This window comes from Pinus tabuliformis, chromosome 3_1, assembly GCF_031772625.1.
Source record: "Pinus tabuliformis cultivar Carrire ecotype Pingquan chromosome 3_1, CPIR1, whole genome shotgun sequence".
In the NCBI taxonomy this organism is placed as follows: Eukaryota; Viridiplantae; Streptophyta; class Pinopsida; order Pinales; family Pinaceae; genus Pinus; species Pinus tabuliformis.
This window is the reverse complement of record NC_142301.1, coordinates 330,968,647-331,040,735: the sequence shown is the minus strand read 5'-3', so window position 1 is coordinate 331,040,735 and position 72,089 is coordinate 330,968,647. Positions and strand designations below refer to the sequence as shown.

The 72,089-nt window shown below is 39.6% G+C and overlaps 1 pseudogene across 1 annotated transcript; it reads right to left on the bottom strand.

Annotated features, from left to right (window-relative positions):
- Positions 1 to 18,496: 18,496 nt before the first annotated feature.
- Positions 18,497 to 68,270, bottom strand: LOC149187092 (TMV resistance protein N-like; annotated as a pseudogene). Its single transcript, XR_016255572.1, has 7 exons — positions 68,183 to 68,270; positions 67,845 to 68,086; positions 65,521 to 65,896; positions 24,302 to 25,067; positions 23,067 to 24,162; positions 21,019 to 21,421; positions 18,497 to 20,843 (listed from the first exon to the last, which is right to left on the bottom strand). The product of XR_016255572.1 is annotated as a TMV resistance protein N-like (transcript).
- Positions 68,271 to 72,089: the final 3,819 nt, after the last annotated feature.

The following is a 72,089-nucleotide window of genomic DNA, read 5'->3' as shown; positions in this document are numbered from 1 at the left end:
ACAGTTGGAAATTCCATCAAATGGATGTAAAAACTGCTTTCTTGAATGGAGATCTAAAAGAGAATGTTTTTATGTCCCAGCCTGAAGGATTTGCTATGAAAGGACATGAACATAAAGTATGCAAACTTGTGAAATCCTTGTATGGCCTCAAACAAGCACTGCGAGCCTGGTATGAAAAAATAACTAAGCATCTTCTGAAACTCAATTTCAAACATTATGATCTTGATGATGCAACTTTATTTGTCAAGAAAGTTGGCAAAACAGTTGTATATCTTGTGGTATATGTAGATGATCTTTTGATGACATGGAACAATGAAAGCTACATTGCATCCATAAAGAAGGAATTGAGGAAAGGTTTTGAAATGTCTAATTTGGGCTATGTTCATTACTATCTTGGTATTGAAGTAACTCAACATCCGAAGTCCATATTTATTTCTCAAAAGAAGTACATTGGAGATCTGTTGAATAGGTTTGGCATGACAGAATGCAATCCTCTTACTACTCCAATGGAACAAAACTTAAAGCTCACATCCATTGAAAGAAAAGAATTTGAGGATGCAACAAAGTATAGACAGCTTGTAGGAAGTCTCAACTACCTAACTACTACCAGACCAGACATTTCGTTTGTTGTTGGAATCCTCTCCAGGTTTATGCAAAAGCCTTGTGAGGGACATTGGTCTACTGTAAAAAGAGTTCTAAGGTACTTGAAGGGAACTCAAGACTTTGGAATCAAGTATACACAGGTGGACGACTTCAGCTTGATTGGATACTCTGATTCAGACTTCGATGGAGACAAAGAAATCGGGGTATCTACTTCAGGTTATGCTATGAGTCTTGGATTAGGAGTTGTCTCCTGGAGATCACGCAAACAATCAATTCCAGCAGATTCCACAACAGAAGCAGAATATGTGGCCGCAGTTGAGGCAACAAAAGAAATTGTATGGCTCAGGAAAATTCTTGAAGATTTGCAGGTAAAACAAGTACAATCGACTCCACTCATGATTGATAATACCTCAGCAATAAAGTTGGCCAAGAACCCAAAGTTCCATGATCGAACAAAGCACATCAATACTAAATATCATCTGATTCGACATCATGTTGAGGCCAAAACAATCCATCTCCGCCATTGTTCCACTAATGAGCAAATTGCAGACATCTTCACCAAAGCGCTTGGAAGAGAAAAGCTTGAAAGATTCAGAACAATGCTTGGACTCACCAACATCCCTTTAGATTAAGGGGGGGAATGTTGACACCTAATCATCAGGATTGGGTGAATAAGTGTAACTGATGTAAATAAATAATGGAAAATATGAAGAGTCACCGAGAGATGAAATGAACAGTCTCTCCCTCATGTATATAATAAAGACCAACCTAAATGAATATAACGAATTGATTTTGAGGAGTTACTGCGTGGTCTGACAGAGACCAAGAGGATGGTGTACGCTACCATGAATTGACAAAAATATGCATGAATTATAATGTAAACCTATCTTAAACCCAAGGAATTTTACTTAAGAGGGAGAAATACACTACAATAGCAGCTGCCAAGCATTGACTTTTAGAATTTTTTGAGGCATTAGGAAATCGTAGCAAGCACTTGAATTTAGCTAGGAAAGCATCAGTGGCTTGAACATTATGAAAAAGGTAGGAAGGAACGTTGAAGAATGAAGATAGACAGGAAACAGACACCCTCAACAAGTTAGACACTTAATTGTTAATTTGTGGAAGAAGCACTAACTTGTATGGGCTAGGCACAAGAATTCTTTATCAGACCGGAAATCAAATAACAACTTATACTATTATGTCCTTGCCACATCCTAACTATGCCCAGTGGAGGACACAAGCTCTACTCTCTGTAAAATATGTTATGTTCATCTTGGCGATCTAAACCCTTTCCACACAGAAAATTGAAAAAACCATAAAATACGAATTGAACCAGGCAGAGAAGCCTCGCAAATCCAGAATAGGGAATTTGGTATATATGCATGTTGGTGCTCATGGCATGAGAGATATGTGGCTATAATGTGGTCCACCCCATTGAATTGTTTATTTTTTCATTCTTCACATATTCATTGTAGCAAATGATCCCTCAGTTCCATGACCCACTAGACAATTTCTATGAAATTTCTAGTTACGATTGTAGCTACACCCGTGAATGATTCACATAGATGTCGTGCACTTAAACTCCATTATTTAAGGATGAGGATTAAGTTATTCCATTCGCACTTCCCCTTATTCATTTTTGTTTTTCTTTCCTCCTCTGTTTTCTCTATTTAGATCCAGTTTTGTTCGGGACACACCCTCGCTCAATCAAACTCGTCTTTAAGTTTTGTGTGAATTAACTTGTGAATAAATTTTATTCAACTAATAAGGCGACCAAATGTTCATGTCATGCACAAAAACCATTATTTAACTGGTAACGACATCATTTAATTGCAAAGAATAGAAAGACGGACTAAATTTGTGTTTTTGTCGGGTTTATTATTCTAGTGGTGTTGTTTTCTTCTTTGGTTTTGCTCCATATTGATCCAGTTTTGTTTCCTTAACACCATTTGTTGAATATTACATCGAGAAGCATGTGTTCAGAAGTGACTCCAATACACATTTTTATTTTTTGTATGAATAAATTATGTTCAAATGATAAGGGGTGTCTTGTGTCAAGAATGGCCAAAGTTTATGAAGTACTAGATTTTTTGAAAACTATAATACACTCTACAACTAATGGCACAGTGAAAATAAACAAATCATCTCTTGCTGACATTAGAATATGTCTACAAAATGCACAAGAGAAGATTGATTTTTTGCAAATAGAATCTCAATTTCAGCAAGCTGAGCTTCAACAGATTTGTCATTTTGAATTTATTTTTCTGTTCAAAACAATCCTCTGTTCAAGATTGAGACAGACTCCCATCAGCAGCAAGAATATGAAGTTGAGGTGGATTCAATTCCCAATTCAAGAGAAAAATTAGATGTAGATGCAGAAATTCAGCCTACACTTCCCAAGCCAGTAATTAGACCTTGGGAAAAGCTTGTCCATAACAAACACAGAATAGGTCTTGCATATGATAAGGAGGTTTCCTTTCACATTCCATATTACTCAAAGCCCATCCAATTTTAGAGTGCTAGATTTCTTCATGACAGTTCACCTTCAGCTATTTTAGATTCTGTTCATTTTCCACAGCAGCAACAACAGAGTGTTAAATGCCAACATTGTGACCGAGTTGGCCATATGAAATATCATTGTTTTGATCATCATCCATGCAACAATTGTGGTCAACATACTCATTCTTCAAACAGATGCTTCAAAAACAAACCTCCTGCAAGAACAAAGATTCCTCTTGGATGGATCGCTTCTTGGTAATGGGCTTCAACAGCGAAGAAGCTATTCCGCTCATACAACAGGATTTCTTCTTGAATATGAAAAGGTCTTGTAGTTGAGTTTTCTCCATCATCTCACCTTGTATCTGATGGGGGGGAAGTGATGGTCATCTACAAGCTTCAAAGCCACATCAAGCAAGCCTGAGCCACAAACTGCCATACCAGATTTAGAGTTGTAGCCAGAGAAAAAGATGCCCCTGAGCATGTCTTCGGTTGATGATCAGCATTAAACCATCTATGCGGGGTTGAGACATCTCTTCAAAGAATTGGGGACACTTCCTCTAACAGAAGACTTCAGCTTCTTTCCAATTTTGGAAGAGTTTCAGGAATTGCATTAAGCATTCCAAAGTTGGTGGTAATCCTTAAACCATCACAGGTTGAGACCTCCCTTTTCAGGTTGAGGTTCTCCCATTTTATGTGGGGTGATACCTCCCTTTCAAGGTTGAAGGTTTCCCTCTTCAAAACATGAGGAGCACTTCCTCTAGCAGAAGACCTCAACTTCATGCCAAATTTGGAAGAGTTCCAGGAACTGCACTAAGCGTTCCAGTGTTGGTGGTTATCCTTAAACCACCCCCCTTATACCAACAGTTCAGAGAGCACATTCAGCCTAGTACTGCCATGCATTTTTGCACATTTTGTATTACAACTCTCTTCTTGGACTCATACATACCCCTTTGGATTAAAGGGGAATGTTGGACACCTAATCCTCTATGGGTTGGTGTGGAATGTGAATAGCCACTAGAGTCCAAGAGACCACTTGGAATATGAATCCAAGGGTCACACAAAAGTACTATAAATGTATATCATTTCAATAACAATGTATTCAATGCTTATCACTTATATTAGTTGTTTACATTCCATGTGAGTTTAACGCTAAGGAGGATAGTACAGATGAATATACATTCGCAAGAAGCTCCCAAAATTTGTTTAATTTTGGTTTTCACTGAAAAGGTAAGAGTGGGAATGGTTAGAAGTAGTGGCTATGATATATCTTTCTGCTGACAGGAAAGACCTTCAATTTTTTGTGAAAGTTATTCAAGCACTTATCTTTTCTAGTGCACATTTTTTATATTGTTTTAATCTCTTATATCTTTGTGTATGCAGGTCAGGAGCAGTTATCATGGTTACATTAGAAATTTCATTACACTTGACCCTGACCTTCTAGCTAGTTAGGTTAGGATTAGGTCTAGTTGCATATTAGTCTTCCCTTCCATACTCATCTTGCACTTGCTCTTTGTACTCATTCTTGTGTTTTCTTACTCTTGCCTTGCATCCAGTTTTATGTTAGCCTCCATTTGCTTTGTCTTCTTTATTTTATTTTCTTGTTGTGTCTTGTCTCTTCTTTCATTTTGTTTAATAAGACTTTGCATGAAGGATGTTCCCTTTGGCTCGAAAGACAATGTGGAAAAATAGAAGAGGGTCTTGTGACACTACAACATTTGGCTAACCTTTAGTCCTTATTCTTCGTCTTGGTTCATACCTTTTGGTCGATGATGTTTTGATGGAAAATATGATCCTTGCATAAGGAGATCTTTGTGTGAAACCATGATACCTGCACCCATTTTAGGAGTCTTGCTTCTATGCTTGGTTCTTTAGGTTTCGGTGTTTTCCACGTTGATCCAATCAAGTAGAGAAGGACAAGGAAAAATCTAAACGAGCAAACAAATATTAGAGGTTTTATATATGTTTTTTTCTGAAGGAACAACCTCTTCTGCTCTCAATAAATCAGGATTCCTCTTCCGCCCCATGAAATGAATAAGTGTCGATGCACAGTTCTATATAATGAATAAAGGGTGAAAGAAGAGAAAGACTTTATGCGCAAGGAGACAAAGCAAGCAACTCCACCTGGGTATTGTTTAGGTTCATTATCAGCAGAGCAATGTTTGTATTCCTAAAGTGACTCTGTCGAGGTACTGTCTAGGCTTGCTGACAACGGAGCAACACCAAAAATGAAAAACTATACTATGAAAATCTAAAGCTCACGAATAACATTACCCTTCTCCTTATTTGAAACACTGTGATATGGTTGGTCTTATGATTGTGTTCAACTAAGAAAGAGATGAAGGGGAATATATCTATAACCAGTTTAAGTGGGGAAGCCAGAGTAATCTGTAGGATGAATCAACACTCCCTAAGGAACTAGACCCTGCACAAAAGAAATAACTGAGATAGAGAAGTTGGAATTCAACCAGTGTGTCACCAAGTATTATCGCTTCTACAACACCCTCCAAAATTTTGGCCTACATCAAAATTTCGAAGCCTACTTTGACTTTGCATGTCGTCGTCGCAAGTATTAAGAGTCATCACATGTGTTTTCTTTAAGTGTTCTTCTCCCGTTTCGAAGAAAATCAAAGTGTCATCTTTTAGTGTAGGCAAGCGTCGCACATTGCGCATATGTGATTTTGGTTTGTTCAAGGGATGATCTTTATGTTAATGGGTCATTCTTATCATGTAGACATATATCGCACTCATATCCAAAGTTTCAAACATTGTCACACAAGTGTTATCACTGTTGTCACAAAGTGTATCTTTAATGTCGCACTTGGGGTAAGTCGTCACGATGAGGAAAATATGTTGTTCATGTATTCTCGGTGATCTATGTTGTGTTGTCAAGTATTCTAAGTGTGTGATCATACTCAAGCCTTATCATTATTCAACTTTGGCCTTATTGATCCAACACTTAGCCAAATCTAGAAAACCTCCTGACCAAGCAACCTGGCATCACTCAGCGTTCTTGAACTGTGCATTGCGTAGTCCCAGTCCTCAAACCACAACCTTGCCTCTTGGTACTACGCAATCTGTAGTCCCTGTCTTTTGGAATTGTGCACTACGTAATCTCAGTGCTCAATCCCGACCCTTGAGCTCTAGAACTGCACAATCTGTGCCTTCAGTCAGTGTCATTTGCACACTGAACAGTCTCAAGCATCAAGCCTTGGCCTTGAGCCCTTGAATGACGCAACTGCGCAATCCTTTGGTCTTTGTCCCTCCATAACTACACAGTGGGCAACCTCAAGGCTCAAGCCTCAACCCTGACCCCTTGAGCCCCTCAGCTGCGCAGTTATCTAGCCCTAACCTACCTGAACCTCGCATTGTGCAGTCTCAAGGCTCAGTCCTGGCCCCTAACCTCCTAAGTTGCTCAACTGCGCAATTCTTAATCCTATCTCCTAGCCTATCACCCGGTTACAACTCAATAAGTGGTTGTCATGAAGCATGTTAGACTAGGGGTTTTATCAAACTAATATCGTCTTGTCATGAGTGGATTCCTATTGCAGGTATGCTATGATGTTATGACAAGATGATGATGAAGGAGACGAAGAAGGAGACCCTATTAGAAGACACCTTTGTAGCTGCAAAGACAAGTGGATCAATCAAGAAAGACAAAGGGACACCAGATTACGACAACAGCTAGAAATCAAGATCACATTGAAGACTCCCTACCTTCAAGCCTTATGGAGGAGGAAGAAGAAGAACATGTTCCATATTTCAAAAGACACAAAGAAAGTAGCAACGAAGAATTACTTGATATTGCCACATCATCATTGTAGTCCATGTCGTTAGTGTCATTTCATGTCGTGTCAAGAGTCATCATTTGCCACATCATTTGTGAATTATGTAAATTCAGTATTGGAGAAATGTAATATAAAATAGAAGTCCAAGAGACATGTATAGAATGTGAAAAGTCATGTAGGAGTCAAAAGGTCATAGAGAAGTCAAATAGTCATGAGAGTAGTCCAAGACTCACAAGGGAGGTGAATAATCCCCTCATTTGTTATATATACACCCCCATCGCTCATGTAAAATACTTTTCACCTTGAGTCCTCCTACTAAGCATAAGAAAGAAAGATAGTTCTTTTAGAGAAGCAAGTGGTTGTTCTAATGCTCCACTATTGGAGTTAGTGGTGCTCTCTGTACTAATGTATCTTGGAATTTTTGCTTAAGTACGAAGCTTGTTGAGCCATCACACTTTCATGTGTATGTCGTAAATAGTTATTCTTTGAATGCTTGTGATGTATGTTGTTTTCATCTGTACTAAGGAAATTGAACTATTTCTTGGTACTTATCTTATTGAAAGTGTAGTGTATGTGTTTTAACAATCGTTGCTTCTATGTGAACTATTTTGCTAGTTGTCCTCAATTCATTCATATGTACATGCTCATGTCTCTTTACTAGATTAATACTATTACTTGTCTTTTAAAAGCTCACTTTTCTCTCCCCTTTCAGTAGAGGAACCTTGATACATTTTGCAATTGGACATTCCACAAGGCATATTCACTTGCTAATCTGAAAGCACATGTACATTGCTCTCTTGTGCTAAAGTTTGTAGCTAAGGAAAATCTATAAGAATATATGGCAGACGAGCCTTAGTTCTAGAAGGGTTCCCACACCAAATGGTACGAAGTTTAACTGGGACTTTTCATCGGGGAGACCCCCTTGGTTGATACCGTCAACAACTACATAAAGAAATTGGTTGTTGAACAATATGAAATCACCATATGATGCAAAAAACTTGAATCTTTGTGACACTAAGAGAGTTGAAAATGAAAGATACTCTCACCTAGAGTGCCTTGTGTATACCTAAATTAAATCTCAATTTTAAAACATATGTTACAACATTGATATTCCTAACCTCTTAAGCCATCAAAATTATGGTGATTTCTAAATTCTTCTTTTAATGTTTTTTGCATATAGAAATAAAATTATAAAAAAATCCAAGTAATCTTTTACCATTTAGAAAGTGACATAGACCAATTATCTTAATGGACATTAACCATTATCATATCATTATAAAGAATAATGAAAAGAAACTATTTTATTTTATTATTATTTTTTCATTCAATTTATATTAATATTTACAACTTAAATTTTAATTTAAATAAATTAATTTGCAATTCATTTTTAAAAATAAAAGTAATATTTTTATTTATTTTATTTTTATCAAAATCATTAAAATTTATACCTCAAAAAATATAAAAAATAATTATTAATTTTATATTTATAATTAAAAATAATAAGATACATATAAAAATAACAAAATATTCAGACTTAAACATATAAAGATTAATTATTAGTTTTATATTTGTAATTAAAAATAATAGAGTACATATAAAAATAAATAACTAACAGAATATAAATTCGGACCTTAAGAAAACAGATGTAATGTGAATTTCCACATGCTTGTGTCCAAATCTATACTAGCATTCCCCCCAAAGTGCAAAGAAAGGCTAATAGGTTTTTTAAATTGGAAAAGAGGTACTTGTCTACCTGGATCTTCTTGTGTGAGTGTGACTTGTAATCTAATATTGTTTCATTCCAGTGTGAGGTAGGGCAATTTTCCTTAATATTACATATTTAAAAATTTAATGAAGGTAATTCTTAGTTCAACGTTATCACAGCAGCTCATTAACTCTTAATTGAGAGGTAAACCATAAAGAATACAAAACCATAATAGTAAATATACAGAGACATTCAGATAAACAGGCCTCTGTTTACCAATTTGCATCTCCCAAAATCTGTTGCGACAGCTCACATACCCAATGGTAATTTGCAAATTCACCCCCATAGATTTAAATATGAACGACTGTTCACGAGCGCCCATGCTCATGCCTTGGCCTTTGATGCCAAAAGTACACAATGGTGTGCTGGTTATTAACTTTGGAAACAAAGCACAAGCTTTTCCCACAACAACAAATCCCACAAGAATATATATGAACTGTCGGTATAATATTCCAGTGAAATTATAGGTATATGAGATAGTTGAAATGATGTCTGTACTAGTCAGCGAACCAACTAAAAGCTTTTAGTGCTGTAGTCTGATTTACAACTATTACTCAGAGGAATATACCATAACCATCATACCACTAATGTAGGAATTTATAGGGTAAGTTCCTCAGACAGAACACCAAAGGACACCGCTCACAAACAGATCACAGATCAATACACCAGTATTTTTGACGTGGTTAAAACCCTCAAAGAGGGAAACAGTCCACGGTCTGAGCCAACGCGGCCACTTCAGGTAATTTATTAATAAAAGAATGAAAATTTACATAAGCTTCTCTCATGGACAGTTACTCTACAAATGACCCTCCATGCTCTTTAAATAGAAATCATGGACCAATTGGGTGTTAAGCCACGGATCAAGTGTCGGTAATACCGAGGATAGAATGAACCGTCGGATCACTACATATCGTGACCGTCGGATTGTAAGTTACAAAATGTACATAGTAAAGAAACACACTTTACCTAACTCTATACTAGACCAAGTTATACTTAACTATTTCCTATGTGTCGGAATATCCTAACATTCCCCCTTAAGAACAACTTGGGATAGGATTGAAGGATTTACAAATATGACACAATAGGAGAAGGAATGAGGCACTAGAGCCTATCCCCCATTAGTGACAACTTCCTGAACTCCAACCATAAATCGAAGTTTAGTAAACTTCGCCTCTGTGAGAGCCTTTGTAAAGATCTCTGCAACTTGATCATCTGTTGAACAATATTGCACTTCGAGAACATGGTCGTGAATGAGCTTTCTGATGAAGTGCATGTGCAGTTCAATGTGTTTGCTGCGCTGATGTTGGACTGGATCTTTGCATAGTTGAATGGCACTTTGATTATCACACCAAAGTGTAGTCAGATGTTGCTGCTGAAAGCCAAACTCTGACGGGATCTGACGAAGCCACAAGGCTTCCTTACTAGCTTCTACGGCACCACGATACTCTGCTTCTGCTGAAAAAAGAGAAATGGCACCTTGTTTCTTGCAAGCCCATGTAATAGGTCCTGAACAAAGAGTGAACACATAACCTACAGTAGACTTCCGATCATCAGGGTCACCAGCCCAATCGGAATCAATGAAACCAACCAATAGAGGAGCTGCTTCGGCGTTGTAATGAATCCCAAACTGCACTGTACCTCGAACATAACGAAGTATTCTTTTAGCTGCTTTCCAATGACTTTCATGTAGGTTTTGCATAAACCGAGCAACAAGGCCAACAGCAAAGGAAAGGTCAGGATGAGTATGGGTTAGATACAAAAGTTTTCCTACAAGTTGACGGTATAAAGTAGCATCAACTTCAGGAGAAGTACAAGTGACTGAAAGTTTGACTCCAGACTGAAAGGGAGAAGGGGCTGGCTTACAGTCTTCCATGTGAAAATGGCGTAGAATATCACAGGCATACTTGGACTGGGAAAGGGAAATACCTTCCTTGGATTGCAAGACTTGAAGACCAAGAAAATAATGTAAGTGTCTTAAGTCTATCATGTCAAACTTCCTTTTAAGGCTAGACTTCACATGGTTTATGAGTTTGGGATCACTACCAGTCAGGATAAGATCATCAACATAAAGAACAAGAATGATAAGAGACTTGCCCACTTTCTTGGTGTAGACAGTATTGTCAGAATGACCCCTAGAAAAGCCAGTTTCTAAAAGAAAGTTATCCATTTTGGCATACCAAGCTCGAGGAGCTTGCTTGAGACCATAAAGGGATTTCTTAAGCCGACATACAAGGTTGGAGTTTGTTTGTATAAAGCCAATAGGTTGTTCCATATAGATTTCTTCATGCAAGTCCCCATGCAAGAAGGCAGATTTAACATCCATCTAATGGACTTCCCATTAGAAAGAGGTAGCAAGGGAAAGAACAAGGCGGATAGAGTTCATTTTGGCAACAGGGGAGAAGGTTTCAGTGTAGTCAATGCCTTCAACTTGTGAAAAACCCTTAGCAACAAGACGAGCTTTATGTTTATCAACTTTCCCATCTGGTCCATACTTGGTTCTGTAAACCCATTTGCATCTAACAAGTTTTCGTTCCTTTGGTAGAGGAACAAGATCCCATGTATCATTTGCCAATAATGAATGATATTCTTCATTCATAGCTGCTTCCCAATCTGGATGGCCTGAAGCTTCTGCAAAGGTGTCAGGATCATAATTCACTGAAGCTTGAGCCAGTAAAGAAGAGGCTCTATCAAACTAAGAACGTGTACGTCGCTGATCTGTAGGATCACCCGCAAGATCACCTGCTGCATCCCGAGTGGCACGGACCCATTTTGGAAGCTGAGGCGCTGAAGGAGGATCTTGAGAAGGTGGGGGAGGATTGTCATCCTCGCTTTCATCATCTGAAGAGGGAATATTTTCAAAAGTAGAAGAGATAGGGAGAGGTGGCACATCCGCCGAACTAGGCTCGTAGCCCGATATATTTTCGGCAAACTTTACATCTCTTCTAATGATAACATTTTTGGACTTAAGTGGAATAAGTCTATATCCTTTGACATCTTCAGAATATCCAACAAAAATACATTTTTCACTCTTAGGTTCTAAAGCTTTATGTTTCTCATCTGGAATATGGGCCCATGCTTCACTTCCAAAAACACGAAAGTGACTTACATCTGGTTTAATTGAGCCCCATGCTTCTTCTGGAGTGATATTCTTTAAAACCTTAGTAGGAGTGCGATTTATTATGTAATTTGCACAATTAATTGCTTCTGCCCAAAAATTAAGACCAAGTCCTTTAGATTGAAGCATACAATTAGCCATTTCCTTTAAGGTGTGATTCTTCCTTTCAGCTACACCATTTTGTTGTGGAGTATATGGAACAGTGTGTTGCATTTGAATTCCATTCTCAGTGCAAAGTTGATGAATTTGTTGTTAACATATTCTCCGCCATTATCAGATCTTAGCTTAAGAATTTGATGTCCAGATTGTTTTTCAACAAAGGCCTTAAAGGCTAAGAACATGTTAAATACTTCACTCTTGAGTTTTAAGAAGTATACCCAAGTGCGTCTAGAGAAATCATCAATGAAAGTTAAGAAATACTTGTAGCTAGAGAATGAAACCACTGGAAGTGGACCACATAAATCACTATGCACGAGCTGTAAAGGGGCTGAGACGTGCCAAGAGGCACATTTTTCAAAACTATCCCGATGATGTTTTCCAAGTACACATCCGTAACAAACACCATCTCTGAAAGATACCATTGGAAGACCTATCACCATATTTTCTTTACATAGATTCTGAAGGGAGCGATAGTTTAAGTGACCAAATCGCTCATGCCAAAGTTTGTTCACTTCATTGTTATGAGCAACAAATACTGAGGGAAGATTTGATGACCCAAAGTTGTAAAACTTATACAACCTTGTAGAATCATCAGCAATGCCAGTAGCTAAAATCTGTCTAGGATCTCTTAGGTCCTTAATTACAACATTGTGAGGTGAAAATTCAACGATTTTCCCTTCACCTGAATGAGTTATCTGATATACAGATAGAAGGTTGCAAGATAAGGTTGGAACACATATAACATCATTAAATTGACCATTATCTATATGATAGGTTCCAGTCCCTACAACACTAAGAGATCTATCATCACCAACATATATATTTTTGGTGTTACATTCATTTAAAGAAGAAAACATGGCTTTGTTTTTAGCCATGTGATAAGAAGCTCCAGAATCAATGAGCCACTCATGAGAATGAGAAGAAGAAGATACATTTAGTGTATAGCCAGACCGAGATGCTTGACAACCACATGCAGAAAGTGTTATTCCTGAAGATGAAGTTGAAGTTGAAGAGTGTTCCAAATGGATGTTATGCTTCTTCATTGCTGCTTCCAACGCTTCCATCTTCTTAAAGCATTTGGATTCTAAGTGGCCATCTCGATTACAAAAGTTGCAATGTCTATCAGTCTTCTTCCCTTTGTTTTTATTTGTCTTATCATTTTGTTGAAATGATTTTTCATTTTAAGGCTGAAATTGCTTAGGACCCTTGTTTGGTTTAAGACCATTCCTTTTAGGATAAAACTTCTTAGGATTCTTTGAATTTGGTTGCTGCTGGGCCGCTAACGCTTTCTTAGAAGAATTTCCAAGATTAAGAAGACCAAGGTGTAAGAGTTTTTCTTGTTCTCTTATTAAAGAATCACAAAAAGAATCAAAAGAAGGGAACTTGTAGGCTTGTCCTTGAGAAATGAAGGCTTCTCTTGTAGAATGGAAGGTGGAAACAAACACAGAGTAGGCTAGTCTCAACTTAGTAAGAATGGAATAGATAAGGTTACTATCTTCTTTTTTAACCTTAACACCTTCCAAGAGAAGTCTAAGGGTCTTGAACTTGGACAAAAAATCTTCAATACAAGAAAAATTATTGGGGTCCAATGTAAGCAACTCATTTTCGAGTTGATGGACTTTAAGTTCATTTTTAATTCCAAAAACTTTAGTAATCTGTTTCATTGCTTCATCAGGAGTATCAAGTTCTGCAATATGGAATCTAAGATCTGAAGAAATAGACATCCCTATCAACCCTCGTGCTTGATCTTGCCTATTTTCCCATTCAGCTGTCTTATCTTCATCTTTCGGTTTGGTTTCTTGGCCTGAAGCTATTCTGTAGAGACCTTTACTTCTAAGTAAATCCACAATGTAGGACCACCATTGGAAGTAGTTGGTGCTGTCAAGAATAACTTGGCATGGACTTTCCATTTTAACAGAAACTGAAGCTATAGATGCTGACACTAAGTGTTCCAATGGAAAGATCTCAAAAAATTAGGCTGGTTCAAAAAAAACGGCACTAAAAACGACTTCCGGATGAAGAAGTTTTGGCTTTTTGAATAAAATTTGATGAAGATGCCGACGAAGTGCAGGAATGTGCGGAAATGAATGATAATGTTAAAAAAAAATCCACCCCCTTTCCAAACTTAATCTAATGAACTCAACAAAAAGAAGACTTGAACTCAAGACCTCTACTCTCATAAAGTAGCTTTGGACCAAGTGAGCTAAACTAAAAGTTTAGTAATTTTTGGAAAAGAGGAAGGGGTTTTTTTTTTTTTTTAGTCGCTGAAGCTTTGGGCTGCGTGCTTACTTAAAAAAGCTCTTTTTCCCTACAAAACAAAAAACACAAAAACTCAACATGGACATACAAAAAAACGAACCTTACGGCTCGAAGTTAGCTTTAGCCGGAAACTAAATATTTTCCTCAATGTTTCTGATTTTCCGATATCACACTAAAGCGCAGCGGAAAAGAGCATACGCATGAGAAAAATCCTTCCTTTCTGTTTCTAATTTGCCCAGATCGCACAGAGTCAAGGGGCAAAGAACATACGCAGAAATGAAAGGTATGGATCTGGTAATAAAAAAAACAAAAAGCTAAATAAACCGAAACCGAAATAAACAAAGAGAAAATAATTGTAAACTGCAAATAAACACTGTATACCTCCAAATCTTAAAAATGACGTAGCTAAGGCTACCGGAAACCTTTTCGCATGAAACGAAAGGGGTTCCTCACTGGAACAGATGCTCCCAACACAATAGAGCAGTCCTCTCGGCCCGAAAGTAGTCAGAAACAGTAGATCTAGGAAACGACAGTCGGATGCAATTCTACTGGCTTCAGATTTGGATCACCAATGGACGCGACCCTCAAATAGCTCTAATACCATGTAGGAATTTATAGGGTAAGTTCCCCAGACAGAACACCAAAGGACACCGCTCACAAACAGATCACAGATCAATACACCAGTATTTTTGACATGGTTAAAACCCTCAAAGAGGGAAACAGTGCACGGCCTGAGCCAACGCGGCCACTTCAGGCAGTTTATTAATAGAAGAATGAAAATTTACATAAGCTTCTCTCATGGACAGTTACCCTACAAATGACCCTACATGCTCTTTAAATAGAGATCATGGACCAATTGGGTGTTAAGCCACGGATCAAGTGTAGGTAATACCGAGGAGAGAATGAACCGTCGGATCACTACATATCGTGACCGTCGGATTGTAAGTTACAAAATGTACATAGTAAAGAAACACACTTTACCTAACTCTATACTAGACCAAGTTATACTTAACTATTTCCTATGTGTCGGAATATCCTAACAACTAATGGATGAAACACTGGGAGTGTGATGGCATTAAACCAAGCAATAAAACAATGAGTTAAAGCCCAACGTGGATGACTGTTGCTAATGGAAATGGTCTGAAATTTCCACATAAATACACCAACAATTTGAGGGCTAGTTGACTCTCAGCGCTTAACGAATTAATAAGTAGAATGCCCATTCAAATAACGAGGCTGGTTGTGCATTCACTTAAACCTTAGCGATATTACGAATTGAAGATAACATTGTGATTCAGCATTGCATCGAATTAACTAACAAGAGAATGTTGGACAGGGAATCCAATGCTATGGGTGTTAGGATAATATATGGCTGTAGGTAATTGAATGCAAAAGTACTGTCCGATGTAGTTTTATATAGAAAAATTCACATCAAATTGAAGCTATTACACAACCAAACTCATTCAGATAGCTATTAACATAGAGACAATAGATTTTTACTGCAAGAACCCAAATTGAAAAACAAAAATTTGTTGGAAACTTTATTTTTCTTTGGAAATGCTTACAAAGAATAAGATGTACATTGAGATTTCATGTATTGTTACTCACTGACAACAATTGCAACTCTTCATGCATGGACAGGCTCAATTGTCACTTCCTCCAATCTTCAAGCAGGATTTTCTTCCTGAGTTTTTTCTTGCTATTGCCCTTTTTCTTCATTTCCTCTCCATCTCTGTCTTCATTGTTTTTGCATAAAGCAACATTCTCTATTAAAGAGCTACCTTGGAAATCCAACCGTCAAGAGGATTCATTTTCTTGAGGCCTTTTGGCCTTTGAACTTCAAGTTGGTTGACAGTGAATCCCCAAATCAACCGCAACAACATGCCACACTGCGGCAGATGGAAACACAAAAATAATTTGACAGCAAGTTTCGACCCTTAATCTGGAAATCAACCTCAACAATATGGAAGCTGGAAATGGAAAACAATTTCAAAACAATTCTATTTTGACCTTTACATGAAACATACGAGACTATGATTATAGCAATTTCTAGCATTTTGTCTGGAATCAGTTTCCCTGGGCATACTACGAAAATCGAAATAAAAACAGGAACTGCTTTTAGATCTCAAGAAACAATGGACAGCTCCCACCGTTCTCTAGGATATAATATGATCACATTAGGGGATTAAACCCCAAGCAACTACTATTGATAAATAAATCTATTATGCACTCAGAATGGTACAAAGAATCAATTTGTTAGCAAACGTGTTAAAGTTACAAGCCCCTCAAGATATTGTCCATAATCATGCTTTCTAAAGTATGGACACCCATTAACCTTTCTTCTGGGTGTCTTGAATCGCTCATTATATGGACTTTTAAGAAACACTTTCCGATAATTCAAAATTAGATAAAAAATGATGAATCCTATGAACTCAAAGTACCAAATCCAGACTCTCCAAACTATGCATATCTGAAGGTACGTGTCACCAAATTTTGGTTCTAGTTCATTAGATTTCAATGGCACAATATTTTTCTGCCTTGTACAAAATTTCACTCTTTTAAAAAAACAAGAAGAGAAGTAGCCAATGTACACAACCATGCTAAGAAAAAAAATGCTACAGTATGAAGGACACTATAAATTTAAATTCTAAAGACTGATATTCTTTGCACTATAAATTTAAATTCTGAAGACTGATATTCTTTGCAATGCCCAGAAGTCCTGATTGATACAATGGCCAGAAAAGATAATGTGTCCCTATCCATTGTGATGGTGTCTATCAATAAAATCTGCAACACAATGTAATCTGGGCAAAAACTAAATGCATCACAAGAGTACTATATCTTTCTACGGCTGTACATTAATTTGGAAAAGGTTTGCAGTGAACATTAGATATTCAGTGAATATGCACAAAGGTAAAATGAATCACACAAACAGAAGGCAAACAACCTCTTCATTCGTTCAGGTGCTCAACAGTGGAAATAGAGGGACGTGGATCGATTCAAAATGATTGAAGAATTGGCTGGAAAGTAAAAATAGTTCTGAAAATTTTATTAGTGGTTTGAAACGGAAAAACCATTCAAACACTTTTCATTTCAAGGAGCAACACATGATGGCATCAGAGTGGTGCCAAACTGTTTTCAGCAGAGATTCATTGACCTCAGAATTATGTCTAAGAAGCTCTACCCCCAAATGGAATCTGGCAAAATGATATCTTGCCAATGAAAAATATCGATAACTCTTGAAGAAAAGTCATCTTACATGTCAGGCTTTTACTTTACCTGTAACTCTGACAAACCCAACGTGCAAGGGTAAGTGCTTCTGGGGTGCCAGGAGGTAGCCTCGGCCCAAGATGGGAACCCAGTCGAGAAGGGGCTAGGGCCATGGTAACCCTCTGCACGGATGCTACAACACCACGCACATATTGACGAGCCATGGATGTGACATTCTCCCATAAATGGTTCTCAAAAGTGAACTGGAAAGCAATTGTCAATACTAATCTGAGGTTGCCAGAGTTGCCACCATAATCAACAGATGTTCGAGCTCCTGCTGATCCAATTTCAAGGGCAGATGCAAGGTCGAATGTAAGGTTTGGACTGGAGACATCCTGTATGATGCAACACAATTTGTAAAGTGAAGCGGGCCACCATCCCAATCACTCAAAGGAGAAAGTGAACGGTCAAAGCTTGTTAGTGTCCCTGATACATTGAAGAAAAAGCAGGCCCTGCCCATCCGGGCATCCATATTTCACAAGCAAAGCAGCTTAATGCCACGTAGGCCCAAATTTCAAATAATCTGTATCTCCAACTCAAATAGAAACATCCTAAGTGTGATTATTCCATAATTCACAAGCAAAGCAGCTTAATGCTACGTAGGCCCAAATTTCAAATAATCTGCATCTCCAACTCAAACAGAAACATCCTAAGTGTGATTATTTGCCATGTGTTTGTCATACTCTTCCTAAATATGAGATCTTTTAATGTTTCAACCCCCAAAGATCTTAGCAAAATCCAATACTTGCCAAAGATTTAAGGTGAAATAATTAAAAAAACATATTTGAGAAAGCCCTCGTTTCCATTTTTCAGAATATTTTCCACAATAACATGCCATGAGTTGTATTAATGTAAAGATCAGATCAATTAAAGTTTTCACAGTAAAGATAACCGTAACAGACTGAACCCAGATCGCTATAAAGAATGCCGAATAATGTGCGATTTAGTACATTATAGATTTAAAAGTTTCGAACTCGTGATCTCTAGTATAAAGTTTTAAAAATAATCATAGTTCAGTGAAAAAATATACACATCGAAAGCTTTTGGGCATGGGCAACAATGGCTTGAAGGGACTGTACAGATACCAGGTCAATCCACAGCATTCAGAGGGAAAAATCTACGAGTCATTTTCACCCCAATTTTCATCCGAGCGACTGGCATGCTTACATCGGCGTAGACGTCTCTGCTTCCAATTTATTGCGACTACTTCACCATTGTTTACGAGTTTCTTTAAGAATAAACCGAGCTATCTTGTGCATGTAGTAAAATCGGAGGGGACCGGCAATGTCCCAGAAAATCAATAGAATGAAAAGTGTAAATGGGGACTATCTTGTTCTTGAAGGGCAACGCGGACACCGGATTCGACCTCAAGAAACTCAGATCGGTGTCGTAGCTCAAACCGGAGACAATAACGAGGACGTTGGGATTGGCGATTTTGGATGTTCGCTGGAATTGGCGGTTTTGGATGCTCGCTGCCATCGGCAGAAGCTTCCTTGTGCAGTCGTGCACCGTAAAACTCAGGTTCACTGCCATAAACTCCATCAATAATTCAAACGGACTCTCCTGAAAATCCGGGGGTGCGCACAGATGTCAAGTGGAGCAGAAGAGTGGCCTAAAAATCTGTTCAAAAATTCAAACGGACTCTGCTGAAATTCCTGCGGTGCTCACAGATGTCAAGTGAAGCAGAAGAGTGGCTTAAAAATTTGTTCACAGATGTCAAGTGGAGCAGAAGAGTGGCTTAAAAATTTGTTCACAGATGTCAGACAGATACGAGAAGTGTAGACTAAAACCAGAGGCAGTCATTAAGAAAAGTGTATTACCAGAAGTGTAAACTAAATCCAGAGGCTGACTGATTCAAAAGAAAGGCCTATCGGCCTAAATATAGACTTTAACTCCTCAACCAAATCTATAATATAGAGAGCAAAGCCCACGAGCTGCATACTACTTTCCTATACAAAACCAAAAAAAACTCTCTCTAAATTATTATCACAAAAAACAAAGTTTATTGTAATCACAAATGGCAATCCAGGAAGGAATATACTTAGATTACAAAACACAAAGCTTAGGGTAATCACAAATGGCAATCCACGAAGGAAAACACTTCGATTATACTTCATCTGCAAAATTGAAATATTTCCAATCGGTGGCGCAGCTCTTCCTCTACTCCACCACCCCATTGTAATGAAGGGCATCCCGCAGCGTTAAGCTTCTCCAAAGACATACAGTGTTCAACACCTTCTAATTCTTTTAACTTGAGACAGTCATGAACATCTAACAGTCTAAGCTTTGTCAGATGTGCCAAACCTCTTATACTCGTCACATTCACACATCCATATGCCCACAAACATTCCAAAGATACCAATGTTTCAACATTTGGCATTTCCTCCAGTTCTTCACACTCCTGGATGAGCAACCTTTGAAGTTTGGTAAGACCACAAAACCCTTGTATTTTTCTTAAATTATCACAAGTCATCAGATGCAATTCTACAAGTGCGTTGGGCAATGTTCCAACCTCTACCAAATCATTACAATCTATGATGTAGAGATTGTGAAGGTTTGGGCAAACACCCTCTGCAAATGATACCGTTGAGATTTTTGTGTTGATTATGCGGAAGTATTGAAGCCGAGGCAGGCACTGATCAATGGAAGAACCCAAATTTCTGCATGTTGATAATATTTCTCCTTCTCCTTGAACCTTTTCAAATGGAAGCTCCTCTAAAACACAATTGGATACTCTTAACTCAGTCAGCTGAGTCAACAGTCCAATGGAAGCTGGCAAACATCTCAGCGCCCTACAACTATCCAGTGTCAATTCCTTCAAGTTCCTTAGGCCACCCAGCGAAATAGGCAGAGTCTCCAGTAAAGGGCTTCTTAGTTTGAGAATTTCCAAATCGCTTAGGTTTCCAATTTCACATGGCAATTCTTTTAAGTTTGTAAACCTCAAGTCTAATTCTTGCAGGGACCTTTGATGTGCAACCTGTGGAGGCAATACTTCAATTTTCTCACATTGGTAAAGATTTATGAACTCAAGCGATCTGATGTTTCCAATTGTTTGGACGGCCAAATGACTGCACCCACTAAAAGTAAGATATTTAAGACGAATTAAATTCCCAAAGGAGCTTGGAAGCCTTTCCAAATTGTCACAATCTGACAGATCTAGGTGTTGAAGATTTGTCAAGTCACCGAAAGCATCTGGCAGTGACTTTATTTCTAAGCACTCTCTTATCGCCAAGAACTTCAACGACTGGAGATGACAAAATTCTTCCGGCAATATTTTGATATTAACGTGCTTTAAGACAATCCGTTCCAGATGCTTTAACTGCCCTATGGACCTTGGAATGCTCAAGAGGGGAGCAAAAATCTGTAATTCTCGCAACTGCAACGGTACCTGCAAAGTGGTCACGTGTTTCAACTGTAAGAAATATATGTGTAGGGGAGAACATGATTCTCATCTAGAGAACCGTTGGAAACCCTCTGAGAAACCAGAAAAGTAGATTAGAGAGACTCTTATGCAGTATCAATAACGAATAAACAAACTTACTTGTCAAGAATTTCCAATTTACCTGTGATTCCGCTTGCCACAATGTTTTCAAAATCCTCCCTTGCACTTGTAATACACTTACATTTTTTATTGGGATCCATGCAAGAAGGGAAGAATAAGGACACTTGTACCAGCGGAGCCATATGAAATTTGGAGATTGTACCCTTCTCAAAATCTGATTCAAGTAACAACCTTCAGGCTTCAGTTACAAGAAGTTCAAAATCCCTCATGCCAATACTACGATGAAATACACTGTGCAGTCTATTGCGAAGTTCCATCACGCAGTTGCCGAACAGCTCGTCAATCCACCTTTGGAACCATGGCATTTCATCATTACTTTGGTACCATGACATTTCCTCATCAATATCATCAATAGCTTTGGGAAGTGCCCTTATTCCGCGAACTTTGTTTATTACCTGTTCACTCTGGGAAACCATGAAGAATTAAATACTGTACACAGAGTTTTGAAACCATGAAGAATTAAATACTCTACACAGTTTTTAAAATAAATTCGCGTTGTTTAACCTTAATTAAAAAAATAATTATTTTATGTTTTTGGAGAGTTTTTGTTTATAATTAGGGAAAACCATTTTTGTGGAATTTTAAATTTTTGTTGTCTAGAAGTTCTAGAATGTAAACTTTTAGACACCTAAATTAGAATGTGGAGAGTCTTCAACTCAAATCATCACTTGGATCTTAGAAAGTGATTCTAATAAAATCCACATAAATTAAACTATAAACTATAAAATATGGAAAAAAATTATTTTTCCTCCAAAATATAAAAGAAGTAACCTACTGCAACATTGGTAAAAGAAATATACAACGGCATTACAAGGGTGGAGATGGGGCACCAGGGACCTTCATGGATTCAGAAAATATGGAGAGGGATATTCTCAACAAGATCAAACGTTTTTGTTGGTTGGCTATAATGGACAGATTATTGACATGGAATAATTTGCCTCCCAAAGAGCAAAGGGCACACAGGGCCGGGGATCTGTCTCCTTTGCATGAGAAGTAATGAGGATAATGCGCATTTATTTCTGCAGTGTCCATACTCACAGGCTGTTTGGGAGGGGATATTGGACTCTTTTAGTATCTCATTTGGGCCATATGGCGTAGTAGGAATGCACTTATTTTGAGAATAGGAATCTGGTTGTAAGGGAGGATGTTATCAAAACAGCTGCATACTTCAAGGAGTTCTTATCACCTAAAGTTGGTAACTTGCACAGAAATATCATAAGAAAAGACATGGTATAAATTTCCTGTGGGGTTCTTAGATGGTGCGATCTGTAGGAGGAAATGTGGACGTGGGGCATTCATTGTCATAGAGCCGGGTACGTGGTATCACTTCTGGTGGGAAGGGGGCCAAGGCACGAATAGCAAGCAGAAATAGTGGCACTGTGGTGAGTGCTGATCGCAGCAAAATGGCTGGGAGTGGAGAGCATACAAGTCTTTGGGGATGCAAAAGGAATTATTGACTAGGCAAAAGGCCAGAATCAATTCAATCCTCCAATTTTAAATAACTGGATGAAGAGCATCAGTACACTGGTAGATAGGTTCCAACGCATCAAAATTGATCACATATATAGGGAACAGAACTGGACTGCCGATATATTATCCAAAAGAGGCATTGGCAAAGCACCAGGTAGGTTTGCATTAACTATTCGAAGTAATAGGAGACAGTGCTGGGTAATTCTGAATGCATGGGACATATATTTTTGTAAGAAGTTGTTTTCATTTCATTTTTTTTTTGTGGATTATGGACTAAGGAGATGAGCATGGCTTACAGAACTCTAGAGCTCTAGATTAGAAAATATCGTTATTGTAACGAAGAAGTAATATCTCTTTTTGCTGTGTTTCTGCTGAGGATGTAGACAGAGCCTCAAAAAAATATGAGCTCTAGATTAGAAGATATGGTTATTGTAACGAAGAAGTGATATCTCTTTTTGCTGTGTTTCTGCTGAAGATGTAGACAGATTCTCAAAAAAATATGATGAATGTACTATCTGTTTTATTAAAAAGTAACCTACTGCAAATAAATTTAAACCGTTTGAGTGATTGAACACTTACGAATGATATCTGCAGCAAATCATCAATGTTCTCTGTGGGACGCCAAAGACGACGCGGTGATGAAGCCTCTGCAATCTCTCTTCCCAAGTCCCTAAGGTGATCATGCATTTTTATCTTATTTTCACTATTCACCTCAACGAGACATTTGTTCTCTATATTTTTAAAGCCCCAGTAGCCTTTCCGACCTGATCCCTCCCATACTCTTATCGCCATATCCTTGTCTTCTCCGATGAAGAAACATGCGATGTCTAAGAATATCTGTTTTTCCTCTCTATTGAGGGTTTCATAACTAATTTTGAATCTTTCTTGTATTTCACTGGGAATTATCTGCTGGAGACTATCCAATTGGTATTCCCAGTAAGATGTATCATTTTGCCGATATAGAAGTGCCCCAAACAATTTAAGAGATAAAGGCAATCCATCACAAGCTTCTAAAAATTTATGTACAAGAATTTCAAATCCTGGGAGTGGATCGCGCTGGCTGAAGGCATGGCAGCAGAAGAGCTCCTGGGAATGTCGTGCATTTAGACCAGTTAGCTTATAAATTGACGATTGTTCCAATCCTGACCGTCTTAGAACATCTCTGTCCCGAGATGTAATTAAAATCAAGCTATCGGAGCTGAGAACAGTTTGAATTGGCAAAAGTGCCTCCAATTGATTCACATTATCCACATCATCTAAAATTACCAGGGCTTGAGAAGATGAGAGATGCTCTTTGAGCTTCACTATGCCTTCACTAACGTTTTCTATTTCACGATCCAATTGAGTCAAGCCCTTGAGAAGTTTTCTTTGCAAGGAAGGTAAAGAGCTTTGAGCTGCATTTTCTCTAACTCCAGATAAAAAGTAGGATTTTCTGTAGTTTGAACTTTTCCTATTGAAAAGTTCTTCAGCTAAGGTAGTCTTACCTATTCCACCTAAGCCCACGATCCCCACAACCCTAGGTTTTCCACTCTGCGCCTGCTGTAACAAGACCGTATTCTCAAACTCGTTTACCTTTTCCTCCACACCAGTTGGATATTTGGCTACATGGAAGCGTGTTTTCTTCACCTTTTTTAATACTTGTTCAACGACCTTTTCTACCAGTTCACCCTCGTCCCTGATTGTCCACATAAAAATAAATACAGCTACTCAGAAACAGACGTTTATACATATCTCTATCCTGCATAGCATAATACATAACTTAAAAAGATCAAATAATATGATACGAAGAGAAGTTTTGAGTTCTAACTTCTCACCCTTTATAAGCCTCCAGCTCGAAACCACTTGTGTCAGCAACAAAAGCAAGAGCATTTCTCCATTTTTGAATAGTCGTGGGATGGTATCGTGGTTTCTCCTCACGAGTTTGAGGATCATATGTTCTCTTCTTTTCAAGCTCGTTTAGGGCTTCAGCATACACTCCTCTGCTCTGCGTCCACCTAAGCTCATTAGGCTTCACCTTGTAAAAAACTGGAATAATTGGAGCGCCGGACTCCAACATAAGGAGAAGTTCATCGAGACACCATTTAGAATGTGCATATCCAGGGGAGAAAATAGCTACATGGACAGAGGCGGTTTTAATAGCGCTCTCTATTTGTAAATTGAAGTCGTCTCCCGTTTCCAATTCCTGCTGGTCCAAAAAGACTCTGTATCCATGCAAAATAAGCCGATGGTAGAGATGGCTGGCGATGGTTTTCTTTACATCCGGTCCCCTATGGTTTATGAAGACCTGATAGTAATAATCGCTGCTCTTAATTTTAGAATCAGCAGCCCTAGAGGTGGAAGCAGTGGTAGTGTCAGTGGCAATTGTCGAAATACCCTCAAATCCGATTTCAGTTGGAGAGTGTTTTGGGGAAATGTGGATGCAGGGGAAGGATTTACATCCATGGCGAATTAGGGTACAGAAACAGAAATGCAGATGATTGAAAGCTGTGGATGCTCTATACGATAAACTACCAGGGAAACGATAAACCAGGAAGCTCACTGTGAAAATGGCTGAAAAATGACATATATAAAGTGAAACGCCTTAACTAAAGTGAAAGAGCCAGAGGGCCAGGGCGAACATTTTGTTCGGTGGGCCTTTACCTGCTGGAAAGAACACGACGATATGAACCCGACAAAACGTCCTAGACAGGAAAGTAGCATCACAAGTGCTCGACAGCGAACCCAAAGCGCACGGCAGACTTCTGACGGAAGCTGAGGCCCTTGAGGGGCGACGCTCCGCCGCTAGATGAGGCACGTCTAGCGCACTCAGCGTTCTGGCGGAAGCCGAGGCCCTTCTGGGGTGCGTTAGATGAGGCACGTCAAGCGTACGACAGCGAACCCAAAGCGAACGACACAGTTTTGGCGGAACCCGAGCAGTGATCAAATTGGAAGTGCAGGTCTTAATTTCATTTAGAAGTGCTTACAGTCACCCTTCCATAATGATCAGCATTAAAAAAAAAAAAAAAAAAAAAGCAAAAAAAAAGCAATTCAATTGATGATAGTAAATTATTTTTCTATTTCTTTTTTTTAACACACGGTAAATCAGTGACTGCTTAGACTAATCTAAGGGAGACCTCGGATCAACCCTCGTGGCTGCCACTATAATACCAAAAGTATTCCAAGAGTATTTCCAGCAACCTGCAAGCCATGTCGCTGCCACTATAACACCAAAAGTATTTCTAGCAACCTGCAAGTCAGATTTACCAAATCTTAAGATTTAGCGAGAGTCGAGACTCACGGATAAAGGGAGTCTACTCCTTGAGCCAAGAGCATAGCAAGACACCAAGAGTCTTCCCATTTCTGGTGAAAGCTTTGAAAGATCAAAGGGTGAATTGATCGGAGTTCCCTACCAGGGAATTCAATCCTTAGATTCTACACTTCCTTGAACTTCTTTAAAACCTCACCAGGAGAATGATGGGAAACCTTTGCAATCATGGATTTCTTTGGGCCTAAAACATGTTGCAATCTCTGCCATGGCCTAACAATGCTACCTAGTACCCATCATGATTCTCATCAAATAGCTCCATATCCCCCTGTTTTTACCACTATTGTTAAGGTTGGTTTCTTCACTGGATATAACATAGTCCACCTTAACTACCACAGTGTGCGCTTGGGGGACTATACTAGAGAACCTCTTTGAAACTGCACAACATCATCCCAAGGTCTTAATATCACCAAATTTGTTGAATATAAGCAGCAAAAGTGACTCTAGGAGCCTGTCAAGGTGATCTACTGATGAATTAAACCCCATGTTTGGATCAATATAGATATTCCTCAATAAAGCACATAACCACGTAAAACTCAATTGATTTAGGACTTGAAATACAATTGTAAAGCAGCATCGTATATGACTTGCAATGTACTCATTCCGCCATAATCTTGAATAATCCATTCTAAAAATTTAGGATGAGCTTCAATATAGCTTTCATGGTTCAGAATTATGGCTTCTCAATATTTTGTCACTCCTAATTCAAGTTGGATATTGTTTAAGAATCTACATCAATCTAATAAAATAGACCCTGAAATTGCCTACATTTGAGAAACAATTTTCAAATTCTAGCCAGAAATATTCATGCCTACTTATGCTCCTACATCATCCAACTAACAAGAAAACGTCAATATAGTACTTCCATCTGTAGAATTAGACGAGGATCATTGATCCTCCTTGTTGAAAGGTGATCCACATAAGTACTAATAGACAAGAAATGTTGTAATTAAATAATCAATTTGTTAGGTAATAGCTACTCAATTGGCTTGGCCAATCACCCAATACATAATCAGTTGTGTCTACATATAGTTTTCCCTTTTACTCCTATCATCTATATAGCTTATCCCTCCCCTATGTGATTAATGCAAATTAGATCTATTATGTATCGTACTTGAAATTGTGCATTTGTTATGTTTATCTGGCAGTCCATTTGCTTTCCAATAAACAAATTACTTAGACCTGTAACCAGTTAGCTCACATGACATAGAAGTATGTTTAAGGAAATTAAGGGTATCTGCACTTATCCACTTAGTATTTATCTTTCTTTATCAATTGTAAGCAAAGACGTGGTTCATGTACACTCGTTCTTCTTCTCCCCAGAAAATTCACATAGAACTCTGTTTCATCACATATCATACATGGGGTTGAGCTTAGGATAATTGGTAAAAGCACTGAGATGGTAAGCAAATTTTATTTTAAGAGGCCCTTCAGTTTAGGAGGAACCCAACTGGGAATCAATGTTTTCCTTTGGAAAAGGGGATCTAGATCTTTAGGGGTGAGCCTTCTGCCAAAAAGGAAATCATTGAACAGAGCCGAGATGAATTATTCCGAGCAGTCAGGAAACTCTGGGAATATAAAATAATAGACAGTAGATTTGTCCTTGTTAGAAAACCTAAAAAAAAAAAATCTTTGAAATTTCATTCACCACCTCATTTCCATTGTTGGAAGGTAAGGGGAAACCACCCATTTCATAGATAAAAATAAATTTTGATTAGTCTAAGCTTGTCCAAGAGAAACATTCTGGAAAAGGTAGTTCCAAGACAACATACTATTGGTTGTCGATGTCTTTACAATGTTGCAAGCTGCAAGATATTCCTTAGTTTATCAAGAATAATAGCCCCTTCCAACACAACTGCAAGTCTAGTATTCATCATACAATTTATACGCATTGTAACTGACAAGTGAATTTCAAACAGGCCAACTGTGTTCATAACATTTATGTTCGCCAAATGTTATGTGAATAACTGTTATATTAAGTAGAGGTTGGTGTAAGAACATCCAAAAAAGAATTAGTTTGAGATGAAAGAAAAACTTTACATCTCAATGTGCAGTTGAAGATTAAACTTTGAAAACATGGGGCAAAAGAGCCTCAATAAGATGATTTCACAGTACAAATGCCATTGTGCCAAGAGTCATTTGATGTGGTATGGGAAATTGCTATTAAATTGATACGAGTAGTGAAAAAATAGTAAAAGGCAATGTTGTCAATGGATGATCAAATTACGGTTAGTGGGATTTGTAATTACAAACATGCTACATTGGACTGAAAGAGCGCCTTTGGTAGTTTTCCAATGATGAGTAAAATAGATGTGGCATTTGAAGATTCAATACACATTTTGCCAAAGAAATGCCAACACTAAGACAGTTAAAAAAATTCTATTCATTTTGCCTTCATGTCTGAAGAACTTTTGTTTAGACGTGCTTAGCTAGAATCAAAATCATACTAAAGGCTTTGGATGGTTGTATTGTCTTGGTGTTAAGTGTACAGAAAGTAAATCATATCATCATCTTGGAACTGCTTACATCATTGGTACTCCAATGAGGTTAAAGAATAAGGAAGTTTCATAAGAATTATGCAGGTGCAAGCAATGTCATTGCAATATAGTGGTAGTTATGTTCTATTTTATGGACATGTTAAGGCCAAAAATTAGCAAAAAAAACTTGGCAATACAGCAAGTTGTACAAAATCAACACAGAAAATGAATGCATTTGATAGACGGTAGGACTCAATAAAAAATTAGATATAACTCTAGCCACTTATTTCAGCTCAATGAGAAGATATACAAATGGTAACTTTTACAATTTGGTGGAGGAGCTCGCAACTACAATCAATTATTTTTGTTATATCTATTTCAGTCTTGTTAAGTATCTACAATAAAAGAGGCACAACTTGAAACAACAATGTCAAGCATGGCCTCCCAAAATTCTCTTGATTCCAGCCTTCTGCTCAGGACTGAGTTTGGAGGGAAATCTAATTTCAAACTTGATTCTAACCAGGAGCATCTGTGGAGGATAAGGTTTACTCACTAGGAGCTGAAAAGTGAAGTTGTTCTGTCAATAATCGAAGGTCACCTCCTCAATAGTTCTCAGATTCCTTCTCATTGTTCCTATGGCGGTGTCGCAAGGATGGAGTCCATCATGCCCATTTTCCCTCTCTAATTTATCAACGCGTTCCTCATTTTTCCATTTTGATCGCTCATCTCTACATTCATCTCCAACTTCAGCGCTCCAAACAAAAGATATAAATCTATGAGTTTGGGAGCAGTTGTGGCTTCGATCCATGGCAGCGCTGGTTTTTATGGCCAAGGTAGCCATATCAGAGGTTGTCAGAGGATTTTGCAGTTTGGTTACAGGAAGCATAAAATAGAGGTGCTCCATCTACAGTTCATGCTCTACAGAAAGCGAAGAAACATATTCATCGAAACGCATGGAATCGGCATGGCAGATGAAAAATCTGGGACTTTCCCTTAATATTTGTGCTACCTTCACCCGCTCCGGGAAATCTCTGATCACCACAACACTGTCTTCTTGAAGCAGCACTAACTTGGCAGTAGGGGGGTTTAACGATGTATAAGACAGGCAACCATCATATGAAACCCCTTTTGCAGGTGACATCCAAAGGGAAATGTAAGGGGCAGGTTCGGAGACTGCTCTTTCTCAGCGAATGAAAAAAAGAAGAGGGGTAACCACTGTGGTGAGTCGGAGACAAGTGGGGGACAGGAGTCCAGACTTCAGTAAAATTGAAATTTAAAAAAAAAAATTGCGGGTTGACAGCCCTTCTTAAAACATTTTATAATATTATTTCATTTTTTTTTAAACTTGCAAAACTCAAATTTTAATTTTCTTTTGACTGGGAAATTTTTCTCCCTACTTCTATGACATGTCGAAGGCCCTTTGGAGGGCTCTGACGTGTTCAATTTTGAACATTGAACCCGAGGCCCTTACCCTTGCCCTAGTGGGGCGCCGTAGGGTAGGGTTGGAAATGATAGTACCGTTGTTAAAAACGGTAGGTAAATGTTAGTGTCAATTAATTTATGATAAATACTATCGCAACCTGGTTGATACAGGGTAGTCGGCATAACAAATAGTTTGGGTTTAAAATATCTATTTAATTTCTTACCAATCAAATTTAACAAATTTATTGTTATGGGTTTATTCGAATTATTTTTAATATTATTACAATTATATTTACATTAATAAATATAGTTGATATAGGCACTAGACATAGTAAATATGGTTGATATAGACACAAGACATAACAAATACTTTGTGCTTAAAAGATTTATTTAATTTCTTACCAATTAAACCTAATAAATTTATTTTTTAATACTATTACAACCATATTTACATTAATAAATATGGTTGATATAGGCACTAGACATAACAAATAGTTTGTGCTTAAAAAAATTATTTAATTTCTTACCAATTAAACCTAAGAAATTTACTGTTATGTACTTATTCTCTTACCATTCTTAATATAATTATTAAATGCAACATTCATAGTGAGACTATCCAAGAATCATTTATTATTTATTATTTATACAACCTACATTTCTTTTACATTAACAAACTCAACAACAATACAATACATTTAATATTATTCATTATAAAAAACATATATTAATTATTTAAAAATAAAATAAATTTGATTAAACTAACCCATGTCTTGTTGTACATGTCCAACAATTTGGCTTTTAATCAACTACTTTAGTACCATCCCATTGTTGCCCATATAGATGTCTATGAAACCGAATTGTTTTAAGTGGCTTTCTTCAAAGTGTAAGCTTTAGGAGTAATCAAACATTTGGCCAAAGAGCTTCACGCTAAAGGTTTTAGTAACAATTCTATATTTCCAATCTAATGGACAGTTGAAAGAAACTCTCAGTGATCGCTAGGTTCCTTAGTGGTGTTTCTTTCAAAGTGTAAACAATTTGTACTGTAAATCCCAACCTAAGATCGTATATTTGTTTGCCATTATCCCTAACACCATCCAAGATATATATATATATATATATATATATACGGTTGAAGGTGTTGAAATGTGGCAACAAGAATATTCCAATTTTAATTTGTCCTTGAATTAAAATTGAATTTAGTCTCACCAGCTACTTGGAAATAATTAATTAATTCATTATGGATTAATTAGTTGGAGAAATTCAAGTTAGAAGTCTTTTTGAAGTCATGCAAGAGTTATCCCTTAAATTAAGGAGATAAGATTGAGTTATATTTGAGTTGTAATTAGTTAACTCAGTTTACTGAGTTAAGTCCAGTTAAATTAGTTCCAAACTGTTTGAGGAACTAATTGTGAGTTATTAGTCAGTTGATGCATGCATGCACTCAACCAGTGTACTCCAGATAATTGAAGATTCCCTCATCAGTAACTCATGCATGTCTATTCTGAGAAAGACCCAGTTGAACTAAATGTCAAGGACAGTGTACTATCAGTTGCATGTGTTTTCCTATAAAGAAAACTCATGCATGCAGAAGGAAAGATTCCTTGAGGATTGCGCAATTCTAACAGGGTGTGAGATCATTTTTCCACTTGGTTGGAGAAGATCATCCTAGAGGAACAGCACAAGGAAATAGGAGATTGGAGGGCAGAGAGGAATGCTTGTGAGAAGACAGGATAGCCTGTGATAATTTGTGAGGATTGTACTGAGAGCTAGCTAGCTATGAGAGCTAAGGCTTTGTATAATTCCTATGTATTTCCACTTTGTATGATAATACAGATAGTGGGGTTTTTAGCCGAGGCTTTCCCCAAAGTATTTTCTTGTGTATTGTGCATTGATTCTTCTTCTTCTGGTTATATTGTTCAACTCGATCTTTAAGCTTCTGCAAATTGATAGTAGAAGTAGGTTATAGTATTCTGCTTTGATTTATATTGCATTATCGGGTTAACCTACATACATATTTTCTACATGGTATCGGAGCTGTGAACAGTATACGAAGAAGAGAATTCGAAGTTTGAAGTTCAGGGTTGCAGGTGCAAAATCGAATTCTTATCATACTTCATGGTTGGCCAATGGCATTCGATGGCTTGAGACTCGAGTATGCCTTGGAAGGTAGCTCGAATTACATAGCATGGAAATATCGCATGGAGGCTGTATTAGAAGACAATGGCTTGAAGGAATTCATTGATCAAGAAATCCAAAAGCCAGCTTCAACTAATGAACAAGAGTTGGCTGAGCAAAAGAAGTGTGTGGTGAAGGCGAGACAGATCATCCTTGAGGGAGTTCGAGACCATATTGTCTTGAGTCTCCATGGGAAGGATACTCCATTTTCAATGTGGAAGACATTGAAGGACCTCTACCAGAACAGTAGTGACCAGAGGAAATTGACGCTCAAGGATAAGCTTCGAAGAATCAAGATGGAGAAGGGCGATACTATTTCCACATATTTGAACAAGCTCACCACCTGCAGAGATGAGCTTAGTAGTGTGGGAAAAACTACTACCGATGATGATATGGTGAGTCTTGCTCTCCTTGGCCTTCCAAAGAGCTGGAATAGCTACAAGGACTCTGTGAACGGAAGGGAGAAACTGCCAGATTGGGAATGACTATGGTCGGATCTCATACAGGAGGAGATCAGGAGGAGCACACGAGATGGTTCTTCATCCAAGAATGACGATGAAGAAAATCTGGCCTTAGTAAGTAAGGCAAGGAAAGGGAAGGGGAAGGCTTCCCATTCCAAATCGAATTCTTCTCATGGAGGGAAGAAGGTTGACAAGTCTAAAGTGAGATGCTTTAATTGTCACAAGATGGGACATTATGCGACTAATTGCCCATCGAAGAAGTCCAAGAAGGGATCCTCGAAAGGATCGGAAGGTGAGGCATTAGCCTCTCAGTTCGAAATGGACTTTACCCTCATCGCATGCATGGTGTCATCGATGATGGGTTGTGTCTGGTATCTTGACAGTGGAGCCTCATTCCACATGACTGGTGATAAAAACTTATTCAGTGCCTTGGAGGAGAAAGACCTCAAGATGTGCATAGAGATGGGTGACGATGGAAGGTATAGTGTTTCAGGAGTGGCACAATTTCTTTTCAGAGGGAGCATGGAGCTCCTCTCACCTTCACAGATGTGATGTATGTGCCTGGACTGAAGAAGAACTTGGTATCGGTCGCAATGTTGGAGGACAAACACTACGATGTTGTCTTCAGTAAAGGAAAGGCGTTCCTAAGACACATAGCCATGGATCAGACCAAGAGGATAGGGATTCGGGTGAATAATATCTATAAACTAGAGGTAGATGATTGTGCAGCATTGAGTACAAAAGCAGAATTGGTGCAAAGCCAAGACATTAGCGAGTTGTGGCACAGGTGGTTGGGCCACTGCATCATGGGGCTTTGAAGATAATGCAGCAGATATCTACAAGACTTCCCAAAGGTAAACTTGAGCAAGTTGACACATGCAAAGGTTGTACCTTGGGAAAGTACACCAAGTCTTCCTTTCATGATCGAGACAGTCGAGCAGAGGCTATCTTAGAGCGAGTTCATACTAATTTTTGTGGACCATTCTCGATGGCATCCACAGCGAAGCAAAGGTATTATGTGATTTTCATTAATGATTTTTCTCGTAAATGTTGGATTTATTTCATGCAGAAGAAGGACCAAAGCTTCACAATGTTTTGTGAGTTCAAAGCTTTGATCGAGAAAGAGTCAAGGAAGAAGATCAAGGCCTTAAGAAGTGACAACGGTGGAGAATATGTCTCTCAAGATTTTAAGGACTTCTGTGCCGCGGAAGGAATTAAACAAGAGTTGATGGCACCTCATAACCCATAGCAGAATGGAGTGGCCAAAAGGAAGAACATAACTATTGTAGGGGCAGTACGGGCGATGTTGCATGACCATGGCCTACCACTTCACTTGTGGGATGAGGCATGCAACACAACATTCTATTTGCATAATAGAAGCCTGCATCGCATACTTGGGATGAAGACACTAGAGGAAGCTTTCTCCGGTAAGAGACCAGATGTGGGTTACTTCAGGATATTTGGCTCATCGGTATATTGCCATGTGACAAAGGATGCACGGAAGAAGCTTGAGCCAACAGTAGAGTTTGGGATACTTGTGGGATACACTGATACACCTCACAACTATCGGGTGTGCTTTCCTACCAGTCAGAGGACAGTGGTTTGCAGAGATCTCAAGTTTGATGGGCAGAAGGCCATGCGAGTTTCCCTTGAGAGGGAGCTCGAACTACAGGCTGTGGAGGAACTGTTGGTTCCTAAGGAGGAGGAGCCTTAGACAGATGTGAATCAGCCACATGTAGAGGTTCCAAGAGTGGAGACATCCACTCAAGCAGAGTCTTTCAGAGATGGACAGAAACACACAAGAGAAGCTGACAGATTGTTGGAGGATGCGAGAGAGAATGTGGGAGCACCATCTTCTCAGCGCAGATAGAGGAGGTCACCTGAGAGGTACACTGGATACATGGCCCTTGTTGGGGAATGTGTTGATACCAAGCCATCTTCCTTTGAGGAAGCAGTGTAGCAGCCAATTTGGATTGATGCTATGGTGGAGGAGTATGACTCCATAGTTCGTAATAGTGTTTGGGACGTGGTTCCAAGACCGGAGAACAAGTCAGTTGTGAGTTCCCGTTGGCTTTAAAAGGATTAACAAGCCGCTGATGGTAGTGTGGAGAAGCATAAGGCAAGATTTGTTGCCTGTGGCTTTTCACAGGTCAAGGGGATTGACTATGATGAGACTTTTGCTCTTGTCGCAAGGTACTCATCTATCAGATCGATGTTAGCACTACGAGCATAGGTGGGTTGGAAGATCCATCAAATGGATGTGAAGACTGCATTCCTCAATGGCAAGATTGAGGAAGAGGTGTACATAGAGCAGCCAGAAGGTTTTGAGACCTTCGATCGTGAGTCGCATGTGTGCCGACTCAAGAGAGCATTGTACGGGCTGAAGCAAGCACCTCGTGCTTGGTACACCAGGATAAACAACTACTTCACCGGGTTGGGCTTCACAAAGAGTGAAGCGGATGCGAACCTGTACAACATCGTGGTGAAAGGTAAGTTGTTGATCATTGTACTTTATGTTGATGATCTCATATTGACTGGTGATGATCAGTTGATCGTGTCTTGCAAGGAGGACCTTGCAAGAGAATTCGAGATGAAAGACATGGGTCTCATGCATTACTTCCTTGGCATGGAAGTGTGGCAGAAGGATGGGAGTTGTTTGTGTCTCAGGGCAAGTATGCCAACGAGATACTCAGGAGATTCCACATGGAGAAGTGCAAGCCCATGCAGACTCCTCTAGCTGGTAACTGGAGGAAGGAGGATGCTACTTCAGGAGAAGTAGTGGAGGCTATTGTGTACAGGCAGCTTGTGGGTTCACTGATGTACTTAGTGAACACATGACCAGATTTGTGCTATGCGGTGAACCAGCTGAGTCAAGCGATGGTTCAGCCTACCAAGATGTTTTGGAAGGCGACAAAGCATGTATTGAGATACCTCAAAGGCACATCTCAGTATGGATTATGGTATAGACAGACAGAGGGAGTGAAGCTACAAGGCTTCACTAATGAATATTGGGCAGGGAGTCCATTAGATCGGAAGACTACATCAGGAAGGATTTTCAACCTTGGGTCAGTGATAGTTTCTTGGTACAGCAGGAAACAAAGGTCAGATGCACTCAGCTCGGCAGAGGCTGAATACATGGCTGCAAGTCAGGCAACATGTGAGGCCATCTGGATGCGGAAGATCCTAGTTGGTTTGTTTGATCAGAGGAGGGATCCAACTATGATCTATTGTGATAATCAGAGTTGTATCAAACTCTCTGAGAATCCAGTATTTCATGATAGGTCCTGTTATCACTCCAAGAAACTCTCCTAGGTTGTAGCTCGGAGATGCCTGGTAACATATAATCTTCAATATTGTTCTCTAAACTATTGGAATAAATGATGGTTTGGATCAAGCCAAATAACCATTTCAACTATGTTTTAACTCAAGACATGCATGAACACCCTCAGCTTACAAGGCTTTAGACCACTAATGCTCAATAGTTTGTAGATTCAATGAATGGATGGAGAATACTAACCATATCAGCAGATGCATACATAAACATAAATGAATGGCTAGCTACAGGCAGCAAAAGAGAATACTGACTGTACCAGCATATGCATATATGACCACATATGAATGGCTAACTATAGGCAGTAAAGAAGCTTGCAAATCTAATTCATCAAAGTAGAGATAAGATGACAGTTATCTGGCCTTAGACAGAAAAAAGAACATGAACAAACTATTCAAGTGCAAGCTTAGAGCAGAAGAGAATGGACATTGAACATATAATAGCAAAAGAAGCTTATATTACTAATGAATGAAGATGAGACACTTGAGTAGCAAAGTCTCTACAGTCTCCAGAAGTTTGAACCCTTGTTAAATTTAGTTTTCAGCTATTTATAGCTCTTTACAATGATGCTGAGCCTACTGAGGCTCGAAGTCTTAATCTATCCTTTCTGTCTCGTTAACCGTTTGATGCCCTGACTAGGCAAGCATGGGCTTGGAGGATTATTCCTCTGACAACAGAGTAATTGCATTAAGATATTTTGGTAGTTTGTTGTGATGTCTGGGAGCTCTCTCGTGCCAGAGATGCCCCATAATGTTTGTTGGTGTGGCTGTTGCGCTGTCTATGCTCCCTGATATTTTTGTTTCAGGCTGCAGCGTGTTGTGGCCCTTCTCTTTCCCTTTCCAGTCTCTATTTCCTGGCAAACTGTCTCCTGGGCTCTGTTATATGGTGGAATGGGTCTATGGGCCTTTGTTTTTCCCTTTAAACTACAAACAATGACTGTTTCTGTTATAAACAGCGAAAACGGTGCAACACTGATAAATCCCGCCCATCACTATTCATTTCAGACTTCAAAAGTCCTAAAATATGGTTTAATTGTCTATCGGGTTCGGCCTTGTTGCCATCACAAGTCGCAAAAGGCTTGCTCCTGTGTATTTCCTTTATATTATGAAATATGCTCAAACACTGAAAAATGCATGAAAATGGGTTTGGCGGACTTCAGATATTATCTATTTCACTTCCCGGAAACCCATCGGGTCCGGGTTCCATCGCTATCATACTGCCCTTGTTTTTTTGTGTATTTCATTATATAACGAAATACACAGAAAATACATTAAAGATGGCTTTGGCGCGAACTTAAAAATTTATGAACTCGCATATATAATGTCATCGGGTCTAGCTATTGAGTCGCACCATATGTATATGCAAAAGGCCCCGCTCCTCGGTTTCTGCCGATAGCGATCCGTTGATGCGATGTGGGCATCCATGTTGAATCGGTGATTGCTATTGCTCATTCCACACAACCTGCATCAATACCTCCGTCGATACTTCTGCCGATGAGACCCGCCGATAGCGATCATCGGCGATCGCTGATCAATGGTGTCCAGCTCCGATTGCCACTGCCTGCGACCGCCGATTTGCGATTTGTTGCTTAGATTTGGGCCGTTGATCGGCCAGATCTAACGACAGCTGTGCGTTCTTTAGTTTTAAGCCTGCGATAAGGGTTTTTTCATGATTTTGAAGTAATTTAGCCTCTCGATAGTGTATTTCTGTGCTTCCAAGGGCTCTCCTCCCTCACTTGTTTCGATCGATGGATGATCTTAAGCATTTTGTAAGACTTAGGGAGTGCTTTGGAGCATATTTGGATCCATTTGCATGATTTTAAGCAAACTATGGAGACTTTAGGAGTGTTTTGGATCCATTTTTTGGCCAAACGCCAACAAAGCTAACACTGGCTCCTTCCGGGGATGAAAGCCTCCCTGTGAGGTTTCAAGAACTACAGAACAATGCCTTTCCTGTAAAAAACAAGATCAAATCTTCCTCCTAGTGTTGCATTGGGCATGGAGTCTATTTAGCATGAAATAAAAATGTGAAAACAACATATTTACAATACCAAGGCTTAAAAGCCTTAACTGAAATAAAGTTCGAAGAACAGCCCATTGACTGGGCCATAAAAAACAAATCCTTCCTTTGATGCATCCCTTTTGAGAAAATAGTCACCAAACTGAAAATTGACCCTTTTTACCTTTCTATCAAAGGTTTCTTTGTCTTGGTCAATGTGCATATCAGCCAATTCATCAAAGACTTGCAAAAGCCTATTGATTTGATCCTCTACTTCAAAAACTTTCCAGCATTTGACATTATCAGGCAAAGATGGTCTATATTTCACCTCATCTCTGTATGCTTTCAGCCTTGGATGTTTTTCTTGGAAGGTTTTGTACACCCGCTGAATAATAAGGTCTGCTTTATATTCTGTTGTGTCATTTGTGACCTGAAAAGTTAATATAAAATATGAATCAATGTATTCCTCTGTGGGGGACACAAGGACTTCACCTATTCTTGCAGCTTCCTTAGAGCAAGCCCCATCAAAGAACATGTCCCAAATCTGTGGGTCTTCTTCCTCTGTGATCTAGCAAACTAGTTTTTTAAGCTGCATAGATGCCAATTGATAAGGCTTGGTAATGTCAAGACTGAGCTTATCCATGACAGCCTTGGGCATTGAATTATGGCTGGCTCTAGTGTCTAGAGGGTAATTGTGAAGGATTTCATCATGAATAGACAGAGAAACATAGAATCATGGGGAGATGTCTTCACAATTTTCACTCATTGGGCTGAGAATAACAGTTTGTTGGTCATCTTGCAGATTTACATAGTCAGTGGAAGCTTGGATGGCATTAGGTTCAAGAGCCTCAAGGATAGATTTCTTGAAGGACTCATTCTTCACTGGTTCAATCAGAGGCATAGGTATTCTTGGCTTCTACATTTCTAATTGAAAACTGAAAGAAGAAGGGGACTTGTCAAGGCCTCTTACCTCTATGGCTGGAGCCTTGAGGATGATAGGATCAACTGCTGGTTGCTTCTGCTTATTAGCTTGCTGTTTTGCAAGGACAATAGCTTTAAGAGTAGGAGTTTCCTTGATATTATTCATCTTTGACTTCAAATTATATTGGTGCTGATCTTCAATTTGTAGAACAGCTTCACCATCCCATTCTTGGCTAATCTGGTCATTGAATAATGACTTCTCATAGGCAACTTTGGTTAAAAAAGTGGCGCTGCCTTTGTCTTCCATACAATGGATCTCATCATCTTCCTCAAACTACTCTTCTTCCATGACTTCATTTTGAAAAGGGGCCTTCACCCTTTGGTCTTCATTGGCCTCTTTGTTTCTTTGCAAAATCTGCAAATGCTCATTTGCTCTTTTATATGGATTTGGATTTGGATGAGCAAAGGTATTAGGAACCCTTCCTTTCCCAGAATGCTACTCAACCTTTAATTTGGAAACTTTAGAGGCTAATGACTCTATCATCTTGGCCATTTTATCAATCTTGGGATCTGAAGATGATGAAGGCTCGCCCCTCTGTCTCCTTCTATCAGCATTACCTTTGAGCTTTTCTACAGCTATGATGTTTGATTCTACTTCCAGGGCTGCATCTTGCATATCAGCCAAAGAAGCACATCGCCTCTCCCTCAATAGTAAACATAAGTCAGAATCAAAGGCGCTGGCATAGATGAGTCTGGCAGAGGTGGCGGTGGGTTTCACTTCAGCTGGTATCTTGTTGTACATGTGGTTAAATCTCTTATTAAAATCAGACAGCAGCTCACCATTTTCCCTCTGTAAGTTCCCAAACTCAGTGTGGTAGTAAAGGAGATCCTTCTTATCCCCCAAATGCTTTAGGAATGCATCATCTAAGGCCTCAATATCTGCTATAGATGTTGGGGTCAGTTCCCTGAACCATTTTCTAGCCTTTCCATCTAGGCTTTGGACAAAGACTCTCATCCAGACATCATCTTCACTAATTTCCAGGTTATCAGCATAGCTATAGAATGACTCAAGGTGTTCTTCAGCTGAAACACCTTCAGTCCCAGTGAACTTAGGCATATACTTTTGATATTCTTCAGTAGGCATGGCATTCAAAGGAGTGGGTAGTATTAGAGGTCCATACCTAGCAGCTATGATTCTTTCCATTTTGGTAGGTGCTTGTGGACCTGCCATAGTTTTGGTGGCTAAAAGAGAACTGGCAGTCTGAATGATAGAGGGTTGAGGAGTGACTGATAAGACTAAAGGAGTATGATGGACAGGAGGTGAGGTTTCCTTTGGGCATACAACAAAAGGAGAACCTAAAGAATAAGGCGCTTTATAAATCTCTGAGAGTTTTTCTTCGCTGCTAGTATTAGAAGCTATACTCTCAACATGTATTTGTTCTATTACAAGCCTTTCTTGAAGAGATATAGAAGATTGTTTAGGTTTACCTGAACCTGATGCTCCTTTTTGCAATACCTTTCTCTCTTTGATGATTTTTTCAGGGTCAGGTACTGGGTCAGCTTGTGACTTCTGAGGATTTCTCCAAGTATGCCTCACAAACTGAGCCAGAACTATGAAGTGGAGTCGCCAAGAGGTTCGGCCTCCAGTAGAGTCGCCAGATAGATGATTACAACCAAAAAAGTGCCCAGACTTTGTCTATCATCAAAGCTGGATCTATGTCGTTTCCCAGGGAAGCTGAGCTTCAATTTCCTCTCCCCAACAACAACGCCAATTATGTTATCACTCCAAGAAACTCTCCTAGGTTGCAGCTCAAAGATGCCTGGTAACATATAATATTCAATATTGTTCTCTGAACTATTGGAATAAATGATGGTTTAGATCAAGCCAGATAACCATTTCAACTATGTTTTAACTCAAGACATGCATGAACACCCTCAGCTTACAAGGCTTTAGACCACTAATGCTCAATAGTTTGTAGATTCAATGAATGGATGGAGAATACTGACCATACTAGCAGTTGCATACATAAACATAAAAGAATGGCTAGCTACAGGCAACAAAAGAGAATACTGACTGTACCGGCAGATGCATATATGACCACATATGAATGGCTAGCTATAGGCAGTAAAGAAGCTTGCAAATCTAATTCATCAAAGTAGAGATAAGATGACAGTTATCTAGCCTTAGACAGAAAAGAGAACATGAACAAACTGTTCAAGTGCAAGCTTAGAGCAGAAGAGAATGGACATTGAACATATAATAGCAAAAGAAGCTTATATTACTAATGAATGAAGATGAGATGCTTGAGTAGCAAAGTTTCTACAGTCTCCAGAAGTTTGAACCCCTGTTACATTTAGTTTTTAGCTATTTATAGCTCTTTACAATGATGCTGAGCCTACTAAGGCTCGAAGTCTTAATCTATCCTTTCTATCCCTTTAACCGTTTGATGCCCTGACTAGGCAAGCATGGGCTTGGAGGATTATTCCTCTGACAACAGAGTAACTACATTCAGATATTTTGGTAGTTTGTTGTGATGTCTGGGAGCTCTCTCGTGCAAGAGATGCCCCATAATGTTTGTTGGTGTGGCTGTTGCATTGTCTATGCTCCCTGATCTTTCTGTTTCGGGCTACAACGTGCTGTGGCCCTTCTCTTTCCCTTTCCAGGCTCTGTTTCCTGGCAAATTGTCTCCTGGGCTCTGTTATATGGTGGAATGGGTCTTCGGGCCTTTGTTTTTCCCTTTAAACTACAAACAGTGATTGTTTCTATTATAAACAGCGAAAACACTGCAACACTGATAAATCCCGCCCATCACTGTTCATTTTGGACTTCAAAAGTCCTAAAATATGGTTTAATTGTCTATTGGGTCTGGCCTTGTCGCCATTGCAAGTCGCAAAAGGCCTGCTCCTGTGTATTTCCTTTATATTATGAAATATGTGAAAAACACTAAAAAATGCATGAAAATGGGTTTGGCAAACTTCAGATATTATCTATTTCACTTCCTGGAAACCCATTGGGTCCCGGTTCCATCGCTATCGCACTGCCCCTATTTCCCTTTGTATTTCGTTATATAACGAAATACACGGAAAATACATTAATGATGGCTTTGGCACGGACTTCAAAATTTATGAACTCGAATATATAATGCCGTCGGGTTCGGCTATCGAGTCGCACCATATGTATATGCAAAAGGCCCCGCTCCTCGGTTTCTGCTGATAGTGATCCGCCGATGCGATGTGGGCCGTCAATCTGCGTGCATGATCGACGGTCCACGCTGAATCGGCAATCGCTATCGCTCATTCCACACAACCTGCACCGATACCTCCGCCGATGCGACCCACCGATAGCGATCATCGGCGATCGCTGATCGCGGTGTCTAGCTTCGATTGCCACTACCTGCGATCGCTGATTTGCGATTTGCCACTTAGATCTGGGCTGTTGATCAGCCAAATCTAACGGCAGTTGTGCGTTCTTGAGTTTTAAGCCTGCGATAAGGGTTTTTTCATGATTTTGAAGTAATTTAGCCTCCCGATAGTGTATTTCTGCCCTTCCAAGGGCTCTCCTCCCTCGCTTGTTTCGATCGATGGATGATCTTAAGCACTTTTGAAGACTTAGGGAGTGATCTGGAGCATATTTGGATCCATTTGCATGATTTTAAGCAAACTTTGGAGACTTTGGGAGTGTTTTGGATCCATTTTTGGGCCAAACACCAACAAAGCTAACAGGTCCAAGCACATCGACATCCGGTATCATCATCTCTAAGACTATGTAGCGAGGAGGATCATGTTGCTACAATATATTTCGATAGAGGAGCAAGATGCTGACATTTTGACAAAGGCATTGTCAAAGTGTAAATTCGAGTTCCATAGAGATAGGATCAGGGTGGCAGATAATCCATTTCTTGTTGAGAGGGAGTGTTGAAATGTGGCAACAAGAATAGTCCAATTTTAATTTGTCCTTGAATTAAAATCGAATTTAGTCTCACCAGCGACTTGGAAATAATTAATTAATTCATTATGGATTAATTAGTTGGAGAAATTCAAGTTAGAAGTCTTTTTGAAGTCATGCAAGAGTTATCCCTTAAATTAAGGAGATAAGATTGAGTTATATTTGATTTGTAATTAGTTAACTCAGTTTACTGAGTTAAGTCCAGTTAAATTAGTTCCAAACTGTTTGAGGAACTAATTGTGAGTTATCAGTCAATTGATTCATGCATGCACTCAACTAGTGTACTCCAGATAACTGAAGATTCCCTCTTCAGTAACTCGTGCATGTATATTATGAGAAAGACCCAATTGAACTAAATCTCAAGGACAGTGTACTATCAGTTGCATGTGTTTTCTTATAAAGAAAACTCATGCATGTAGAAGGAAAGATTCCTTGAGGATTGCGCAGTTCTGACAGGGTGTGAGATTAGTTTTCCACTTGGTTGGAGAAGATCATCCCAAAGGAACAACGCAAGGAAATAGGAGCTTGGAGGGCAGAGAGGAAGGCTTGTGAGAAGCCAGGATAGTCTATGAGCATCTGTGAGGATTGTACTAAGAGCAGGCTAGCTGTGAGAGCTAAGGCTTTATATAATTCCTATGTATTTCCACTTTGTATGATAATATAGATAGTGGGGTTTTTAGCTGAGGCTTTCCCCAAAGTATTTTCTTGTGTATTTTGCATTGATTCTTGTTCTTCTGGTTATATTGTTCAGTTCGATCTTTAAGCTTCCGCAAATTGATAGTAGAAGTAGGTTATAGTATTCTGCTTTGATTTATATTGCATTATCGGGTTAACCTACATACAGATTTTCTACAAAAGGGAGAAGACTAGTCAGATTGAAGGACATGTTAATTTTTTCAACTATGGTCAAATTCCACCTTCGACAGCTCAAATGACCGAGATAATGACTGCATTAGATTCCTCTTTTTGAGAGGACCAAAATCGACCTAAAGATTTCCCAATTTGGTCAAGTGGAAGTTGAGTTTTGAATTATTTAATTCATACATTGTTAATCTTAGGTATGTTCTATGCTTAGAGCAATTTATTTCAATTTTTCATAGTTAACTATTAAAGTAAAGTGCAGATAGAAAATAAACATAAGTCGCAGAAGACAAGCCAAGACAAGAGGACACAAGATGTGGCGCTAACCAGGGACAAACCCTAATGTGGGGAAACCCTTGATCAATTCTTCTTATATGTTCTTCAATAGTTCAGCGAAGAGAGAGAGAGATAGTACATTTACAAAAGAAGTCAACACTTTGACTTATCTAGATAAGAGCATAGATCATCTCTAAGAAGATGATACATGAGATCAGTTGAAGACATGTTGCTTCAACTGATTCTCCAAGGTGACTCCTTCACCTATCATTGTGTTGCATCTCGTCATCATGTTGCACCTCACCGTGCTGCACCCATCATCACAATGTTGCATCTCACCATGCTTCACCAATCATGATTGTACCATGTACTTGCTGCACCAAGCATCATTGTTGTCCCACGTACTATTGTTGCACCTAGATGCACCATGTACTTGTTGCACCTTGTTGTTGTTGCTATCCCATTGTGCCACTGTTGCACAATGTCATTGTTGTCCCATCATAGTTTTGTCCCAACATGTTGTTGTCCCATCAATGTCATTGCTGTCCCATCATAGTTCTGTCCCAACATGTTGTTGTCCCATCAATGTCATTGTTGTCCCATCATAGTTCTGTCACAACATACTTCTGTCCCATCATTGTTCTGAATCTGATCATGTTGCCACACAGCTGTCCCAAGTGGTATGTTGAACCATGTTGACACACAACATGTCTCATGTGATTGCAACACCATGCTTGCCTTAGCATTCCTTTGTTGTCCCATTTACTATACAGTTGTCCCTTGCCACTACTGCCTAGATATATAGGTGTAGTTGTTGTCCCTAACAGTCATGTTATACCTTGTTGTTGTCCCCTTAGCCTTGCCATACCTGCTGCTGTCCCATGTGTCTTAGCAGCACCATGTAGCCCAACTATCCCATTTATTAGCATTTCTCTCCTGGGCATGTTAGAGTCCTCAAACTCTCATGATGTCACTATTTTGAGGGTCACCTACAGCCCACCTTTTCACTGTATAAGGCCTACATCTAGGGCACCGTAGGTTAGTGTTAGGGCTGCCTTTAGACAACGTTTAGGGTTGCCCTTTAGGTAGCATTTAGGGTTGCCTCTTGACAACATTTAGGGCCTCTCTTAGACTGCGTCTAGGGCTACCTTTTGACAATGTTTAGTGCTGCTCTTAGACTTCATTTAAGGCTGCTCTTAGACAGCGTTTAGGGCTGCCTCTTGGACAACATTTAGGGATCCTCTTTGTGATAAGATTCCTCCAAGACTGTGGCTAGGGCATGCTTCCTTGACAACGTTTTTGACTGCAGCTAGGGCATGCTTCCTTGATTGCGTCTAGGGCTAGGGCATCTCCTCTAGGGCAGCTCCCTTAGTCTTCTTTCCTCCAATGTCTAGGGCTTCCACTCCTAGATCTCTCTTCCAATAAAACCCAAGACAAGTGGAGAGAAATCAAGATAGAAGTGTGTGTGTGAAATGACTAAAACGTTGAGCACATGTGGGTTTATTTGTTTGTTGACCGACCTTGACGAATTGTTTTATAACACAAATAAATTCATAACTCCATGAATACTTATCGGAATCGGATGATCTTTAGATCAATCCTACACCTCTCGATGAGAGGGATCCAAGAAAAATATCAGTTACCATAAATAATATGACCCACATGGAGTTTGGTCCTAGTTTCCAATTTTAACACTCCCTCTCAACTAGGGAGAACTCCATCCGCTGATCCATCTATCCAGCTATACTATCTTTGCCATCAGTGCCCTACACTGCTCTGCTCTGCTGAGCTATGAAGAAGAATAATTGACCGAGAATGTCTCATACCATTCTCTACTGACCCAAAGTCAGTTCCATATGAAGAGAGTGTGTCATACCACTCTTAATGATCATAGATCGGTTCCAAGAGAGTGTCATATCACTCTTACTGACCCGAAGTCAGTTTCATTGATCCTAGATCAATATCAAAAGAGAGTGTCTCAAACCACTCATACTGATCCCAGATCAGTTTCATTGATCCCAGATAATGGAGGTCATCCTAGCATAGGGAGTACGGTAGATACAACGATGCATCCATCGATAGTACTACTATGGTCCTTAACCCCATTTCCCTGCTCATTGGCTAGATGAGAGGTACTTCCCATGAGTCCCAAACTGCATGGGTAGGATGCCTCGACAGGAGAACCACTCATCATGTCCCTAAGTCGCCATGGTGTATCACAGGGAAGGTTGAGCCATTCACCCTGTACACAACACACCATTAGGGGAGAGTGAGTTGTCCTATGGTCGCGTGTTGCTCCAGTAAGTACCCCAAGCCCCCCAGAGCTCCCAGAGTTCAGTGCATGCAACATGCAGGACCCTCATAAGAGGGTCTCTCAACGACTCCAAGTCATTCGGGAAAGTCACAAATTTGACCTTTACTTGGGGCTTTGACAGAATGTCTGTGACCTGTACATCAGTCTCTACGCGATGGAGCCTCCTCGCTCATCAACGTACCATATCCCTGATAAGGTAGTATTTGATCTGTATCTGCTGGAGAAATCATAGAATACGGGATTCCTCAACAATCGAATCCCCCTCTAGTTGACACAGAAGATCACGGTGGTATCCATCATGTGTACAAACAGCTCACTGAAGAGCTTCGACAACTAGACAACTTCATACGAGATCATACTCGTAGCTATGTATTCGGTCTCGGTGGTGCTTATAGAAACCAAATTCTGCTTCCTGCTCATCCATGATATCGAAGCAGAATCCAAAGAGAACCAACACTCAGAAGTGTTCTTGCGATCTTCCACACTGCCTGCCTAGTTAGCATTCAAATAATCATGCAACTTCACATTTCCAGCAGTGTATCTCAATTCATGAGAGATTGTGCCCTGAAGATATCTCAGAAGATTCTTGGCACCAATCCAGTGAGGCTCAACCATATATGAGCTCATCATGCTAACTACAAAACATATGTCCAGACGGAATTTCACCAAGAACATCAACGCAAATGAGTTTATGAAACTCGGAGGTATTTCCCAAATCTGGTCCGGCATCACTACCATATAACTTCTGAAAGTTAAGATCCTCGAGGTAGTCACAGGTTTCCAGTTTATGTTCCACATCCGGAATCCAACTCCCTCTTACTTCTGCAAATGAGAGGGTATGCACCTGTCAAAAATAGGTCATCCTTAGAAGGTGCCGGTATGAGATGTCTATCATCCACAACCTTCGAGCAATGGTTTGGATCAGTTTCACTCCTAGTGAATCTCAGCTTCATCAGACAGCTATCAATCCTCTCATACGATGCCCGAGGTGTTTTGCTTCAAGCCATAGAGGTCTTTCTTCCACCTGTATACATGAGATTCCCGATCATGAATCTCAAACTCCTCGGGTTGTTCCAAACCTATGGACCTGCTACATGACGGGAATGGTCCCCTTGTAAGATTTTCCTTCGGTACATTTCAGAAATGTACCTTCATGCTCTTTTTTAATTCAGGCATCCCTGTCCCCATTTGACTCACAATGGGTAGGGCCCCATAAGTAGACCTCTGGTGTTAAAGATGAGATATGTCAATTGAAATGATCCCCAATGGACCATCCTACAACTTGATAAAAATTTCCAACCCTGAACCCAAAAAAAACATCTTTGAAAATTCTATTTTCAAACACATAACTTTCCATCGATGAATGCCACCCTGAAACCTTTGACTTCCATTGCCGAAATGGACACCAGGTTCTTCTTGTGATCAAGTACATAAAAGAGATTCTATAAATGAATCGAGTTACCCTCATTCAATTGAGGGGTAACATTTCCTACACCCTTTCCGAGATAGGTGGCATCGGCTCCAAGTATAATCCCATGATTGTTTCCATCTCTTACCAAATTCAAGAGAGCACCCTTCTATCTGATGAAGTGCCTTGAAGCACTATAATCAATAAGCCAGATTCCCATAGAATCTGAAGGAGAGGGCCAATACAAGATAACACTTCTTTATCTTATTAGAAACAACATTTGATTCTTCATACCTGGGGTTCCTTGCTTTCTCTGAGGAGTTGGCCATTTCCTTGATGACCTGCATTACCTGTCATTCCTCTGATCATTGAAGATGTCCCTGGAATGATTGTTATCATCATCAAGTGATGTGTTCCTACCATTCAGACACTCCTTCGCATAATGGCCGAACTTATTGCAAACAAGGCATATGTCTTTCTTTCCACCCTTAGATCCAGACTTCCCATTGAAGTGATCTTTAGGTCATCAGAAACTTCCGCTGCGCCATTCTGATAATATTCTCTACTTCGACTTCACCCTTGGTGAATTTGAAGAGGGATGAGGAATCCATTGATCCTTTTGTCCTTTCCAAACTGTCTTCGGTGATTGCTCTTTCACTCTTGCTTGGGCTTTGTCTTCACCTCACCTCTGATACCATGTTAATTTTAGGTACGTTCTATGCTTAGAGCAATTTATTTCAATTTTTCAAAGTTAGCTATTAAAGTAAATTGCAGATAGAACATAAACATAAATCACAGAAGACAAGCCAAGCTAAGAGGACACAAGATGTGGTGCTAGCCAGGGACAAACCCAAATGTGGGGAAATCCTTGATCAATTCTTCTTATATGTTCTTCAATAGTTCAACAGAGAGAGAGAGAGATAATACATTTACAACAGAAGTCAACACTTTGACTTATCTAGATAAGAGCATAGATCATCTCTAAGAAGATGAAACATGAGATCAGTTGAAGACATGCTGCTTCAACTGATTCTCCAAGGTGACTCCTTCACCTATCATTGTGCTGCATCTCATCATCATGCTGCACCTCACCGTGCTGCACCATGCTGCACCCATCATCACAATGTTGCATCTCATCATGCTTCACCAATCATGACTGTACCATGTACTTGTTGCACCAAGCATCATTGTCATCCCAAGTACTATTGTTGCACCTAGCTACACCATGTACATGTTGCACCATGTTGTTGTTGCTATTCCATTGTGCCACTGCTGCACAATGTCATTGTTGTCCCATCATAGTTCTGTCCCAACATGTTGTTGTCCCATCAATGTCATTGTTGTCCCATCAATGTCATTGCTGTCCCATCATAGTTCTGTCCCAACATGTTGTTGTCCCATCATTGTTCTGAAGTTGATCATGTTGCCACAGAGCTATCCCAAGTGGTATGTTGAACCATGTTGACACACATCATGTCTCATGTGATTGCAGCACCATGCTTGCCATTCTTGCCTTAGCATTCATTTGCTGTCCCATTTACTATACAATTGTCCCTTGCCACTATTGCCTAGATATATAGGTGTAGTTGTTGTCCCTAACAATCATGCCATACCTTGCTGTTGTCCCCTTAGCCTTTCCATACCTGCTGCTATCCCATGTGTCTTAGCAGCACCATGTAGCCCAGTTGTCCCATTTATTAACATTTCTCTCCTGGGCATGTTAGAGTCCTCAAACTCTCATTATGTCCCTGTTTTGAGGGTCACCTATAGCCCACTTTTCAGTCGTATAAGGCCTACATCTAGGGCACCGTAGGTTAGTGTTAGGGCTGCCTTTAGACAACGTTTAGGGCTGCCCTTTAGACAACATTTAGGGCTGCTCTTAGACTGTGTTTAGGGCTACCTCTTGACAGCATTTAGGGCCTCTCTTAGACTGCGTCTAGGGCTGCCTTTTGACAATGTTTAGGGTTTCTCTTAGACTGCATTTAGGGCTGCTCTTAGACAACATTTAGGGCTGCTCTTAGACAATGTTTAGGGCTGCCTCTTGGACAACGTTTAGGGCTGCTCTTTGCTGTGATAAGATTCCTCCAAGACTACAGCTAGGGCATGCTTCCTAGACAACGTTTTTGACTTCTTCTATGATAGTGTCTAGGGCTAGGGCATCTCCTCTAGGACAGCTCCCTTAGTCTTCTTTCCTCCAACGTCTAGGGCTTCCACTCCTAGATTTCTCTTCCACTAAAACCCAATACAAGTGGAGAGAAATCAAGATAGAAGTGTGTGTGTGAAATGACTCTCAAGTCATCTCCTTTTATACTAAAACGTTGAGCACATGTGGGGTTTTTTTGGTTGCTGGCTGACCTTGACGAATTGTCTTATAACACACATAAATTCATAACTCCATGAATAATTATCGGAATCGGATGATCTTTAGATCAATCCTACACCTCTCGATGAGAGGGATCCAATAAAAATATCAGCTGCCATAAATAAGATGACCCACATGGATTTTGGCCCTAGTTGCCAATTTTAACATACATGTATTATGGAATGGGTCAGTCCTAACCACATGTGTAACTTCTTAGGTCGGCCTCAACCACAAGTGGACCCTCAAGAAAGCCTATAAATAGAAGAGATCTCAAGCTCATTTGGACACATTTATCAAGCCATGTTCTCTTCTATTTTTGTTTTGGTTTGCACAAGTCTGTTGGAGGAAAGTTCGCACAAGGGTCCGAAATCTCAGGGTCGAAGCTTGCACTGATCTAGGGTTTTCTAGATCTCAGACGCTGGCACAGAATGGGGCATTTTAGTCCCTAAATGCTAGCACATAGTGGTCTTGAGAGCGTCCAAGGAGCCTTGGATGCTTGCACAATGTGTTATGGGAGCGTCCAAGGCTTTAAAGATAGATTGGGTTGTATTAGTCCCGGACGCTCGTACAGAGTGGTCCTGAGAGCATCTGGGCTGCCATAGATGCTCACACATCAGCCTTATGAGAGCTTCCAGGGCTTGAGGCATAGCTAGGTATGTTTGACCCTGGACGCCCTCATCTAGTTCACCTGGGAGCATTCGGATCTGTGCCGGACGCAATCATCCAGTTATGTGGAGAGCATCCAAAACTGCTATAGATGCTCGCATAGCTCCTCCTCCCTACTTCTAGGACTCAAAGATGAGATTTCAGTATTCCGAAGATTTTGCTTAGTATTCAACAGTGTTCAGTAGTAACACCCTCCTCCCACATCTACCCAAGTAACCAACCAACCGGGGTAAACATGTGACGAGAAGTTACTATGATATGATTCAACCTCCTAAGTCATGTTAAGGAAGTGGAACCGACGGAAAAACACCATATAGATTGTCAACATCAGCAATAGGACCCCTAGGAACCATCCCAACCTTTCTGCCAACCAGCCCCTGGGTCCCATTGAGATTTTGGACCACTTGACCTCTGGATCCTCTCATGTTATGGGCATGCCAATGTCCAGGGACCTCTGGACGCTCTCACAGGCCTACAAGCCAGTGTCTAGGGACTATTTTGCACAGTCCTATGCTAGCGTCCCCAGGATTTCAACCACTTTTTCAGACTCAGATCCTAGGTCACTGCCCAGAATTGAATGGCATCTTCAAAACAGTAAAATAACAGAGAAATGACAGTACAATTGCAATTACTTGAATAAGACCTTAACTAGACCCCTACTAGCCATGATAGGAATTTCGTCAAACATATCACGAATATGTAATATACATGTGTAAACAACAGATCTAAGCATATGGGTTTCATACTTATCTAAGATTCACTATGAAGCATTGTTTCCTTATCACATTAGTTGTAGTTTCATCCATTAGGCCATAGATACATTGTTCATTCATATACAAGTAAAAAAATGATGGGAGCCATACATAGCACTCTCATAATTGTTGACAAGGTTAATCCTCTCTGCGGACAGAGACGATCCCTCTAGCCCAATGAGTGGGTCTATCAACTAAAGTGACAATCAACTAGACATCTTCCTAGATCATAATTGAAAATTAGAACAAGAGAAGGCCTACCTTGTTCTAATGCTAATCCGATTTCCTTTGTTGAGATCCTCAAACCTCTTGTGTCACAGACTTGTTCCTACTTCTTTCAGCGCTTATGTACCTGCACAAATGACCAAGAGACAACAAAACATACCAAAACCAATAGCAAATCCAATAATAATCTACTTAGTTGATCAAGGAATGCTAAGCGAATACATACATGAACATATATATTTTGGGAAGATGAACCAACAATTGTATTATTATTTAAAGAATAAAGGGGAAGCTTAAAACCATAGCCTTGATGTTGAAAGGCTCTCCTTGAGTGGTAATCCAAGTCCAAGCCAAGAAACTCTCCAACACTCCTTCTCCAAGTCTAATGAATAGCCTCTAAGCACAAGCTCAACATAGGGGTGCAAATGGACATAGATCAACCATTTGGGAATGGTAGAGGGGGGAATTTATAGGCCGAGAGAGGAAGTTAGGCCTCCTCCAAAGATAGGATTAGGCCCACATCTCAATGAGGTAGCTCATAGGGATAAGACCAAGAGGTCAAATTAGGAGGATTCGACCGCATCTATGCGAAACCACATCTAGGTCGTCACTATGGAAGCTTCTCGTCCTCTTTGGGAAAAATTCCTTTTTGAGACCATCACGAGTATGAGAGAGAAAAGAGTGATGCCATCGCTGGCTTAACAAGGTGCAATAGGTGATCATCTCAGTTTTGAGCTTCATAAGGACGATGATTCTCATTTTAGGGTTTTAAGAGCCATTTCTTCAGGGAAAGCTCCAAGGATTTTCCAAGCAAAGTTAAAGGAGGAATTCAAGTTGTATACATTGATGAGTATATTGTATAATGATCATGTTTCGGGCACTTCATGGTGTGTCATAGGGAAGTGCAGGAGGCGTGACAAAATAATGTATAACAGATGCCCCCTAAAGCATGAAAGCAGAACGAGGAGTGATGACTGAGATGCTTTACAAGCTTTTGGCAAGGACGAGGACAGGTATTGTCAGGAGGCCTGCAAATCAAGGACGCATATACATATACATATCTAAGATCAAGACATGAATCCACGGCATGGACACAACGATCTAGATGATGAAGACTAGATAAAAGATTCATGGTATGGGCGTAGCCATCCAGATAACTATAGAATTTCCTACAAATTCTCTACAAATCTACCTCTGAGATCTATGTAGAAAATCTGACTGTAGATTAACTCGATAATGCAATATACCAAAGAAAAATACTATAATCTACTTCTACTATCAAACTTGCGGAAGCTTAAAGATAGAGCAAGAATCGAGCTGAACACATATAACCAGAAGAAGAAGAATCAATGCACATGAAACACAGAAAATACTCAGGGGAAAGCCTCAGCTAAAAACCCCACTATCTATATTATCATACAAGGTGGAAATACATCAGAATTATACAAAGCCTTAGCTCTCACAGCTAGCCATCTCTTAGTACAATCCTCCTGGATGCTCACAGGCAATCAAAGCTTCTCACAAGCCTTCTCCTCTGCCCTCCAAGCTCCTATTTCCTTGCGCAGTTTCTCCTGGGTGATCCTCCTGTTACCAAGTGGAAGACTGATCACTCACACTGATCCTACACCCTATCAGAACTGCGCAATCCTCAAGGAACCTTATCTTGACTGCATGGATGAGTTTCCTTTATAGGAAAACACATGCAACTAATAGTAACCTGTCCTTGAAATTTAGCTCAACTGGGTCTTTCTCAGAATAGACATGCATGAGTTTCTGATGAGAGAATCTTCAATTATCTGGAGTACACTTGTTGAGTGCATGCATGCATCAACTAACCGATAACTCACAATTAGTTCCTCAAACAAATTGAAACTAATTTAACTAGACTTAACTCAGTAAACTGAGCTAACTAATTACAACTCAAATATAACCCAATATTATCTCCTTCATTAAGGGATAATCTCCTTAATTTAAGGGATAACTGTTGCATGACTTCAGAAAGACTTCTAACTTGAATTTCTCCAACTAATTAATCCACAATGAATTAATTAATTATTTCCAAGCAGCTGGTGAGACTAAATTCGAATTTTAATTCAAGGAAAAATTAAAATTGGAATATTCTGGATTCTATTTTTATCATTTCTTGTTGCTATTTTCAATACTCCCTCTCAACAAGAAAGGAATTCAACTCGATCTTGATCCTGAACCTTTGGAATGTTCTGCATGCAACACTTCTCTCTAGTGTTGTTGCTCCAACAATCTCCAGAAACAAAAAAAACATCCAACCTGTATTAGAATGATGCCTCTGTCATCAAAGTCTCTGACTACTATTTCGTCTGTCGACTGGAAACTCTGCGCTTCTGCTAACTTAGCCTTTCTGCACTATTGTCAATCCTTCTCTGTGCTCTTCAGTATCTAATTGCTCTAGCCTCTGTCACTTTGATCTCTGACTACATCAATCCCATTGATTCCTCCCGCTACTATGTACTTTGGGCTCCCGTAGCAAGGTACGATCCATGAGATAAAACCTCTCAATGGACCCTGCCCAATTTCAGCGTTCTTGAGACTATCACTTCACATTGCCCCACCTCACACTTGGAGGTATGGCTGCATGTGATCCCTCTGGTGACTCTAATTGTGGCTCCTCCACAATTGTCTGGGACTTCTTCTGGGATTGTATGTTGAGAGGTAATTTACTCTCCCTCTCAACCACCAAGTCTCTAACATTTTCCTTGCTCCTCAAGGCTTTGCATGCATCTTGAACCTCAAGAGCATACAGGTTCTTAACTCGTGAACCAATCTGTTTCACCTGTCTCGTGGAGATGTGTCTAAGGAAAACCTTTTCCTTACTAAAGACAACATCGTAGCCTTTGTTCTCCAACATCACGACCGATACCAAGTTCTTCTTCAGTCCAGGCACATACTTCACATCTGTCAAGGTGATAGAAGCTCCATGCTCCCTCTGAAAAGCAACAGTGCCCACTCTTGAAACACTAAACCTTTCGTCATCACCAATCTCTATGCACATATTGAGGTCTTTCTCCTCCAAGGTACTGAATAAAATTTTATCGCCAGTCATGTGGAATGAGGTTCCATTGTCAAGATACTGTTGGGTCCCTATAATACTAGTGATTACCCCATTACTATTGTAGTTGCATCCCTTATTAATACTGTTGTTCCCCTATTATCCCCATATTGTTATTATTGTGCCCCATAGAATCCCTCTATTATTATTTTTGTGGCTTTATATTATTATTGTTAGGTCGGCTGGGTTATATTGTGACTCCTTAGACTCCTATATATAGAAATGAGGTTTTGTCATTTGACTCATCGAAGAATTGTTCATTTATGTAATGTAAAGGAGGTTTCCCCCTCGAAGAGGCTGAATTCTAAGGCGTTGATCTATCTTTTCTATCTTTTCTTGAGCTGGGTTCATAACATTTGGTATCAGAGCCTTGGATTCTAGGGTTTCACTGCTCCAAATAGGTCATCGTGGAATTTTCGCTATAACTTTTTTTCTGCAACATTTCAGAAGCTAAAAAAAAAAAACCATTTGAGAAGACATCGCACTGAAACTTGGGTCCAAATTTCAGAGCTTTTTGCACTATATTTTTGGAGATATGATCTGAGGAAGTTGGTCTTTTTGCAGACTCCTGAATTACATTCCAAACAAGTGACCTGGGGAAAATTGTCATAACTTTCTCTTTGAGCATCAGATTGAAATTTCGTAAGAAGTTACAGAAATAGGACGGACTGTAGTTTCTTGTAGATATTTTTCAGAGCCAAAGGTCGAAACAGTGACTCGTGGCATGCCGTACAAGTTCGCTCTACTGAACTAGTCTATAATCAAGTCACTGTGGGAGATTTCACATAACTCTTCCTTGGAGAATCCAATTTGGGTCAGACTAGTGGCATTGGAAAGAGGACATAGAGGGCTACTGCAGGTTGCAATTTTAGAATTGGATGATCAGAAAGTACAGAGATACATCAGAGGCAATATCAAGCTCCTACAAAGTGAAAAAAGGTGTGTAGATTTTTTAAATTTTTGCTTAAGCTTGGTTTGAAAATTTATTTTGAAGGAATTCAAAGGGGATAGTAGAGCACTATTATCAATAACTGATGCCTCGAGGAAAGAAAATGCAAACACCTAGTAAGCAACCTGAAAGCTCTAGCATGACTCATGAAGAAGAGGAAGAAATGCTACATGATATATCAAAATTACAAGAACAAGTGCAACAAATGTCACTCTCACAAAAGCTAATAGAAGCTAAGATAAATGACATGGAAGCTAAGATTGCATGGAAGCTAAGATGGACAACTTGAAGATAGATTTGAACACAAATTTGAAGACAGGCATGGCAGATTTGAAGACAGATTTGACAAATTTTCTACAAGAAATACTTACTGATGGTGAAAAGGTAGTAAAGAAAACTCATGATGTGAACAAAAGAAATGTTAATCATGATTTATTAGACTCTAATGTGGGATCGAAGACCCACCATATTCCAAAAATCGATATGAGGAAGTTTGATGGCAAGGATCCCGCAACATGGATATTACAAATGGAGTAATTTTTCGATCTCAATAATGTGCAAAACACACAAAAGGTACGTATTACAACTTTATATTTGAAACCAAATCAGTTTGTATGGTACGAATGGCTTTGCTCTCGTAAACAAATTATCACTTGGGAAATTTTTACGGAAGAATTGATAGCACATTATGAGGATACAAAAAGCAACACTTTTTTTAGCCAATTGATAAGTCTCAAACAAAAGGGTTCAATAATGGAGCACATTGAGGAGTTCCAAAAATTGAACATAAGGGTAAAAAATATTCCAGAGGAGCATAGGATTGATGTGTTCATAGGGACTTTAAAGGATAATATCCAACATGATGTTCGCCTTTGGGAACCTGATTCATTAGAGAAGGCATTCAGGTTAGCAAGAAAAATGGAAAGAAAGATTATGGCAACTAGGAAGCATACCACTCACAACTATAAAGATGGAAGTGTGGTTGCCCCTAGTCTTCCACAACCTATAAGGTTGACACCACAACAATTGGAAGAAAAAAGAGCAAAAGGGCTTTGTTACAGTTGTGATAGCAAATACACTAAAGGTCATAAGTGTGCTGAGAAGAAATTATTCTACATAGATTGCGAAGAGGAAGAAGAAAAGGAGCAAGAAAGGTCAAAAGAAGAGGATATACTCCAGGAACAAAGCCTAGATAAAGAAGAAATGAATCCGACCATATCTTGTAATGCATTGGCAGGAATTACCACTCCTCAAACCATCAAGATAGAAGGACAAATCAAGAAGAAAAAAGTAATAGTGTTGATTGATTCAGGAAGTACCCACAATTTTATTCATTGTAAGGTAGCAAAAGAATTGAATTGCTTCTTATATCCAACACCAGAGTGTCAAGTGATGGTTGCAAATGGAGGAACAATAAATTGCTCTGGAAAGTGCCATAATACCAAGTTATCGATGGGAGAATATGTATTGACTAGCCCAATGCTTTCCATTCCAATGGGAGGTGCTGATGTTGTACTAGGAGTCCAATGGCTACAATCCTTGGGTACAATAGCTTTTAATTTTCAAGAAATTTTCATGAAATTTTCCATGGAAGGAAAGGAAGTTGAATTAAGGGGTATTGCAGGGAAACCGAGAAAGATAATTAGCTCTAATGGTATGACAAAGCTTCTAAAAAAGGAACAAAGGGGTGTAATTGCACAATTATGTTCGTTAGATGTTTCCACATTGCAATCATCTATTTCTCCAGATCTCCAAAAAGTCTTGGACAATCATTCCAAGGTATTTGAGACTCCCAAAGGTCTCCCACCTATTCGTGATCATGATCATGCTATTCATTTGATTCCAGGAAGTGTTCCTCCAAACATCAGGCCGTACAGATATCCCTATGCCCAAAAGAGTGAAATTGAACGTATGGTTGCAGAAATGCTAGAGGCTGGTATAATTCAACCGAGTCAAAGTTCTTTCTCTGCTCCAGTAGTATTAGTGCACAAGAAGGATGGATCATGGCGCATGTGTCCGGATTATAGGGAGCTCAACAAGCTCACTATTAAAGATAAGTTTCCCATTCCCGTCATTGATGAATTACTGGATGAATTGCAAGGATCAATTTACTTCACCAAGTTGGATATTCGTTCAAGATATCATCAAATCAGAATGAAGACTGAAGACATTCTGAAAACAACATTTAGAACTCATGAAGGTCATTATGAATTTTTGGTCATGCCTTTTGGCTTTACCAATGCACCTTCAACATTTCAAGGTTTGATGAATTCCATTTTCAAACCATTCCTTAGAAAATTTGTGTTAGTATTTTTTGATGATATACTAATCTACAGCAAGTCTTGGAAGGATCATGTTGAACATGTTGACAGGGTGCTACAACTATTGGAGGAGAAACAATTATATGCAAAAAGATCCAAATGTTTCTTTGGAGTACAAGAGGTGGAATATCTGGGTCATATTGTATCTCATGAAGGAGTTAAGGTAGACCCTAGCAAAATTAAAGCCATTAAGGAATGGAAAGTCCCCACATCCATAAAGCATCTGTGAGGATTTCTCGGGTTGACAGGGTATTATCGCAAGTTTTTTAAGAATTATGGGAGAATAGCAGCACCTCTAACAACATTATTGAAGAAAGATGCATTTTCATGGACTCCAGAAGCAACAAAGGCCTTCGAACATCTTAAAGTGGCAATGTGCCAAGCACTGGTTTTAGCTACACCGGACTTCACAAAAACCTTTATTGTGGAATGTGATGCTTCAGGAAATGGAATTGGTGTTGTTTTAATGCAAGATGAAAGACCCATTGCTTTTGAAAGTCGTCCAATCAAGGGAAAGTTTTTACACAAAGCTATTTATGAGAAGGAAATGTTGGCAATACTCCATGCACTTAAGAAATGGCGACCCTACCTAATGGGAAGACACTTCAAGGTAAAAACGGATCATGATAGCCTTAAATACTTTTTAGAACAAAGATTATCCTCTGAAGAGCAACAAAAGTGGGTCACAAAGATGTTGGGTTATGACTTTGAAATCATCTACAAAAAAGGGAAGCAAAATGTGGTGGCAGATGCACTCCCAAGAAAGGATGAGGATGTGGAAGCATTGTTGTGTGCCATTTCTATTATCCAACCAGATTGGATAAACGAAGAAGGGAGGAATGGAAGAATGACGAAGAAGTGTGGGCACTTATTCGAAAGTTACAACAAGATTCCAGTATGTCTGATACATTTAGCTGGAAAAATGATTCTTTATGGTACAAAGATCGCTTATACCTCTGTAAGAATTCCCAACTAAAACAAAAGATTCTTATGGAATTGCACACTTCTCCCTTAGGAGGGCACTCAGGATTTTTAAAAACTTACCACAGGGTTAAGAAGGAATTTTTTTGGGATGGCCTTAAATCAGATATTCAAAAATTTGTGGCAGAATGTTTGGTTTGCCAACAAAATAAAGTTGAAACAATTAAGACATCGAGTCTATTACAACCTTTATCCATTCCAAGCCAACGTTGGGAGGAGGTTTCAATGGATTTTATCACAGGTTTACCCAAGTCTGAGGGAAAGAGTGTCATCATGGTGGTAGTTGACAGACTTACCAAGTATGCACACTTTTGTGCATTATCACATCCATTTAAATCCAGTACAGTTTCTATCGCATTTATGGAAACAATTCAAAAGCTACATGGAAATCCAAAGATTATTGTAAGTGATAGAGATCCCATTTTCACTGGAAATTTTTGGACAGAATTATTTTCTTGTCTTGGTACTCAGTTAGCTCATAGCTCATCTTATCATCCTCAATCTGATGGGAAAAATGAGATAGTAAACAAATGTTTGGAAGGATATCTTCGTTGCTTTGTATCTAATAAACAGACACAATGGGTCAAATGGTTGCCTCTGGCTGAATGGTGGTATAACACTTCCTTCCATACAACAACAAAAATGACCCCATTTATGGCACTTTATGGATATCAGCCACCATCCATCACATCATATTTAAGAGAAAATTCTAAGGTTCAAGCAGTGGAACATCACATCGAACATCAACAACAAGTCCTCCAACTCTTAAAGGATAACCTTGTGTTGGCACATAATAGAATGAAACAACAGGCAGATCAACATCGCAGTGAAGGAAGTTTTGATGTAGGTGATTGGGTATTCCTATGGCTACAACCATATAAGAAAATGTCCCTCAAGCAAGCTAAGAAGGATAATAAATTATCACCAAAGTATTATGGTCCGTACAAGGTGTTGCAAAAGATTGGTAATATGGCATACAAATTGGAGCTTCCTGCAGCTTCTCGATTGCACCCAGTTTTCCATGTTTCATGTTTAAAGAAGGTTATAGGCGACAAGCTCCCAGTTCAAACAATATTGCCAGAACTTGATGAGGAAGGAAAAATTATATTGGAACCGGAAGCAGTCACAGAAACAAGAACTCGACAGCTACGAAATCGATAAATTTCGGAGTATCTTATCAAGTGGAAGAACTTATCAGCTGAAGATTCCACATGGGAGAATGAGAATTTTATATAGAAGCATCCAGAACTACTCAAGCGTTGAGGACAACACTTTTTTGAAGGAGAGGGGCATGTTGGGTCCTTATAATACTAGTGATTACCCCATTACTATTGTAGTTACATCCCTTATTAATATTGTTGTGCCCCTATTATCCCCATATTGTTATTATTGTGCCCCATAGAATCCCTCTATTATTATTTTTGTGGCTTTATATTATTATTGTTAGGTCGGCTGAGTTATATTGTGACTCCTTAGACTCCTATATATAGAAAGGAGGTTTTGTCATTTGAATCATCGAAGAATTGTTCATTTATGTAATGTAAAGGAAGTTGCCCCCTCGAAGAGGCTGAATTCTAAGGCGTTGATCTATCTTTTCTATCTTTTCTTGAGCTGGGTTCATAACAGATACCAACCACAACCCATCATCGATGACACCATGCATGCGATGAGGGTAAAGTCCATTTCGAACTGAGAGGCTAATGCCTCACCTTCTAATCCATTTGAGGATCCCTTCTTGGACTTCTTTGATGGGCAATTAGTCGCATAATGACCCATCTCGTGACAATTAAAGCATCTCACTTTAGACTTCTCAAACTTCTTCCCTCCATGAGAAGAATTCAATTCGGAATGGGACGCCTTTCCCTTCCCTTTCCTTGCCTTACTTGCTAAGGCTAGATTTTCTTCATCATCATCCTTGGATGAAGAACAATTTTGTGTGCTCCTTCTGATCTCCTCCGGCATGAGATCCAACCACAGTTGTTCCCAATCCGACAGTTTCTCCCTTCCATTCACAGAGTCCTGGTAGTTATTCCAGCTCTTTGGAAGGCCAAGGAGAGCGAGGCTCACCATATCATCATCGGCAGTAGTTATTCCCACACTTCCAAGTTCATCTCTGCAAGTGGTGAGCTTGTTCATATTTGTGGAAATAAAATCGCCATTCTCCATCTTGATTCTTCGAAGCTTATCCTTAAGCGCCAATTTCCTCTAGTCGCTATTGTTCTGGTAAAGGTCCTTCAATGTCTTCAACATTGAATATGGAGTATCCTTCCCATGGCGACTTGAGACAATATGGTCTCGAACTCCCTCAAAGATGATCCATCTCACCCTCGCCACACACTTCTTCCACTCAGCCAACTCTTATGCATTATTTGAACCTGGCTTTGGGATTTGTTGATCAATGAAATCCTTCAAGCCGTTGTCTTCTAATATAACCTCCATGTGATCTTTCCATGCTATGTAATTCAAGCTGCCTTCCAAGTCATACTCGAGTCTCAAGCCATAGAACGCCATTGGCCAACCTTGAAGTATGATAAGAACTCGATTTGCACCAGCAACCCTGAACTTCAAACTTCTAATTCTCTTCTTCGTATACTGTTCACTGCTCCAATAAACTTGGCTTTGATACCATGTAGAATTTCCTACAAATTCTCTACAAATCTACCTCTGAGATCTATGTAGAAAATATGACTGTAGATTAACTCGATAATGCAATATACCAAAGAAAAATACTATAATCTGCTTCTACTATCAAACTTGTGGAAGCTTAAAGATAGAGCAAGAATCAAGCTGAACACATATAACTAGAAGAAGAAGAATCAATGCACATGAAACACAGAAAATACTCAGGGGAAAGCCTTAGGTAAAAACCCCACTATCTGTATTATCATACAAGGTGGAAATACATCAGAATTATACAAAGCCTTAGCTCTCACATCTAGCCAGCTCTCAGTACAATCCTCTTGGATGCTCACAGGCAATCAAAGCTTCTCACAAGCCTTCTCCTCTGCCCTCCAAGCTCTTATTTCCTTGCACAGTTTCTCTTGGGTGATCCTCCTGTTACCAAGTGGAAGACTAATCACTCACACTGATCCTACACCCTGTTAGAACTGCGCAATCCTCAAGGAACCTTACCTTGACTGCATGGATGAGTTTCCTTTATAGGAAAACACATGCAACTGATAGTAACCTGTCCTTGAAATTTAACTCAACTGGGTCTTTCTCAGAATAGATATGCATGAGTTTCTGATGAGAGAATCTTCAGTTATCTGGAGTACACTTGTTGAGTGCATGCATGCATCAATTGACTGATAACTCACAATTAGTTCCTCAAACAGTTTGGAACTAATTTAACTAGACTTAACTCAGTAAACTGAGCTAACTAATTACAACTCAAATATAACTCAATCTTATCTCCTTAATTAAGGGATAATCTCCTTAATTTAAGGGATAACTGTTGCATGACTTCAGAAAGACTTCTAACTTGAATTTCTCCAACTAATTAATCCATAATGAGTTAATTAATTATTTCCAAGCAGCTAGTGAGACTAAATTCGAATTTTAATTCACAATTTTAATTCAAGGACAAATTAAATTTGGAATATTCTGGATTCTATTTTTATCATTTCTTTTTGCTATTTTCAACAATAACAAGGATCATCATAAACATAAAGTATCATGGTGTGGTCACAACCACCCGTATAATAGAAACATGTGTACAATCATGAATAACACATAAATCCATGTAGCCTGAGCCATAACAAACAAGACTCAGGGTCTTGCGCTCCATCCCCACCCGATCAATGTACGAATCCTAGCATGCGAATAAACGTGTTGAAGTCGAACATGCTAGAAAACCACCTGATTATGGCCAATGATGTGGACCGTTAACAAGTGCGAGAGTAACCACTAATAATGAAAATGGCTCTCAAGGTACAACAGTACAATCTGTGAATGTGATAATGAGGTTGAGGTCGAACACTTGTGGAATCACCCGATCAAAAGCCAATAATGAAGACCTGTCGTTGGATGCAAAGAACTGGCCATTAGGGCATGCCAACTCTAAGGTACTGAAGGGAGTTCCTAAGTCATCTTCCTGGGTAATGAGCTGATGTCGACAGGCAGTGACCTGTTGAAGGAGGGCAATGATGAATCCGCCATCATTGACATGAAACAAGGAATAAAGTGGAATTATATTTAGGACTGTAGCAATGACTCAAACAATGTATAGGTAAATAACTGCAAATTGGACTTCTCTTAAACATATTGGCGACATGACTCCAAAGTGTGGAAGCATCAGACTCAACATAGGACTAAAGGTCATGATGACAGTGTGGAATAGTCAAATGAGTTGAAAAATGGATCACCCAAAGCCAGGAAGACAAGTGACTGAGAGAGAATATCCCAAACCTGACACGAGAGCAGAAGAGTGTCATGTTCAAGAGTGACATGTTGCCTATACAAAGGATGTCTCATCTTCATTTTTCCTTGCTATTTCTAGTGAGTACCCCAATTATTTTTATCACAAGCTTGAAGGGGATAACATATGCTTGTTATGTAAGTTCATTCTTCGAATGAATCCATCCTAGTAATTTTTACGAGCCCTAGGAAGGAGAAGCTCGGTCTCGTCATGGTGATGAGTCTTTCGTCGCAAATTTTTAACAAGTTTGATGTAAGAATAACTCAACATCTTTTTCATGTTTAGAGAGTTTGAAAAAGAAACGAAAAAGAAAACTCCATCATGTCCCTTTTCGTAATTTGTCCCTCGAATCCGAAAAGGTAGAAAAAAATATCTGAGGGAACCTCTTGACCATGTCGACCAAGGTGTACCTTTTTTGTAAATAGTCAATCTCAGCCCGAAAAAGGGGTAAATGTATACTGAGGTGACGTTGATTCATTTACTTTAACGAGTTTGAAACGACAAGTACTCGACAATCTTTTCAATTTTCGAGAGTCAGAAAAGAGTTGAAAGATGACTCCAGGGGGGTTCCTTTTTCATTTATTTAATGAGTCTGAAAAAGAGATAAAATAAAACTCCCAGAATCGGTCAATAATGATCACTGTTCACATTGAAGGCACCTGTAACTGCACAAGAAACACACCCATCACTGATATTGAGAAAATATTAAAATATTACAAAAATATTCGACAAAATGACTTTCAAAACTTATAAATAGGTAAAAGTAATTTCATTTTTACCATTTTACCAAACTAAGCTCTGAAAGTGCTTTTGTGCCCTAATTTCCTTGATTTTCCAGTGGCTACTGCAGGAGATCCAGGGTACCATTTCATGATCCATTTGTGACAAGTAAGAGCCTCATCCCTACTCTTGCATTTCATTATTTTTTATGCAATTTTAACGGTAAATTTTAGGCTAGAAAGGAGGATTTTAAAATTTTAGGTCGTCGGCGACCATCAAGGGTATGGTCATCGGACCCACGATGGTCGCACTCGAGCCCAAAGTCTCACGCGATGCCATCGCACTATTTTGAAAAACAGGCGCAATGGCGCTGAGAGCGATTTTTGAAGTTAAAAACTCTCTTTTAAGCAAAATTTGATGATTTTTATCCATGTAAAAAGCATTAATAAGTGTTTAAATGATGTTTGCAGGAGAAATATGGTATTGGAGTGGAAAGAAAGAGGCCATGAGGCTGAGGATTTCCAAGCATCTCAGGATCCGACATGCATAAATGCTCTGAGAGATTGTGGATTACTGAAAATATTTAGGACCACGGGGTTGAGGGCTCAGATGGAGCTACTACCTTATCTGATTAGCCTTTGGGATGTAGATCGAGAGATCTTCATCATTAAAGGGCAAGAACTGGAACTGGAGGAGATGGATATTTATTTCATCATGGGATTATCCCACCGAGTGATCAGGGTGGTCTCGTGCTATCATGAGCACCATGCAGTTTGATAGTTTATCTAGCTTTTACACATTTTGTAGGCTTTGAAAGCCAAGTGTCTCAAAACACTCTATTTTTTGACATTTTGATGTAAACACTCCGAAAAACGCGATATATATATATATATATATATATATATATATATATATATATATATATATATGCATGTTTTATTTATACTTATGTATTCATAACATGATTCAGGTCTTACAAATGATGCAAATGTCTATCAAGAACAAAATTTACTAATGCATCAGTTAATCTATTTAAATTACGTGGAATATGTTGATATGTAATGTAATCAAAATTCCTTTCCAGCAATCTAACACGTAGATACATACACAATATTTGTGGATTTCTCACCGAATAATGATTGTTTAATTGTAACACAACGAGTTGCGAATCCAACTTGACAATTAAATCCCTAATGCCAAGAGCAACTGCTTAAGACAAGAGTTCAATAACTGCACTACATTCGGCAATATTATTAGTTGTTCGACCAAGGCAGATACCTTGTAAGTTAATCAGTTCTCCATTAGGGTCATAAAGTACCCATGCTATGGAAGAGAGGTTATGTGTGCTACGACAAGCACCATCAACAAAACTAATGTAATGAATTGATGACATTTGCAAACTGAGTGGAACATAGGGTAGCCAGAAAAACATATGTCTGCAAAGAAAACAAACACACCAAAAATAAAAAAAAACACACTAATGAATTAACCCACTAATGTACAAAAGTTATTACACGAATGTCATGCATAATACTTTTTGAGATACATCCCATTACGGGGCTGTGACAATGCATTTCCATCATAATCACATAGCTTATAGGCACCTTTCTATAATACATGCTTGACAATGTAGGGCCCATGCCACATGGGTTCAAACTTACCTGACCCCAATTTATCGTTGGCTTGATCGTAAAGAAGGACCAAGTCGCCTTCAGCAAAAGTGCGAGGAGAAATGGTTTGGTCAAAATGAACTTTGAAGCGTTTCTTTTGAGCTTCGATGACCATCACAGCAATGTGACGAGTCTCGTCAAGTATCTCAAGATACAGTAGTAATTCCTCTTCAAGTGAGGTATTTGGAAGAAGTTCGATAGCTAGCTTAAGTGAAGGGATTTCACTTTCAATTGGAAGAGTTGCCTCTAAACCGTATACTAGTTGGAACAGAGTGAATCCAGTGGCCACCTTAGTAGAGGTTATGTAAGCCCAAAGAGAGGAGAATAAAATTAAATTCCAATCCTTTCTGTTCTTCCCAATGGTATGCTGAAGCATAGTAATCAAAACCTTATTGACTACTTCAACTTGGCCATTGCCCTGTGGATAATAAGGAGTTGAGCTATCATGTCGAAGGCCCAACTGAGTAGTTAGCTCTGCCATCATGTGTTGACTAAAATGTGATCCCTGGTCAGTCACGATGGATTGAGGGATGCCAAAATGTGCTATAACATGGTTAAAAAGGAAATGCACGACAGTAATACCATCAACATTGTATGTAGGCATCACCTCAGCCCATTTAGTAAAATAGTCGACGATGATGATGATATAACCATGCCCCCCGGCCGAGCGAGGGTTACATGTCATGAAATCAATGCCCCATTTGGAAAATGGGACAACGGTAATTACTGGGTGTAGGGGTGCAGGTGGGGCACGCTGTTTGCGATTGAAAATCTGGCATTCATGGCATTTTTGGACAACTAGAATGCAATCTTTGAAGATAGAAGGCTAGAAATAACTGACGCGAAGGATCTTCTGAGCAGTGGCATATCCAAACATATGACCACCACAGGCACCAGAGTGGCAATCATTTAGGACCCGCTCAGCCTCTTCAAGGGTGAGACATCTGCGAAGGACAGAGTCCACATTGACCTGATACAATGTATCACCGAGGATCCGATAGGGTTGGGACTGATGCCGGAAGTGACGTCGGTTCGACCAGGACAACTCAGATTAGAAATTCCAGGTTTGGAGATAAACAATAATGTCTCCATACTATGGGTCAAGAGTGTTGATCAAAAACAGAGTTTCATCAGGTATCTGCTTAGTAAAATCAGTTGGGGTGTTTGTAGACAGAAGAGCACAGATTAACTCGGCAAAGAAAAGCAATTTCTTTGATTTGGAAGTAGTAAATTCCAAATCAAACTCTTGCAGGATCATGATCCATTTGGAGTATTTTCCCCCAAGTAACTAGCGAGTCAATATATATGTCATGGGGTTGCAATCAGAAATTACAGTGGTTTTCCGTAAAAGGATATAGTGTCGAAACCTCTGGACAACATGAACCGCCGCCAAAGAAATATTCTCGACATGAGCATAGAGAGACTCAGTATCAAGAAGATTCTGACTCAGATAATAAACCACATGCTCGTTGCCATCATCGCTGTCCTTAACTAACACCATAGCAATAGTGGTATCAGTTGCAGCCAAATACAGGAAATAATCACGGCAGTAGTCGGGGAGATGCAATAAAGGAGCACTAATAAGGACTTTCTTTAAAGCACCGAAGGATTCTTGGGCAACTTCATCCCAAATAAAAGGGATCCCCTTCTTAAGTAAGCGAGTATAACCTTTGGCAAGTTCAGTGTAATTCGGGACAAAACGAAGGTGAAAATTAGTTTTTCCCTGCAAGCTCTGCAATTGCAGCAGTGATGAAGGAGGGGGTAAATTGACTATGGCCTCAACTTTCAAGGGATAAATCCTGATACCTTCACGAGACACCACAAAAACCTAAGAGTCGACCAGACTCGACGAAAAACACACACTTGTGTGGATTGAGACGAATATTATAATGCTGACATCGTAAAAATATGGCTCTTAAGTGATTTGGATGGTCATGACGTTTACCCGAATGAGCGGGCAAGTCATCGAGGTATGGCTGTACAATGTGTCGAATGTCATGGAATGCATAGGACATTGCTCACTGAAAGGTAGCGCCAGCATTCTTCAGACCAAAAGGAAGCTTTTTGTAAGCGAAAGTACCCCAGGGATAGATAAAGGTTGTTTTATGCTTATCAGCGGGTGAAATGTTAATCTGGTTAGAGCCAGGAAAATCGTCCATGAACGAGAAAATCACACTCCCAGCGCATTCGTCGATGATCTGGTTGATAAAGGGAGTAGGATAATTGTCCTTAGGAAATGCGCAATTGATATCGTGGTAATCAACACAAACACGTATCGTGCCCTACTTTTTGGCAACAAGGATGATATTGGATACCCAATCTGTCAATGGAATAGGATAAATGAAACCTGCTTTCAAAAGCTTTTCTACTTCTGCTTTGATCGCAGCAGCCTTTTGAGGGTGCACAGGGTGAAGTCGTTGCCAAACAGGCTTAGCACCAAGATAAGTCGGAATCTCATGCACCACTATGGCTGGATCGATACTAGGCATTTCCTCGTATGACCAAGCAAAAACGTCTTGGAATTCTTTAAAAAGATGAGTATAAATATTGATCTCATCTGGAGAACAAGAAACCCCAATATGGATGTTCTCGACAATTCCCGGTTTAATGGAAATGTCAAGAGGCATCGTAGCAGTGATGTTTCCCATATTACCCTCCGACAAGACTTCATGTACCCGAATAGGTGTCTGAAGTGGAGGTGTAGGAGAATGAGAAACAAATGCTTCAAGACAGGAAGGCATCTCATCGAGGCTAGGGAGAAAGGAAGAATGATGATGTAGATCGTTCCATGGAACTTCATCCAGAGACATGACCTCCATGATACTCTCATTAGTGGGGAATGTCTTGTTCAAGGGATCCAGAGAATCCCAAGAACCAAGCTAAGGGGATGGCACGTAAATGTCTAGGTTCATACTGAAAACAATATGTCTTTCTGAAGTCGCCATCGAAGCTAAAACAATTTCTTGATAATTTATCTCCAATGGACTTAAAGGCATAACATCACCAAAAGAGTCAATTTGATTGTCGGTAGGGATAATCCAAGGATCCATAGAATCTGATATCATGTTGACTGAATGAAAATTTGGAGGTGGGAGACTAAAAGTACCCGTTAATGCAGATTCCTTCAAGAGACATTCCCCCACGCTCTCGTATGGAATCTCATTGTTTCCCACGTAAGGAACGTTATCGTTGGATGAACCAGAAGAAAAGAAAGAGAGTTAATCAACCGTGACAATTTTTGCTTCATGAGGAAAACGAAATACATGGAACAAAGAAGACACCACACAAAACATGACGTGAGTCCATCTTCGCCTGAGAAGAAGGTTGTAGTTGAGATTGGCATCTACAACTTCTACTTCTAATTCAACAGTCTTTCCTTCTAATGTAATTGGCAAGTTCGTGAGAATATCGTATGGTCGTGAACCTCTGCCATCAAAGGCTTCCAAGGTGTTCAGACACGAAACTAACATGATGCAAGTTGGGGCACCTTCATCAATAACCGTTCGATGAATCGTCTTTCCTTTGATAAGGACCCATATCAAAAATGCAATCTGATGAGGAAGATGAGGCACATGATTCTCTAGATCGAAAGTAATCAAACTCGAATCAGAAGGATCGATAGCACCTATAGCAGACAACAGTGACTTCCGCTGCATTGGACAGGATTGAAGAACCTCCAAGGTAGACATCGCCGAAGGTGCCTAAGCTAAATCCTCAATAATATTGTAATGTTGCACAGCTCTAGCATTCATATTAAAAGATGACTTTTGGAGAAAACCTTTGGGAGGTGGACGGATGACGGGCTCACTGTTCGGGTGCTCGATATGGAGTAGATCAAAAGAGGATGGAGTAGAAGTAGAAGGAGGATCATTAGCTTCTTTCTCAATCATCTACTTAGACACAGCTTGATAGTCCTTGGTTCGAGTAATGATCAAGATAAGTGATGAACCTTGTATCATGAACACTTGGGAACCCGAGGAAGCAGAAGACTGAGGTTGGTCTACCAATTGGGTCTATTGCGATGGAAAGGGTTCTTTTAAGATAGTCGAAGTACCTTTTAACAAGCAAATAAATTTAGATCATCGAGGACAATCTTTAGTGTAATGATCCTCCTCACAGATGAGGCAAGAATATTTCAGCTTTCTTTGAGAGGCATCATCAGCAAAAGATTTAGGAGGGTCTTGTTTTGGGGCATTAGCTTTGGCCTTACCTTTGCCCTTCTTTTTACCTTTAGAAGATTTATCTACTGTGGTAGACTGGACAACATGTACCTCAGAGGTTTTACTAGGACTGGATGAATTTTTAGAGGGATTATTAGAACTAGTGTTCGAGACAGATTTCTGCTTCGAAGAAGCTTTCGTGGGAGTCTGAGACACGGAACCAATCACACCGTCAATAGGTGGTGTATTCGGAGACTTCGATGCTGTCAGATCCGATGATGGTCTCGGAGCATCATGTAATATCTCATACAATGTGCCAGATTGTTAATAGATCAAGTTTAAATACTGGGCATGGGCGATAGCCTTTTCTTCAGTAACACATCCACCCATGGCTATGTCCTTAGTAATTTTGCTGACGAATGATTTTGTGAACCATTCTGTCAACAAATCATCAACAATTCCAAACTTGATGAGGCGATGTCGACGTCTCCATTCATGGATATGATCAGAAATGTGGGTCGTGGTGTCTTGCTTAAGTGACGCGAGAAAATGAGTGACAGTTTCATAGCGAATTGGTAGTTGGAAATGAGTGAGGAATGCCATAGCGAGAGAGTTGAAGTCACTGTAGGTACCTCGAGGAAATTCGATGTACCATTTAATAACAACACCTATGAGAGCTCTTTGAAAGATTTGAAGACAGATAGAATCATTGACATACGAATTGGAGGAGCACCAGAGGTGATATTTCATCACATGGGCTTGTGGATCCTCCTTCGATTTTCCCTCGAATTTGGGGCAATCACTCAGAATCTTCGTCGAAACTAGAGGCCAATAAGGTGAATGAAGAATGGGATCATTTGTGAGACTAAAAACATTGGGCAACTCCAATGTAGACAAGAAAGGAAATTGCGTGTTAAATGGAATAGAGGGCCTTTGAGGAGACCCAAATTGCGGAGTCCATCGTTGTTGGTAAGGATTTTTCCCCCACAGTGGAGGATTTTGTCCATATCAAATCTGGTTTTGTCCCCACTGAGGGTTACCTTGCCCATACAGAGGATTTGGTCCTGGGTAGGTTTGATACTGCCCTGTCATAGGCTGCGGATGAGCATTGTACGCGACATATGAGTTATAAGGCTGTTGAACCTGTTGACCCTAGACGTAAGGATTTTGAACCTGATGTTGCAGGGGTTGACCTTGACCTTGCAAAGGCTGACCTTGCTGATACGCATATAGGGCTTGATGCTGCCAAGACTGACCTTGTTTTTGCAAACGCTGACTTTGCTGTTGTAAAGGTTGACCTTGCGGCTCCAACGGTTGGCCTTGTGAGGATAAAGGTTGGGAGGACTATTGCAAAAACTAAGTTTGTGGCTGCAAAGGTTGTTGTGACTATTGCAAATGTTTCCCTTGCGGTTGTAGCAATTGTCGTTGTTGCTGTTGCAAAGGTTTCCCTTGCTACTGCAAGGGTAGCTAGACAGTTCCTGGGGTTATACCCTGAGGGTATTGATAGTTCCCAAATTGGATTTGGCCATATCCACTAGGCACAGCGGATTGACCAGGCTGAACATAAGGTCCAGCTTGAGGAATGTAAGGCGGATTAACCAAGGCTTGCGAATCGTATGGGACATAAGCCAGTTGGAATGGGACCTAAGCCATATATGGCTACTGGTATTGGACATTACTTGACCCGGATGGACCATCAGGGTTAGGAATAGCATCGTAAAAAGGTTGATTCATCCCAACCATGTGAGTTTGTAATCCACTCATACTAGTTTCTCCTGACATAAGAGGAATATTCAGATCTTTGCCCCAGGCAGTGAAACATCTTGTCCACTTGTTGGAGGGAGAGAAGAACTTACCGAGACCTGACTCGAGACAGTTGGTTGAACCGGAAGATTCGGTCGAAACAAAGAAGCAGGTTGAGACAGAATGGTAGGTTGAACCGGGACTGAAGTGACTGCAGTTTGCACAATCAGTCAAGGGGTCATGTTTTGAACGAATGGACCTGATGTAGGCATAACATTGGAAGACCAGATGGGATTCTGATATAATGACAAGGCACGAGGAGTGCCAGAAACCAACTGAGCTAAAGAGGTATAACAATGCGGCAACATGGGTTCACTAAGCTTAGGAAAGCTGAGAGATGGGAATCTTCCTGTATAAGGAAAGCCTTCTCGATGGAACTCATATCCCTGCTCATCATCTATGTGAGGAGTATGGGTAGAGAAAATTTCCAAAAGCCCTAGAGAGGAGACTGGGATCTCGCCTTCTGACTCCATAGATGGAAACAACTGGCGACGAGGAACCGGAAATGTACGAGGAGATAACTCCAAAGGAATAGTAGGTCGATTGTACGGACTGTATGGATGCTGAGGAGATATCACAACAGGATCAAATAATGGG